Raw genomic sequence first — 72089 nt, forward strand, 5'->3', positions numbered from 1 at the left:
GGCTAGTCTATTTAGGTACAGGTATAAAGGTGACTTAGCGTCGGTCCCTCAGGCTAGTCTATTTAGGTACAGGTATAAAGGTGACTTAGCGTCGGTCCCTCAGGCTAGTCTATTTAGGTACAGGTATAAAGGTGACTTAGCGTCGGTCCCCCAGGCTAGTCTATTTAGGTACAGGTATAAAGGTGACTTAGCGTCGGTTCCCCAGGCTAGTCTATTTAGGTACAGGTATAAAGGTGACTTAGCGTCGGTCCCTCAGGCTAGTCTATTTAGGTACAGGTATAAAGGTGACTTAGCGTTGGTCGCCCGGGGCTAGTCAGGTACATAAAGGTGACTTAGCGTCGGTCCCTCAGGCTAGTCTATTTAGGTACAGGTATAAAGGTGACTTAGCGTCGGTTCCTCAGGCAAGTCTATCTAGGTACAGGTATAAAGGTGACTTAGCGTCGGTTCCTCAGGCTAGTCTAGTCAGTACAGGTATAAAGGTGACTTAGCGTCGGTCCCTCAGGCTAGTCTATTTAGGTACAGGTATAAAGGTGACTTAGCGTCGGTCCCTCAGGCTAGTCTAGTCAGTACAGGTATAAATGTGACTTAGCGTCGGTTCCTCAGGCTAGTCTAGTCAGTACAGGTATAAGGGTGACTTAGTGTCAGTCGTACAAGCTTGGCTGACGCTGTTCCTAACAGAAGGTGAGGTTAACGGCTGTGACAGGTCTAGAGGAGTATTCCAGGTGAGTTACAGGTGAATTACAGATATGTAATTAACACATACAGTTCAAGGGGGAAGTTTACATAAACTTAGGTTGTTGTCATTAAAACTCATTTTTCAACAACTCCACAAATTTCTTGTTAACAAACTATAGTTTTGGCAAGTTTATTAGGACTTCTACTCTATGCATGACGCAAGTAATATTTCCAACAATCGTTTACAGACAGATTATTACACTTGTAATTCACTGTAGCACAATTCCAGTGGGTCAGAAGTTTACATACACTAAGTTGACTGTGCCTTTAAACAGCTTGGAAAATTCCAGAAAATTATGTCATGGCTTTAGAAACTTCTGATAGGTAATTTACATAATTTGTACCTGTGGATGTATTTCAAGGCCTACCTTCAAACTCAGTGCCTCCTTGCTTGACATCATAGGAAAATCAAAAGAAATCTGCCAAGTCTGGTTCATCCTTGGGATCAATTTCCAAACACCTGAAGGAACCACGTTCATCTGTACAAACAATAGTATGGAAGTATAAACACCATGGGACCACGCAGCCGTCATACCGCTCAGGAGGGAAACGCATTCTATCCCCTAGAGATGAACGTACTTTGGTGTGAAAAGTGCAAATCAATCTCAGAACAACAGCAAAGGACATTGTGAAGATGCTGGAGGAAACCGGTACAAAAGTATCCACAGTAAAAGGAGTCCTATATCAACACAACCTGAAAGGCCGCTCAGCAAGGGAGAAACCACTGCTCCAAAAACGCCATAAAAAGACAGACTATGGTTTTCAACTGCACATGGGGAAAAATATTGTACTTTTTGGAGAAATGTCTTCTGGTCTGATGAAACAACCGTAAGCACGGGGGTGGCAGCATCATGTTGTGGGGGTGGCAGCATCATGTTGTGGGGGTGGCAGCATCATGTTGTGGGGGTGGCAGCATCATGTTGTGGGGGTACTTTTCTGCAGAATGGACTGGTGCACTTCACAAAATAGATGTCATCATGAGGCGGAAAATTATGTGGATATATTGAAGCAACATCTCAAGACATCAGTCAGGAAGTTAAAGCTTGGTCGCAAATGGGTCTTCCAAATGGACAATGACCCCAAGCATACTTCCAAGGTTGTGGCAAAATGGCTTAAGGACAACAAAGTCGAGGTATTGGGGTGGCCATCACAAAGCCCTGACCTCAATCCTATAGAAAATGTGTGGGCAGAACTGAAAAAGTGTGTGCGAGCAAGGAGACCTACAAACCTGACTCAGTTACACCAGCACTGTCAGGAGGAATGGGCCAAAGTTCACACAATTTATTGTGGGAAGCTTGTGGAAGGCTACCCAAATCGTTTGACCCAAGTTAAACAATTTAAAGGCAATGCTACCAAATACTAATTGAGTGCATGTGAACTTCTGACCCACTGGGAATGTGATGAAAGAAATAAAAGCTGAAAATAATTAATTCTCTCTACTATTATTCTGACATTTCACATTCTTAAAATATAATGGTGATCCCAACTGACCTAAGACAGGTAATTTTCACGATTAAATGTCAGGAATTGTGAAAAACTGAGTTAAAATGTATTTGGCTAAGGTGTATGTAAACTTCCGACTTCAACTGTAGATACATCCAGTTGGGGGTGTCGGTGGATTGAAGAGTCTGTGAAGGCTCTTTACCCATAATGCACCACAACTGTAAAAACAAAAACAATGTCAATCACAACATAGGAAAGGAAGGGTTTGGCTCAAATACCCTGCAATAAGCAACAGGGGTGGGTTCCATTACATTTCAATTCAGTCAGTTCTCAAGATCTGAAGTTCTGATCTTTCCTCATTGCTTCAAAGAGCTCTTATGTATAAAGTAGAGGTTGGCTCTTACGTACTCTACATATGATAAGAAACAGCAGATGGAGGATGGAGGGATGACATGTAATAGTCTCTGTCCAGTAGAGAGCGTTAGAGCTTCAGCCTCCTGGTCTGCTGCTTGATCCTAGTGCAAATCTACCGCTGAGGGAAACAACATAGAACTTCATGTTACCTGTCAGTAGAGGTCAGTGTCTCTGACCTTCATGTTACCTGTCAGTAGAGGTCAGTGTCTCTTACCTTCATGTTACCTGTCAGTAGAGGTCAGTGTCTCTTACCTTCATGTTACCTGTCAGTAGAGGTCAGTGTCTCCTACCTTCATGTTACCTGTCAGTAGAGGTTGGCTGTCTCTGACCTTCATGTTACCTGTACCTGTCGGTAGAGGTCAGTGTCTCTGACCTTCATGTTACCTGTCGGTAGAGGTTGGTGTCTCTTACCTTCATGTTACCTGTCAGTAGAGGTCAGTGTCTCTTACCTTCATGTTACCTGTCAGTAGAGGTTGGCTGTCTCTTACCTTCATGTTACCTGTACCTGTCGGTAGAGGTCAGTGTCTCTGACCTTCATGTTACCTGTCGGTAGAGGTTGGTGTCTCTGACCTTCATGTTACCTGTACCTGTCGGTAGAGGTCAGTGTCTCTGATCTTCATGTTACCTGTCGGTAGAGGTTGGTGTCTCTTACCTTCATGTTACCTGTCAGTAGAGGTCAGTGTCTCCTACCTTCATGTTACCTGTCGGTAGAGGTCAGTGTCTCTTACCTTCATGTTACCTGTCGGTAGAGGTTGGTGTCTCTGACCTTCATGTTACCTGTACCTGTCGGTAGAGGTCAGTGTCTCTGACCTTCATGTTACCTGTCAGTAGAGGTCAGTGTCTCTGACCTTCATGTTACCTGTACCTGTCGGTAGAGGTCAGTGTCTCTGACCTTCATGTTACCTGTCAGTAGAGGTCAGTGTCTCTGACCTTCATGTTACCTGTACCTGTCGGTAGAGGTCAGTGTCTCTGACCTTCATGTTACCTGTACCTGTCGGTAGAGGTCAGTGTCTCCTACCTTCATGTTACCTGTCAGTAGAGGTTGGTGTCTCTGACCTTCATGTTACCTGTCAGTAGAGGTCAGTGTCTCTTACCTTCATGTTACCTGTCAGTAGAGGTCAGTGTCTCTTACCTTCATGTTACCTGTCAGTAGAGGTCAGTGTCTCCTACCTTCATGTTACCTGTCAGTAGAGGTTGGTGTCTCTGACCTTCATGTTACCTGTCAGTAGAGGTTGGTGTCTCTGACCTTCATGTTACCTGTCAGTAGAGGTCAGTGTCTCTGACCTTCATGTTACCTGTCAGTAGAGGTCAGTGTCTCTGACCTTCATGTTACCTGTCAGTAGAGGTCAGTGTCTCTTACCTTCATGTTACCTGTCAGTAGAGGTTGGCTGTCTCTTACCTTCATGTTACCTGTCAGTAGAGGTCAGTGTCTCTGACCTTCATGTTACCTGTCAGTAGAGGTCAGTGTCTCTGACCTTCATGTTACCTGTCAGTAGAGGTTGGTGTCTCTTACCTTCATGTTACCTGTCAGTAGAGGTCAGTGTCTCTGACCTTCATGTTACCTGTCAGTAGAGGTCAGTGTCTCTGACCTTCATGTTACCTGTACCTGTCGGTAGAGGTCAGTGTCTCTGACCTTCATGTTACCTGTACCTGTCAGTAGAGGTCAGTGTCTCCTACCTTCATGTTACCTGTCAGTAGAGGTTGGTGTCTCTGACCTTCATGTTACCTGTCAGTAGAGGTCAGTGTCTCTGACCTTCATGTTACCTGTCAGTAGAGGTCAGTGTCTCTTACCTTCAGGTGTTTTGGAGACTCCGCCCCCTCTGGCATAAGAGAAAATGTTCCCTGAAAAACCTGTTTAATATACAGTATAATGACACCTACACTTCTGTAATGGTGGGCTGGTGTCTGCTGCACTTCCAGTCTGTGTCCTCACTCCATCCCTCTCTCCTGTCCTCACTCCATCTTTCTCTTCGGTCTTCACTGTGCATTTGTCCTGACGTAAGTTGAGCTCCTCTGGCACTTTACTCTCCTCTTCTCCCACTCCCTCCACCTCTTCTTCCTCTCCCTCTTCCTCTCCCTCTCCCTCCTGTGACTCTGTATCTCCCAGCTCTGTTTCAATTTCTCTCTCCTGGGGTTCCATAGTGTCTTCCTGCAGTACTCTCTCCTCCTCAGCCTCCCTTCTGGCCTTCTCCTGTGTCTCTGGAGGAACACACATACACATGCACACACACAAAAGTGTCAAGGGATATTGATTGGTTGGTAGGTTGATTGATTGATTGGTCGATCGATAAAACTACAGACAAGACACCTTTAGTGGCCTGTGTCTTCCATCTCTCTCTGTTCTGATAAACCTCTTCGTTCCACAGAGCCTTGAAGTTCTTCAGGTCCACAGCCAGTAGAGAAAAATGTCCAGTAGCACTGCCCTCTGACCCGGTACTTTTTACACTACCACGCTTAGCATCCTCACAGCTAATACTGTTTAGACTGGAGAAAGGAGAGGAGAGGAGAGGAGAGGAGAGGAGGGAGGGAGGAGTGGAGGGAGGGAGTGGAGGGAGGGAGGGAGGGAGGGAGGGAGGGAGGGAGGGAGGGAGGGAGGGAGGGAGGGAGGGAGGGAGGGAGGGAGGGAGGGAGGGAGGGAGGGAGGGAGAGGAGAGGAGAGGAGAGGAGAGGAGAGGAGAGGAGAGGAGAGGAGAGGAGAGGAGAGGAGAGGAGAGGAGAGGAGAGGAGAGGAGAGGAGAGGAGAGGAGAGGAGTAAAAAGAAAAAGGTATCTACATGGTTGACAGGGAGAAGACTTATAGTTAACTGAGACTGTACCACTAGAGGAGAGATAGTTTCTACATGGTTGACAGGGAGAAGACTTATAGTTAACTGAGACTGGACCACTAGAGGAGAGATAGTTTCTACAGGGTGAAGACTGTGAAGTTGCCAACTCTCGTTTAAAGCACGGAGTGGAGGCCTGTGTTTGGGATAACAGCAGTGTTTAATCCTCCACAGACTCGACCACACAGCAGGTGTAACAGTGTATAAGAGGGTATAACAGGGAATAACAGTGCAATCCTTCACAGGCCCTGAAACTCATTTAGACTTTCTCACAGTCCTTGGAGCCGGATGACTGCATCATCTCCTGGACCCACTGCCACACACTGATAGGTCCAGAAGATACACTGTGTTGGCGATGCGCTCTTTTCCTACAGGAGAAACAGGAAGTAGAAGCCGGTACCAGGAAGTAGAAGCAGGAATCGTGGTACCTGGAACGTCTGAACCCTGCAAGGCTGAGTGACGCCTCGTTGATGAGCGGAAGGACAATCTTCTCCGTCATTTCTGTCAACACGGTGAAGGTTGGAACCACAATGAAGTCTATAAACCCTGGAGACAGACACATAGAGAGGCCAGTGGTTATCAACCGTGTTTTAACCGTGGCACACCTTGATGGGCTAAACAATTCTACAGCACAACTAACATTTCCCTATTCATTTATTTACTGGTAATGACTTGTATTTTTATTTTTGCAGAGCGTACCTGTCCCCTGCGGGAATCAAACCCACAACACTGGCGATGCTTTACCAACCAAGGCACATGGGACTCTCTCATCACACTTTTCATTTTCCATTTGTTTTGTCTTGTCTTCCTCACACCTGGTTCCAATTCCCTCATTACATGTTGTGTATTTAACCCTCTGTTCCCCCCCATGTCCTTGCCCAGAAATGTTTATTGTAAGTGCATGTGCACGTTTAGCTGGTGTGCAAAGGGTTTTGTACCCATTTGACTGTTTGTTCTGGATGCCGGTGGTTTTATGTGTTCAAATGCTCCGTTGTAAACCCAGTTTTTGCTCTCCTGCGCCTGATCTCCCTGCCGCCAGTACGCTGTATTCAGTTAAGGTGTATGTAAACATCTATTTTTTTGTGACAAAAGTTTTTTGTAGATTAAATTGGGTTTTGTCTAGAGACGAGTGGTTCTCTGCATTTAAAGGTGCAACCACAGACACAAAGCCATGCTCTGTTTGTTTCTATGGCAGAGGCTGTGGTATAGTTAAGCCTAATCAGACTTGCTTGTGCTAATGCTTCTCACAAGCAAAGTGAAATTATACAAATTAATTTGCTGATAATGCGCAGCCCTCGAATGACATCGGGTTCGAGTCCAGGCTCTGGTTGGGCCACTGAAGGACATTCAGAGACTTGTCCCGAAGCAACTCCTGAAGCTGTCTTGGCTGTGTGCTTAGGGTCGTTGTCCTTCACACCAGACTGAGGTACTGAGCGCTCTGGAGCAGGTTTTCATCAAGGATCTCTCTGTACTTTGCTCCGTTCATCTTTCCCTCGATCCTGACTAATCTCCCAGTCCCTGCCGCTCAAAAACACACAGCATGATGCTGCCACCACCATGCTTCACCATAGGGATGGTACCAGGTTTCCTCCAGACATGATGCCTGGCATTTAGGCCAAAGAGTTCAATATTGGATTCATCAGACCAGAGAATCTAGTTTCTTGGTCTGTCAGTATATAACTCGCCTATCTGGGACTGGGCCACCATGGTTGACTTGTTGTCAGGGTTGAGGTTATATAACTCACCTATCTGGGACTGGGCCACCATGGTTGACTTGTTGTCAGGGTTGAGGTTATGTAACTCACCTATCTGGGACTGGGCCACCATGGTTGACTTGTTGTCAGGGTTGAGGTTATATAACTCACCTATCTGGGACTGGGCCACCATGGTTGACTTGTTGTCAGGGTTGAGGTTATATAACTCACCTATCTGGGACTGGGCCACCATGGTTGACTTGTTGTCAGGGTTGAGGTTATATAACTCACCTATCTGGGACTGGGCCACCATGGTTGACTTGTTGTCAGGGTTGAGGTTATGTAACTCACCTATCTGGGACTGGGCCACCATGGTTGACTTGCGGTCACACAGAGGAGAGAAGGGCAGTCCTAGCTCCGCCTCCTTATCGCCCTGGAGACACACAGCACATCACATGATCAACATGATGACATCACACCGTCAATAACCCAATCAAGACATGGCATATGGGAGTGTAGTGAGACACCCAATGGACTGGAAGATTCTCTTCTCAACACTGATCTTGAAAAAAACGTAAAAACATGAAAATCAATCAATTCACCATCATTAACACAATGGAAAAATATTTGTATTTATTATTTTAAAAAATGAAATACTATGGATGACAGAGAAAAACACATTGGTACAATTTAAAGCCAAGTGGCAAACAATAATGCAGGCACCAAGTACTGGGGATGGAGGTGTGACTATGTACTGGGGATGGAGGTGTGACTATGTACTGGGGATGGAGGTGTGACTATGTACTGGGGATGGAGGTGTGACTATGTACTGGGGATGGAGGTGTGACTATGTACTGGGGATGGAGGTGTGACTATGTACTGGGGATGGAGGTGTGACTATGTACTGGGGATGGAGGTGTGACTATGTACTGGGGATGGAGGTGTGACTAGGGGATGGAGGTGTGACTATGTACTGGGGATGGAGGTGTGACTATGTACTGGGGATGGAGGTGTGACAGGTACTGGGGATGGAGGTGTGACAGGTACTGGGGATGGAGGTGTGACTATGTACTGGGGATGGAGGTGTGACTATGTACTGGGGATGGAGGTGTGACTATGTACTGGGGATGGAGGTGTGACTATGTACTGGGGATGGAGGTGTGACAGGTACTGGGGATGGAGGTGTGACAGGTACTGGGGATGGAGATGTGACAGGTACTGGGGATGGAGGTGTGACTATGTACTGGGGATGGAGGTGTGACAGGTACTGGGGATGGAGGTGTGACTATGTACTGGGGATGGAGGTGTGACAGGTACTGGGGATGGAGATGGGGATGGAGGTGTGACTATGTACTGGGGATGGAGGTGTGACTATGTACTGGGGATGGAGGTGTGACTATGTACTGGGGATGGAGGTGTGACTATGTACTGGGGATGGAGGTGTGACTAGGTACTGGGGATGGAGGTGTGACTATGTACTGGGGATGGAGGTGTGACTAGGTACTGGGGATGGAGGTGTGACTATGTACTGGGGATGGAGGTGTGACAGGTACTGGGGATGGAGATGTGACTATGTACTGGGGATGGAGGTGTGACTATGTACTGGGGATGGAGGTGTGACTATGTACTGGGGATGGAGGTGTGACAGGTACTGGGGATGGAGATGTGACTATGTACTGGGGATGGAGGTGTGACTATGTACTGGGGATGGAGGTGTGACTATGTACTGGGGATGGAGGTGTGACTATGTACTGGGGATGGAGGTGTGACTAGGTACTGGGGATGGAGGTGTGACTATGTACTGGGGATGGAGGTGTGACTAGGTACTGGGGATGGAGGTGTGACTAGGTACTGGGGATGGAGGTGTGACTATGTACTGGGGATGGAGGTGAGACTATGTACTGGGGATGGAGGTGTGACTAGGTACTGGGGATGGAGGTGTGACTAGGTACTGGGGATGGAGGTGTGACTAGGTACTGGGGATGGAGGTGTGACTATGTACTGGGGATGGAGGTGTGACTATGTACTGGGGATGGAGGTGTGACTATGTACTGGGGATGGAGGTGTGACTATGTACTGGGGATGGAGGTGTGACTATGTACTGGGGATGGAGGTGTGACTATGTACTGGGGATGGAGGTGTGACTATGTACTGGGGATGGAGGTGTGACTATGTACTGGGGATGGAGGTGTGACAGGTACTAGGGATGGAGGTGTGACAGGTACTAGGGATGGAGGTGTGACTATGTACTGTGGATGGAGGTGTGACTATGTACTGGGGATGGAGGTGTGACTATGTACTGGGGATGGAGGTGTGACTATGTACTGGGGATGGAGGTGTGACTATGTACTGGGGATGGAGGTGTGACTATGTACTGGGGATGGAGGTGTGACAGGTACTAGGGATGGAGGTGTGACTATGTACTGGGGATGGAGGTGTGACTATGTACTGGGGATGGAGGTGTGACTATGTACTGGGGATGGAGGTGTGACAGGTACTAGGGATGGAGATGTGACTATGTACTGGGGATGGAGGTGTGACTATGTACTGGGGATAGAGGTGTGACTATGTACTGGGGATGGAGGTGTGACTATGTACTGGGGATGGAGGTGTGACTATGTACTGGGGATGGAGGTGTGACTATGTACTGGGGATGGAGGTGTGACTATGTACTGGGGATGGAGGTGTGACTATGTACTGGGGATGGAGGTGTGACTATGTACTGGGGATGGAGGTGTGACTATGTACTGGGGATGGAGGTGTGACTATGTACTGGGGATGGAGGTGTGACTAGGTACTGGGGATGGAGGTGTGACTATGTACTGGGGATGGAGGTGTGACTAGGTACTAGGGATGGAAATGTGACTAGGTACTGGGGATGGAGGTGTGACTATGTACTGGGGATGGAGGTGTGACTATGTACTGGGGATGGAGGTGTGACTATGTACTGGGGATGGAGGTGTGACTATGTACTGGGGATGGAGGTGTGACTATGTACTGGGGATGGAGATGTGACTATGTACTGGGGATGGAGATGTGACTATGTACTGGGGGGTGGAGGTGTGACTATGTACTGGGGATGGAGGTGTGACTATGTACTGGGGATGGAGGTGTGACTATGTACTGGGGATGGAGATGTGACTATGTACTGGGGATGGAGGTGTGACTATGTACTGGGGATGGAGGTGTGACTATGTACTGGGGATGGAGGTGTGACTATGTACTGGGGATGGAGGTGTGACTATGTACTGGGGATGGAGGTGTGACTATGTACTGGGGATGGAGATGTGACAGGTACTAGGGATGGAGATGTGACTATGTACTAGGGATGGAGGTGTGACTATGTACTGGGGATGGAGGTGTGACAGGTACTAGGGATGGAGGTGTGACTATGTACTGGGGATGGAGGTGTGACAGGTACTAGGGATGGAGGTGTGACAGGTAATAGGGATGGAGGTGTGACTATTTACTGGGGATGGAGGTGTGACTATGTACTGGGGATGGAGGTGTGACTATGTACTGGGGATGGAGGTGTGACTATGTACTGGGGATGGAGGTGTGACTATGTACTGGGGATGGAGGTGTGACTATGTACTGGGGATGGAGGTGTGACTATGTACTGGGGATGGAGGTGTGACTATGTACTGGGGATGGAGGTGTGACTATGTACTGGGGATGGAGGTGTGACTATGTACTGGGGATGGAGGTGTGACTATGTACTGGGGATGGAGGTGTGACTATGTACTGGGGATGGAGGTGTGACTATGTACTGGGGATGGAGGTGTGACTATGTACTGGGGATGGAGGTGTGACTATGTACTGGGGATGGAGGTGTGACAGGTACTAGGGATGGAAATGTGACTAGGTACTAGGGATGGAGGTGTGACTATGTACTGGGGATGGAGGTGTGACTATGTACTGGGGATGGAGGTGTGACTATGTACTGGGGATGGAGGTGTGACTATGTACTGGGGATGGAGGTGTGACTATGTACTGGGGATGGAAATGTGACTAGGTACTAGGGATGGAAATGTGACTAGGTACTAGGGATGGAGGTGTGACTATGTACTGGGGATGGAGGTGTGACTATGTACTGGGGATGGAGATGTGACAGGTACTAGGGATGGAGATGTGACTAGGTACTAGGGATAGTCACTTTAACCATATCTACTACTACATACTACCTCAATCAGCCTGACTAACCGGTGTCTGTATATGGCCTTGTTACTCTTTTTTCAACTGTATTTTTAATGTTGTTTTATTTCTTTACTTACCCACACACACACACACACACACACACACACACACACACACACACACACACACACACACACACCTTTTTTCTGGCACCATTGGTTAGAGCCTGTAAGTTAGCATTTCACTGTAAGGTTTACACCTGTTGTATTCGGCGCACGTGATAAATAAACTTTGATTTGATTTAACCCTGTAAGTGTTGTCAACACAGCATATTAAACTAGAACCCTATAAGTCCTGTCAACACAGAATAATAAACTAGAACCCTATAAGTCCTGTCAACACAGAATAATAAACTAGAACCCTATAAATCCTGTCAACACAGAATAATTAGAGGTCAAGAGTTAGAAGTCAGAGGTTACCGGTCTGAAGAACTCCTCCAGAAGGGATGCTGTCCAGCGGTGGTGCAGGGTTAGAGGTTAGAGGTCAGAGGTTACCTGTCTGAAGAACTCCTCCAGAAGGGATGCTGTCCAGCGGTGGTGTAGGATTAGAGGTTAGAGGTTACCGGTCTGAAGAACTCCTCCAGAAGGGATGCTGTCCAGCGGTAGTGTAGGGATAGAGGTCAGAGGTCAGAGGTTACCTGTCTAAAGAACTCCTCCAGTAGGGATGCTGTCCAGCGGTGGTGTAGGGATAGAGGTTAGAGGTCAGAGGTTACCTGTCTAAAGAACTCCTCCAGAAGGGATGCTGTCCAGCGGTGGTGTAGGGTAAGGGTTAGAGGTCAGAGGTTACCTGTCTAAAGAACTCCTCCAGAAGGGAGGCTGTCCAGCGGTGGTGTAGGTCCCATGTCTTAGCTGGGTGGCTGATATCAGCTGTATGGAGCAGCAAAGACATGGCTTTGGGTTTATCAATCCTGGTGGACACACACACACACGCACACACACACACACACACGCACAGTTAGATAGTTAACAGTAGAGACAGGGCTTTGGGTTTCTCAATTATGGAGAAGGAGACAGAGAGACAAAAGGGTAAATCCATGACATCACAGCAGACAGTCTGTATGTGTTGTAACAACGACAAGGTCAGAGTTCAGCAGACAGTCTGTATGTGTTGTAACAACGACAAGGTCAGAGTTCAGCAGACAGTCTGTATGTGTTGTAACAACGACAAGGTCAGAGTTCAGCAGACAGTCTGTATGTGTTGTAACAACGACAAGGTCAGAGTTCAGCAGACAGTCTGTATGTGTTGTAACAACGACAAGGTCAGAGTTCAGCAGACAGTCTGTATGTGTTGTAACAACGACAAGGTCAGAGTTCAGCAGACAGTCTGTATGTGTTGTAACAACGACAAGGTCAGAGTTCAGCAGACAGTCTGTATGTGTTGTAACAACGACAAGGTCAGAGTTCAGCAGACAGTCTGTATGTGTTGTAACAACGACAAGGTCAGAGTTCAGCAGACAGTCTGTATGTGTTGTAACAACGACAAGGTCAGAGTTCAGCAGACAGTCTGTATGTGTTGTAACAACGACAAGGTCAGAGTTCAGCAGACAGTCTGTATGTGTTGTAACAACGACAAGGTCAGAGTTCAGCAGACAGTCTGTATGTGTTGTAACAACGACAAGGTCAGAGTTCAGCAGACAGTCTGTATGTGTTGTAACAACGACAAGGTCAGAGTTCAGCAGACAGTCTGTATGTGTTGTAACAACGACAAGGTCAGAGTTCAGCAGACAGTCTGTATGTGTTGTAACAACGACAAGGTCAGAGTTCAGCAGACAGTCTGTATGTGTTGTAACAACGACAAGGTCAGAGTTCAGCAGACAGTCTGTATGTGTTGTAACAACGACAAGGTCAGAGTTCAGCAGACAGTCTGTATGTGTTGTAACAACGACAAGGTCAGAGTTCAGCAGACAGTCTGTATGTGTTGTAACAACGACAAGGTCAGAGTTCAGCAGACAGTCTGTATGTGTTGTAACAACGACAAGGTCAGAGTTCAGCAGACAGTCTGTATGTGTTGTAACAACGACAAGGTCAGAGTTCAGCAGACAGTCTGTATGTGTTGTAACAACGACAAGGTCAGAGTTCAGCAGACAGTCTGTATGTGTTGTAACAACGACAAGGTCAGAGTTCAGCAGACAGTCTGTATGTGTTGTAACAACGACAAGGTCAGAGTTCAGCAGACAGTCTGTATGTGTTGTAACAACGACAAGGTCAGAGTTCAGCAGACAGTCTGTATGTGTTGTAACAACGACAAGGTCAGAGTTCAGCAGACAGTCTGTATGTGTTGTAACAACGACAAGGTCAGAGTTCAGCAGACAGTCTGTATGTGTTGTAACAACGACAAGGTCAGAGTTCAGCAGACAGTCTGTATGTGTTGTAACAACGACAAGGTCAGAGTTCAGCAGACAGTCTGTATGTGTTGTAACAACGACAAGGTCAGAGTTCAGCAGACAGTCTGTATGTGTTGTAACAACGACAAGGTCAGAGTTCAGCAGACAGTCTGTATGTGTTGTAACAACGACAAGGTCAGAGTTCAGCAGACAGTCTGTATGTGTTGTAACAACGACAAGGTCAGAGTTCAGCAGACAGTCTGTATGTGTTGTAACAACGACAAGGTCAGAGTTCAGCAGACAGTCTGTATGTGTTGTAACAACGACAAGGTCAGAGTTCAGCAGACAGTCTGTATGTGTTGTAACAACGACAAGGTCAGAGTTCAGCAGACAGTCTGTATGTGTTGTAACAACGACAAGGTCAGAGTTCAGCAGACAGTCTGTATGTGTTGTAACAACGACAAGGTCAGAGTTCAGCAGACAGTCTGTATGTGTTGTAACAACGACAAGGTCAGAGTTCAGCAGACAGTCTGTATGTGTTGTAACAACGACAAGGTCAGAGTTCAGCAGACAGTCTGTATGTGTTGTAACAACGACAAGGTCAGAGTTCAGCAGACAGTCTGTATGTGTTGTAACAACGACAAGGTCAGAGTTCAGCAGACAGTCTGTATGTGTTGTAACAACGACAAGGTCAGAGTTCAGCAGACAGTCTGTATGTGTTGTAACAACGACAAGGTCAGAGTTCAGCAGACAGTCTGTATGTGTTGTAACAACGACAAGGTCAGAGTTCAGCAGACAGTCTGTATGTGTTGTAACAACGACAAGGTCAGAGTTCAGCAGACAGTCTGTATGTGTTGTAACAACGACAAGGTCAGAGTTCAGCAGACAGTCTGTATGTGTTGTAACAACGACAAGGTCAGAGTTCAGCAGACAGTCTGTATGTGTTGTAACAACGACAAGGTCAGAGTTCAGCAGACAGTCTGTATGTGTTGTAACAACGACAAGGTCAGAGTTCAGCAGACAGTCTGTATGTGTTGTAACAACGACAAGGTCAGAGTTCAGCAGACAGTCTGTATGTGTTGTAACAATGGCAAGGTCAGAGTTCAGCAGACAGTCTGTATGTGTTGTAACAACAGAACAAGGTCAGAGTTCAGCAGACAGTCTGTATGTGTTGAGGACAGGAACTAATCAGAGTTCAGCAGACAGTCTGTATGTGTTGTAACAACGACAAGGTCAGAGTTCAGAGACAGTCTGTATGAGGCTCAGAACAACGACAAGGTCAGAGTTCAGCAGACAGTCTGTATGTGTTGTAACAACGACAAGGTCAGAGTTCAGCAGACAGTCTGTATGAGGACAAGGTCAGAGTTCAGAGACAGTGAGTTGTAACAACGACAGGAACTAGTCTGTATCAGGACAGTGGTGACAGAGGACAAGGTCAGAACAAAGCAGACAGTCTGTATGTGTTGTAACAACGACAAGGTCAGAGTTCAGCAGACAGTCTGTATGTGTTGTAACAACGACAAGGTCAGAGTTCAGCAGACAGTCTGTATGTGTTGTAACAACGACAAGGTCAGAGTTCAGCAGACAGTCTGTATGTGTTGTAACAACGACAAGGTCAGAGTTCAGCAGACAGTCTGTATGTGTTGAACAGGAACAAGGTCAGAGTTCAGCAGACAGTCTGTATGTGTTGTAACAACGACAAGGTCAGAGTTCAGCAGACAGTCTGTATGTGTTGTAACAACGACAAGGTCAGAGTTCACTCAACATGTATCTATCAGTCTGACCCAGCAGGAACTAATAGAGGCTAAGGACAGAGGAGAGGATAGGAACTAATAGAGGATCAGGAGAGATGAGAGGACAGGAACTAATAGAGCATCAGGACAGAGAAGATGACAGGTACTAATAGAGGATCAGGACAGTGGTGACAGAGGAGAGGACAGGAACAAAGAGGATCAGGACAGAGGAGAGGATAGGAACTAATAGAGGATCAGGACAGTGGTGACAGTGGAGAGGACAGGAACTAATAGAGGATCAGGACAGTGGTGACAGAGGAGAGGACAGGAACAAATAGAGGATCAGGACAGTGGTGACAGAGGAGAGGACAGGAACAAAGAGGATCAGGACAGAGGAGAGGATAGGAACTAATAGAGGATCAGGACAGTGGTGACAGAGGAGAGGACAGGAACTAATAGAGGATCAGGACAGAGGAGAGGACAGGAACTAATAGAGGATCAGGACAGAGGAGAGGACAGGAACTAATAGAGGATCAGGACAGTGCTGACAGAGGAGAGGTCAGCAACTAATAGAGGATCAGGACAGAGGAGAGGTCAGGAACTAATAGAGGATCAGGACAGAGGAGAGGACAGGAACTAATAGAGGATCAGGACAGAGGAGAGGACAGGAACTAATAGAGGATCAGGACAGAGGAGAGGACAGGAACTAATAGAGGATCAGGACAGAGGAGAGGACAAGAACAAATAGAGGATCAGGACAGTGCTGACAGAGGAGAGGACAGGAACTAATAGAGGATCAGGACAGTGGTGACAGAGGAGAGGACAGGAACTAATAGAGGATCAGGACAGTGGTGACAGAGGAGAGGACAGGAATTAATAGAGGATCAGGACAGTGGTGACAGAGGAGAGGACAGGAACTAATAGAGGATCAGGACAGTGGTGACAGAGGAGAGGACAGGAACTAATAGAGGATCAGGAGAGATGAGAGGACAGGAACTAATAGAGGATCAGGACAGTGGTGACAGAGGAGAGGACAGGAACTAATAGAGGATCAGGACAGTGGTGACAGAGGAGAGGACAGGAACTAATAGAGGATCAGAACAGAGGAGAGGACAGGAACTAATAGAGGATCAGGACAGAGGAGAGGACAGGAACTAATAGAGGATCAGGACAGAGGAGAGGACAGGAACTAATAGAGGATCAGGACAGAGGAGAGGACAGGAACTAATAGAGGGTCAGGTAGGTGCTGACAGAGGAGAGGACAGGAACTAATAGAGGATCAGGACAGTGCTGACAGAGGAGAGGACAGGAACTAATAGAGAATCAGGACAGAGGAGAGGACAGGAACTAATAGAGGATCAGGACAGAGAGAGACAGGAACTAAGAGGGTCAGGACAGGTGGTGACAGAGGAGAGGACAGGAACTAATAGAGGATCAGGACAGTGGTGACAGAGGAGAGGACAGGAACTAATAGAGAATCAGGACAGAGGAGAGGACAGGAACTAATAGAGGATCAGGACAGAGAGGACAGGAACTAAGAGGGTCAGGTAGGTGCTGACAGAGGAGAGGACAGGAACTAATAGAGGATCAGGACAGTGCTGACAGAGGAGAGGACAGGAACTAATAGAGAATCAGGACAGAGGAGAGGACAGCAACTAATAGAGGATCAGGACAGAGGAGAGGATAGGAACTAATAGAGGATCAGGACAGAGGAGAGGATAGGAACTAATAGAGGATCAGGACAGAGGAGAGGACAGGAACTAATAGAGGATCAGGACAGAGGAGAGAACAGGAACTAATAGAGAATCAGGACAGTGCTGACAGAGGAGAGGACAGGAACTAATAGAGGATCAGGACAGAGGAGAGAACAGGAACTAATAGAGGATCAGGACAGTGCTGACAGAGGAGAGGACAGGAACTAATAGAGGATCAGGACAGTGGTGACAGAGGAGAGGACAGGAACTAATAGAGGATCAGGACAGAGGAGAGGACAGCAACTAATAGAGGATCAGGACAGAGGAGAGAACAGGAACTAATAGAGGATCAGGACAGAGGAGAGGACAGCAACTAATAGAGGATCAGGACAGAGGAGAGGACAGGAACTAATAGAGGATCAGGACAGAGGAGAGGACAGGAACTAATAGAGGATCAGGACAGAAACGAATAGAGGCTCAGGACAGTGGTGACAGAGGAGACAGCAGGAATGGGGAAGGAGATTTGGATGTATATAAGATCCGGAGGCTGTTAAGTCTCACCCATCCGGTTGCTGGAGAAAGTTCTTCATATGTTTCAGCTGCTGGAAGTGGCAGGACATGTCTGTAGCCAGAACCATCTGTACCAGCAGGCCCCTCAGCTCTCTGGGGAGACATACAGACAATGTCGAGAAGGAACCTGCAAGTAAGCATTTCATTGGACATATGCCATGCATGTACTTCACAACGAATAAAACTTGAAAGATGTTATTACCTGGTAGGTTCATTGATAATTTGTGTGAGATTGAGGGCATCAAGTTTAGAATTGTAGGATGGCCGGGGTGTTAAGCATGTCCCAGTTTAGGTCACCTAGCAACACGAGCTCAGAAGACAGATGGGGGAGCAATCAGATCACATATGGTGTCCAGGGCACAGCTAGGGGGAGTGGGTGGTCTATAGTAAGCGGCAACGGTGAGAGACTTGTTTCTGGAAAGGTGAATTTTTAGAAGTAGAAGCTTGAATTGTTTGGTTTACCGACCTGGGTAGTAGGACAGAACTCTGCAGTAGATTGCAACACCGCCCCATTTGGCAGTTATATATTGGCGGAAAATGTTATAGTTAGGGATGGAGATAACATGTTATTACACTCCTATTACATGTTATTACACTCATATTACTCCAATACATGTTATTATACTCCCATTACTCATATGACATGTTATTACATTTACATTTATACTCCCATTACTCCTATTACATGTTATTACACTCCTATTAAATGTTATTACACTCATATTACATGTTATTACACTCATATTACATGTTATTACATGTTATTATACTCCCATTACTCATATGACATGTTATTATACTCCCATTACTCCTATTACATGTTATTACACTCCTATTAAATGTTATTACACTCATATTACATGTTATTACACTCATATTACATGTTATTACACTCATATTACTCCTATTACATGTTATTATACTCCCATTACTCATATGACATGTTATTATACTCCCATTACTCCTATTACATGTTATTACACTCCTATTAAATGTTATTACACTCCTATTAAATGTTATTACACTCCTATGACATGTTATTACACTCCTATGACATGTTATTACACTCCTATGACATGTTATTACACTCCTATGACATGTTATTACACTCCTATGACATGTTATTACACTCTATGACATGTTATTACACTCCTATGAAGTTATTACACTCTTGACATTGTTATTACCTCCTATGACATGTTATTACACTCCCATGACATGTTATTACACTCCCATGACATGTTATTACACTCCCATGACATGTTATTACACTCCCATTACATGTTATTACACTCCTATTACATGTTATTACACTCCCATTACTCATATTACATGTTATTACACTCATATTACATGTTATTACACTCATATTACATGTTATTACACTCCTATTACTCATATTACATGTTATTACATGTTATTACACTCCTATTACATGTTATTACACTCCTATTACATGTTATTACACTCCTATTACATGTTATTACACGTTATTACACTCCTATTACTCATATTACATGTTATTACACTCCTATTACATGTTATTACACTCCTATTACTCATATTACATGTTATTACATGTTATTACACTCCTATTACATGTTATTACACTCCTATTACACATTATTATTATTACATGTTATTACACTCCTATTAAATGTTATTACACTCCCATTACTCATATTACATGTTATTACATTTTATTACACTCCAATTACTATTACATGTTATTACACTCCTATTACATGTTATTATACTCCCATTACTCCTATTACATGTTATTACATGTTATTACACTCCTATTACATGTTATTATACTGTTATTACATGTTATTATACTCCCATTACATGTTATTACATGTTATTACACTCCAATTACTCCTATTACATGTTGTTACATGTTATTACAGTCATATTACTCATATTACATGTTATTACACTCCTATTACTCATATTACATGTTATTACATGTTATTACAGCCATATTACTCATGACATGTTATTACACTCCTATTACTCATATTACATGTTATTACACTCATATTACATGTTATTACAGTCCTATTACTTATATTACATGTTATTACACTCCTAGTACTCATATTACATGTCCTATTACATGTTATTACAGTCCTATTACTCCATATTACATGTTATTATACCCCACCACCCTATTACATGTTATTACATGACTTATTACAAAAGCGTCTGCTATTACACATATTACATGTTATTACACTCCTATTACTCATATTACATGTTATTACACTCCTATTACTCATATTACATGCTAGTTGGTAGAGCATGGCGCTATTACTCATATTACATGTTATTACATCCCCGTTATTACACTCATATTACTCAATGTATGCATTACATGACTGTAAGTCGCTATTATAAAACATGTTATTAATGACACACATACATATATATATTACATGTTATTACATATTACACTCATATTACTATATTACATATTATTATATATTATTACACTATATTGCTCCTATACATGTTATATATATTATACACTCCTATTACTCATATTACATGTTATTACACTCCTATTACTCATATTACATGTTATTACACTCCTATTACTCATATTACATGTTATTATACTCCTATTACTCATATTACATGTTATAAAACTCCTATTACTCATATTACATGTTATTACATGTTATTACACTCCTATTATTACTATGACATTTTATTACATGTTATGTTGTGCTAGCTGATTAGCTGTTGTTGTCCACCTACTGTTTTAGCTAGCTCTCCCAATTCAACACCTGTGATTACTGTATGCCTCGCTGTATGTCTCTCTCAAGTGTCAATATGCCTTGTATACTGTTGTTCAGGTTAGTTATCATTGTTTTAGTTCACAATGGAGCCTCTAGTTCCACTCCTCATACCCCTGATACCTCCTTTGTCCCACCTCCCACACATGCGGTGACCTCACCCATTACAACCAGCATGTCCAGAGATACAACCTCTCTCATAATCACCCAGTACCTGGGCTTAGCTCCGCTGTACCCGCACCCCACCATACCCCTGTCTGCGCATTCTGCCCTGAATATATTCTACCATGCCCAGAAACCTGCTCCTCTTATTCTCTGTCCCCAACGCTCTAGGCAACCAGTTTTGATAGCCTTTAGCCGCACCCTCATACTACTCCTTCTCTGTTCCGCGGGTGATGTGGAGGTAAACCCAGGCCCCGCATGTCCCGAGGTACCCTCATTTGTTGACTTCTGTGATCGAAAAAGTCTTGGTTTTATGCATGTCAACATCAGAAGCCTCCTCCCTAAGTTTGTTTTACTCACTGCTTTAGCACACTCTGCTAACCCTGATGTCCTTGCCGTGTCTGAATCCTGGCTCAGGAAGGCCACCAAAAATTCTGAGATTTCCATACCCAACTATAACATCTTCTGTCAAGATAGAACTGCCAAAGGGGGAGGAGTTGCAGTTTACTGCAGAGATAGCCTGCAAAGTAATGTCATACTTTCCAGGTCCATACCCAAACAGTTCGAACTACTCATTTTGAAAATTACTCTCTCCAGAAATAAGTCTCTCACTTTTAGATTTGCTAACTTCAAAAATGACTCGGGACGTCGGTTTTGATAAGAAAACGTATTTTAGTAAGAATACTTGTTTACGTTACATTTAACAACAATGGTTTTGGTACAGAGCAATGCAGGTAAAATGCTGTCGGAAAGTCAGCTACAATCACCCAACACCTGCACATAATTGGCGCGTTATCACTCATTCCTCTCGCAAGGCATTCTGGGACTTGCAGTCAAAAAGGTGTGAGATTCAGCAGCTTTGACATATGAGCACTAATCACAAGGTCTTTCCTTCCAAATCTGCTCTTGAGTAGAGTGATTGCATTATCATAGTTACTGTCTGTTAACATCAGTCCTGCTACTGCCTTTGCAGCTGGTCCAGTGAGATATGTTTTCAGATAGATAAACTTCTCTTTTTTACACAGTGAATCATTGTTGTGAATAGCAGTCTCATACTGGCTCCAAAACTCCTGCCACATACTGACATCTCCATAGAATTTCTCAATAATCAACTTCGGAAGCCTTACTGATTGTCTCTGTGATATGTTTGAGTTAGCGTCACTCACCCGGGCTGGTAGTGGATTGACGTCCTGTTTCGTCGTTATCACTCTTTGTGCACGACTCTTCAGCATGATAATGCGCTCTTTATAATCCTCCGTGCATGCAATCTCTGCCTCCAATCCGTCCAATGGCGTTAACTGTTCAATTCCACGATCGAGTTCAAACAAACTGTCCTCCTTAGCTGATAACAATTCCAACAATGTACTCAAGTGATCGGTATCCGGATTTGACTGGGATATTTCCACATCAATCTGATTCAAAATCTGCGTTGTTGCGCCTCGAATGGTACCCGGCTTTCGTCTCATTCTTTCTGCTTCATGCCGACGTTCCTCCTCAGCCATTTCAGCCACTTCTTCGTCGCAGCTCATATCTCGGGTTTCGGCACCAAATGTTAGATTTGCTAACTTCAAATTAATGACTCGGGACGTCGGTTTTGATAAGAAAGCTTCTTTTAGTAAGAATACTTGGTTACGTTACATTTAACAACAATGGTTTTGGTACAGAGCAATGCAGGTAAGATGCTGTCGGAAAGTCAGCTACAATCACCCAACACCTGCACATAATTGGCGCGTTATCACTCATTCCTCTCGCAAGGCATTCTGGGACTTGCAGTCAAAAAAGCATAATTCAACACAACCCAATACAATTACATATGCAAATAAATCTAAAGAAATATCTCAAATCTCAGCTCAAAGACTAAACTTAAACATTAACTGTAACACATTAAAGTTACAACACTCACTGTTGCCGCCTGCTACCGACCCCCCTCAGCTCCCAGCTGTGCCCTGGACACCATTTGTGAATTGATTGCCCCCCATCTAGCTTCAGAGTTTGTTCTGCTAGGTGACCTAAACTGGGATATGCTTAACACCCCGGCAGTCCTACAATCTAAGCTAGATGCCCTCAATCTCACACAAATCATCAAAGAACCCACCAGGTACAACCCTAACTCTGTAAGCAAGGGCACCCTCATAGACGTCATCTTGACCAACTGGCCCTCCAAATACACCTCCGCTGTCTTCAACCAGGATCTCAGCGACCACTGCCTCATTGCCTGTATCCGCTACGGTGCCGCAGTCAAACGACCACCCCTCATCACTGTCAAACGCTCCCTAAAACACTTCTGTGAGCAGGCCTTTCTAATCGACCTGGCCCGGGTATCCTGGAAGGACATTGACCTCATCCTGTCAGTTGAGGATGCCTGGTCATTCTTTAAAAGTAACTTCCTCACCATTTTAGATAAGCATGCTCCGTTCAAAAAATGCAGAACTAAGAACAGATACAGCCATTGGTTCACTCCAGACCTGACTGCCCTCGACCAGCACAAAAACATCCTGTGGCGGACTGCAAGAGCATCGAATAGTCCCCGCGATATGCAACTGTTCAGGGAAGTCAGGAACCAATACACGCAGTCAGTGAGGAAAGCTAAGGCCAGCTTCTTCAGGCAGAAGTTTGCATCCTGTAGCTCCAACTCCAAAAAGTTCTGGGTCACTGTGAAGTCCATGGATAACAAGAGCACCTCCTCCCAGCTTCCCACTGCACTGAGGCTAGGTAACACGGTCACCACCGATAAATCCATGATTATCGAAAACTTCAACAAGCATTTCTCAACGGCTGGCCATGCCTTCCGCCTGGCTACTCCAACCTCGGCCAACAGCTCCGCCCCCCGCAGCTACTTGCCCAAGCCTCTCCAGGTTCTCCTTTACCCAAATCCAGATAGCAGATGTTCTGAAAGACCTGCAAAACCTGGACCCGTACAAATCAGCTGGGCTTGACTCCTATTACATGTTATTACATGTTATTACACTCCAATTACTCCTATTACATGTTATTACATGTTATTACAGTCCTATTACTCATATTACATGTTATTACACTCCTATTACTCATATTACATGTTATTACATGTTATTACAGTCCTATTACTCATATTACATGTTATTACACTGTTATTACTCTCCTATTACATGTTATTACATGTTATTACAGTCCTATTACTCATATTACATGTTATTATACTCCCATTACTCCTATTACATGTTATTACATGTTATTACACTCCTATTACTCATATTACATGTTATTACACTCCTATTACTCATATTACATGTTATTACATGTTATTACAGTCCTATTACTCATATTACATGTTATTATACTCCCATTACTCCTATTACATGTTATTACATGTTATTACACTCCTATTACTCATATTACATGTTATTACACTCCTATTACTCCTATTACATGTTATTATACTCCTATTACTCCTATTACATGTTATTACACTCATATTACATGTTATTATACTCCTATTACTCATATTACATGTTATTACATGTTATTACACTCCTATTACTCATATTACATGTTATTACATGTTATTACACTCATATTGCTCCTGTTACATGTTATTACATGTTATAACACTCCTATTACTCATATTACACTACTCATTTTGAAAATTACTCTCTCCAGAAATAAGCCTCTCACTGTTGCCGCCTGCTACCGACCCCCCTCAGCTCCCAGCTGTGCCCTGGACACCATTTGTGAATTGATTGCCCCCATCTAGCTTCAGAGTTTGTTCTGCTAGGTGACCTAAACTGGGATATGCTTAACACCCCGGCAGTCCTACAATCTAAGCTAGATGCCCTCAATCTCACACAAATCATCAAAGAACCAACCAGGTACAACCCTAACTCTGTAAGCAAGGGCACCCTCATAGACGTCATCCTGACCAACTGGCCCTCCAAATACACCTCCGCTGTCTTCAACCAGGATCTCAGCGACCACTGCCTCATTGCCTGTATCCGCTACGGTGCCGCAGTCAAACGACCACCCCTCATCACTGTCAAATGCTCCCTAAAACACTTCTGTGAGCAGGCCTTTCTAATCGACCTGGCCCGGGTATCCTGGAAGGACATTGACCTCATCCTGTCAGTTGAGGATGCCTGGTCATTCTTTAAAAGTAACTTCCTCACCATTTTAGGTAAGCATGCTCCGTTCAAAAAATGCAGAACTAAGAACAGATACAGCCCTTGGTTCACTCCAGACCTGACTGCCCTCGACCAGCACAAAAACATCCTGTGGCGGACTGCAAGAGCATCGAATAGTCCCCGCGATATGCAACTGTTCAGGGAATAGTCCCCGCGATATGCAACTTGTAGATTCCAAGATGGCGTAGCAGTCGGACGTGTGTTTAGTCTTGTCCCGTCCTGTCTAGTGTAAATATAGTTTTATTCGTTTTTTTTCTGTATATATTTCGTACATATTTTAATCTCACTTTCCAACTAGAGCTGAATATACTCTCCTGCAACCCGCATCACCCAATGTGGTACGGATCTGCTTTTTCTATATTTTACTTTAGTACCGGAACCCCCATCAGAAGCTAGCCAGCTAACTAGCTACTAGCTAGTACTCAGTTAGCCATTGCTAGCGGTCTTCAAAGCTAACTAGGACACCAGCGCGACATCAACCCAGAGCACATCAGACTGCTTTTTCTCCGGATTCCTACCGCAAGCTCTGAACCTTTACACCGGATCATCGCAACTAGCTAGCTGCAATCCGAGTGGCTACTCCTGGCTAACGTCTCTGTCCCAAAACAAGCACCAATTAGCCTTGAACTAGCCTCGAGCTAAGCCCATCTCCCGACTAGCCGAAGAGGCCCAACAATACCTCTTCTGCCAATTGGCCTGGACCCTTTACTGCCGAAACGGAGCCCCGCCGATCCATCACGACTGGTCCGCCGACATAATCGTCCGAGGTGGTTTCAACAGGCTTTTTCGTTGCGACATCGTCAAAGATCCATCTGCTGGCCAAGGCCCGCGAGCTTTCTGAAACGCTGTGTCTCCAGCTCACCTAGCGTACTAGAGCACCTGTAGCATACTCCTGGGCTACAATTACCCGGGCCCACGACCTTTCTGTCGATGTCACCGCATGAAGAGGAATAAACAGACTCACCCCATCGCGACGTCCCCCCAAAGGTTAACTCTCTAGCCCTTGCTATCTCCCTGCTTGCTAATTCGGCCTGCTAACGGCTAGCTTGTCTAGCCTGGGCCTACGAACTGTTAGCTTGTTAGCACAGGCCTGCTAACCATCTGAATCACTGCATCCCAAACACTCTGAACCCATTTACTTTCTATCTCTTTTTGATTTTTATTTTGTTTATACCTTCCGGAAACTTGCCTCACCCACTGTGGTACGGAATCGCTGTTACTTTTAATTTTTATTTTATTTTTATGACACACACAAGAACCTCCAGACGCTAACCAGCTAACTAGCTACAAGCTATTTAGTCATTGTTAGTTTTAAAAAATAAAATAAAAACCTGGATAACACTCGCCAGCCCAGCCCCCCTGCCCCATCCACCGCTGCCCCCTGGACACTGATCTCTTGGCTACATAGCTGACGCACACTGGACTGCCCATTAATCACGGTACTCCACTCTGCTTGTTTGTTTTATCTGTCGGCCCAGTTGCCTAGTCAACGCCATTTTACCTGCTGTTTGTTGTGCTAGCTGATTAGCCTCGCCCACTGTTTTTAGCTAGCTTTCTCAATTCAACACCTGTGACTACTGTATGCCTCGCTGTATGTCTCTCTCAAATGTCAATATGCCTTGTATACTGTTGTTCAGGTTAGTTATCATTGTTTTAGTTCACAATGGAGCCCCTAGATCCACTCTGCATACCCCTGTTACCTCCCTTGTCCCACCCCCCACACATGCGGTGACATCACCCATTACAACCAGCATGTCCAGAGATACAACCTCTCATCATCACCCAGTGCCTGGGCTTACCTCCGCTGTACCCGCACCCCACCATACCCCTGTCTGCGCATTATGCCCTGAATATATTCTACCATGCCCAGAAACCTGCTCCTCTTATCCTCTGCCCCCAACGCTCTAGTCGACCAGTTTTGATAGCCTTTAGCCGTACCCTCATACTACTCCTTCTCTGTTCCGCGGGTGATGTGGAGGTAAACCCAGGCCCCGCATGTCCCGAGGTACCCTCATTTGTTGACTTCTGTGATCGAAAAGTCTTGGTTTTATGCATGTCAACATCAGAAGCCTCCTCCCTAAGTTTGTTTTACTCACTGCTTTAGCACACTCTGCTAACCCTGATGTCCTTGCCGTGTCTGAATCCTGGCTCAGGAAGGCCACCAAAAATTCAGAGATTTCCATACCCAACTATAACATCTTCCGTCAAGATAGAACTGCCAAAGGGGGCGGAGTCGCAGTCTACTGCAGAGATAGCCTGCAAAGTAATGTCATACTTTCCAGGTCCATACCCAAACAGTTTGAACTACTAATTTTGAAAATTACTCTCTCCAGAAACAAGTCTCTCACTGTTGCCGCCTGCTACCGACCCCTCTCAGCTCCCAGCTGTGCCCTGGACACCATTTGTGAATTGATCGCCCCCCATCTAGCTTCAGAGCTCGTTCTGTTAGGTGACCTAAACTGGGATATGCTTAACACCCCGGCAGTCCTACAATCTAAGCTAGATGCCCTCAATCTCACTCAAATCATCAAGGAACCCACCAGGTACAACCCTAACTCTGTAAACAAGGGCACCCTCATAGACGTCATCCTGACCAACTGGCCCTCCAAATATACCTCTGCTGTCTTCAACCAGGATCTCAGCGATCACTGCCTCATCGCCTGTATCCGCCACGGAGCCGCAGTCAAACGACCACCCCTCATCACTGTCAAACGCTCCCTAAAACACTTCTGTGAGCAGGCCTTTCTAATCGACCTGGCCCGGGTATCCTGGAAGGAGATTGACCTCATCCCGTCAGTTGAGGATGCATGGTCATTCTTTAAAAGTAACTTCCTCACCATTCTAGATAAGCATGCTCCGTTCAAAAAATGCAGAACCAAGAACAGATACAGCCCTTGGTTCACTCCAGACCTGACTGCCCTCGACCAGCACAAAAACATCCTGTGGCGGACTGCAATAGCATCGAATAGCCCCCGTGATATGCAACTGTTCAGGGAAGTCAGGAACCAATACACGCAGTCAGTCAGGAAAGCTAAGGCCAGCTTCTTCAGGCAGAAGTTTGCATCCTGTAGCTCTAACTCCAAAAAGTTCTGGGACACTGTGAAGTCCATGGAGAACAAGAGCACCTCCTCCCAGCTGCCCACTGCACTGAGGCTAGGAAACACGGTCTCCACCGATAAATCCATGATTATCGAAAACTTCAATAAGCACTTCTCAACGGCTGGCCATGCCTTCCGCCTGGCTACTCCAACCTCGGCCAACAGCTCCGCCCCCCGTAGCTCCTCACCCAAGCCTCTCCAGGTTCTCCTTTACCCAAATCCAGATAGCAGATGTTCTGAAAGAGCTGCAAAACCTGGACCCGTAAAAATCAGCTGGGCTTGACAATCTGGACCCGCTATTTCTGAAACTATCTGCCGCCATTGTCGCAACCCCTATTACCAGCCTGTTCAACCTCTCTTTCATATCGTCTGAGATCCCCAAGGATTGGAAAGCTGCCGCAGTCATCCCCCTCTTCAAAGGGGGAGACACCCTGGACCCAAACTGTTACAGACCTATATCCATCCTGCCCTGCCTATCTAAGGTCTTCGAAAGCCAAGTCAACAAACAGGTCACTGACCATCTCAAATTCCTATCCTACCGATCCTCGACTTCGGCGATGTCATCTACAAAATGGCTTCCAACACTCTACTCAGCAAACTGGATGCAGTCTATCACAGTGCCATCCGTTTTGTCACTAAAGCACCTTATACCACCCACCACTGCGACTTGTATGCTCTAGTCGGCTGGCCCTCACTACATATTCGTCGCCAGACCCACTGGCTGCAGGTCATCTACAAGTCCATGCTAGGTAAAGCTCCGCCTTATCTCAGTTCACTGGTCACGATGGCAACACCCATCCGTAGCACGCGCTCCAGCAGGTGTATCTCACTGATCATCCCTAAAGCAAACACATCATTTGGCCGCCTTTCGTTCCAGTACTCTGCTGCCTGTGACTGGAACGAATTGCAAAAATCGCTGAAGTTGGAGACTTTTATCTCCCTCACCAACTTCAAACATCACCTATCCGAGCAGCTAACCGATTGCTGCAGCTGTACATAGTCTATAGGAAAATAGCCCACCCATTTTCACCTACCTCATTCCCATACTGTCTTTTATACTGTTTTTATTTATTTATTTTTCTGCTCTTTTGCACACCAATATCTCTACCTGTACATGACCATCTGATCATTTATCACTCCAGTGTTAATCTGCAAAACTGTATTATTCGCCTACCTCCTCATGCCTTTTGCACACATTGTATATAGACTGCCCATTTTTTTCTACTGTGTTATTGACTTGTTAATTGTTTATTCCATGTGTAACTCTGTGTTGTCTGTTCACACTGCTATGCTTTATCTTGGCCAGGTCGCAGTTGCAAATGAGAACTTGTTCTCAACTAGCCTACCTGGTTAAATAAAGGTGAAATAAAATAAATAAATAAAAAAGTCAGGAACCAATACACGCAGTCAGTGAGGAAAGCTAAGGCCAGCTTCTTCAGGCAGAAGTTTGCATCCTGTAGCTCCAACTCCAAAAAGTTCTGGGACACTGTGAAGTCCATGGAGAACAAGAGCACCTCCTCCCAGCTGCCCACTGCACTGAGGCTAGGTAACACGGTCACCACCGATAAATCCATGATTATCGAAAACTTCAACAAGCATTTCTCAACGGCTGGCCATGCCTTCCGCCTGGCTACTCCAACCTCGGCCAACAGCTCCGCCCCCCCGCAGCTACTTGCCCAAGCCTCTCCAGGTTCTCCTTTACCCAAATCCAGATAGCAGATGTTCTGAAAGAGCTGCAAAACCTGGACCCGTACAAATCAGCTGGGCTTGACAATCTGGACCCTCTATTTCTGAAACTATCCGCCGCCATTGTCGCAACCCCTATTACCAGCCTGTTCAACCTCTCTTTCATATCGTCTGAGATCCCCAAGGATTGGAAAGCTGCCGCAGTCATCCCACCCTTCAAAGGCGGAGACACCCTGGACCCAAACTGTTACAGACCTATATCCATTCTGCACTGCCTATCTAAGTTCTTCGAAAGCCAAGTCAACAAACAGGTCACTGACCATCTCGAATCCCACTGTACCTTCTCCGCTGTGCAATCTGGTTTCCGAGCCGGTCACGGGTGCACCTCAGCCACGCTCAAGGTACTAAACGATATCATAACCACCATCGATAAAAGACAGTACTGTGCAGCCGTCTTCATCGACCTTGCCAAGGCTTTCGACTCTGTCAATCACCATATTCTTATTGGCAGACTCAGTAGCCTCGGTTTTTCGGATGACTGCCTTGCCTGCTTCACCAATTACTTTGCAGACAGAGTTCAGTGTGTCAAATCGGAGGGCATGCTGTCCGGTCATCTGGCAGTCTCTATGGGGGTGCCACAGGGTTCAATTCTCGGGCCGTATATATCAATGATGTTGCTCTTGCTGCGGGTGATTCCCTGATCCACCTCTACGCAGACGACACCATTCTATATACTTCCGGCCCGTCCTTGGACACTGTGCTATCTAACCTCCAAACAAGCTTCAACGCCATACAACACTCCTTCCGTGGCCTCCAACTGCTCTTAAACGCTAGTAAAACCAAATGCATGCTTTTCAACCGTTCGCTGCCTGCACCCGCACGCCTGACCAGCATCACCACCCTGGATGGTTCCGACCTTGAATATGTGGACATCTATAAGTACCTAGGTGTCTGGCTAGACTGTAAACTCTCCTTCCAGACTCATATCAAACATCTCCAATCGAAAATCAAATCAAGAGTCGGCTTTCTATTCCGCAACAAAGCCTCCTTCACTCACGCCGCCAAACTTACCCTAGTAAAACTGACTATCCTACCGATCCTCGACTTTGGCGATGTCATCTACAAAATTGCTTCCAACACTCTACTCAGCAAACTGGATGCAGTTTATCACAGTGCCATCCGTTTGGTCACTAAAGCACCTTATACCACCCACCACTGCGACTTGTATGCTCTAGTCGGCTGGCCCTCGCTACATATTCGTCGCCAGACCCACTGGCTCCAGGTCATCTACAAGTCCATGCTAGGTAAAGCTCCGCCTTATCTCAGTTCACTGGTCACGATGGCAACACCCATCCGTAGCACGCGCTCCAGCAGGTGTATCTCACTGATCATCCCTAAAGCCAACACCTCATTTGGCCACCTTTCGTTCCAGTACTCTGCTGCCTGTGACTGGAACGAATTGCAAAAATCGCTGAAGTTGGAGACTTTTATCTCCCTCACCTACTTCAAACATCAGCTATCTGAGCAGCTAACCGATCGCTGCAGCTGTACATAGTCTATTGGTAAATAGCCCACCCATTTTCACCTACCTCATCCCCATACTGTTTTTATTTATTTACTTTTCTGCTCTTTTGCACACCAATATCTCTACCTGTACATGTCCATCTGATCATTTATCACTCCAGTGTTAATCTGCAAAATTGTAATTATTCGCCTACCTCCTCATGCCTTTTGCACACAATGTATATAGACTCCCCTTTTTTTCTACTGTGTTATTGACTTGTTAATTGTTTACTCATTTTACATTACATTTACATTACATTTAAGTCATTTAGCAGACGCTCTTATCCAGAGCGACTTACAAATTGGTGCATTCACCTTATGACATCCAGTGGAACAGTCACTTACAATAGTGCATCTAAATCTTAAAGGGGGGGTGAGAGGGATTACTTATCCTATCCTAGGTATTCCTTAAAGAGGTGGGGTTTCAGGTGTCTCCGGAAGGTGGTGATTGACTCCGCTGTCCTGGCGTCGTGAGGGAGTTTGTTCCACCATTGGGGGGCCAGAGCAGCGAACAGTTTTGACTGGGCTGAGCGGGAGCTGTACTTCCTCAGTGGTAGGGAGGCGAGCAGGCCAGAGGTGGATGAACGCAGTGCCCTTGTTTGGGTGTAGGGCCTGATCAGAGCCTGGAGGTACTGAGGTGCCGTTCCCCTCACAGCTCCGTAGGCAAGCACCATGGTCTTGTAGCGGATGCGAGCTTCAACTGGAAGCCAGTGGAGAGAGCGGAGGAGCGGGGTGACGTGAGAGAACTTGGGAAGGTTGAACACCAGATGGGCTGCGGCGTTCTGAATGAGTTGTAGGGGTTTAATGGCACAGGCAGGGAGCCCAGCCAACAGCGAGTTGCAGTAATCCAGACGGGAGATGACAAGTGCCTGGATTAGGACCTGCGCCGCTTCCTGTGTGAGGCAGGGTCGTACTCTGCGGATGTTGTAGAGCATGAACCTACAGGAACGGGCCACCGCCTTGATGTTAGTTGAGAACGACAGGGTGTTGTCCAGGATCACGCCAATGTTCTTAGCGCTCTGGGAGGAGGACACAATGGAGTTGTCAAACCGTGATGGCGAGATCATGGAACGGGCAGTCCTTCCCCGGGAGAAAGAGCAATTACTCCTATTACTCCTATTACATGTTATTACACTCCTCCGTACTCCATGTGTAACTCTGTGTTGTTGTCTGTTCACACTGCTATGCTTTATCTTGGCCAGGTCGCAGTTGCAAATGAGAACTTGTTCTCAACTAGCCTACCTGGTTAAATAAAGGTGAAATAAATAAATAAAAAAATAAATAAAAATTACACTCCTATTACTCATATTACATGTTATTACACTCATATTAACACTATTACATGTTATTACACTCCTGTTACATGTTATTACACTCCTATTCCTCATATTACATGTTATTATACTCCCATTACTGATATTACATGTTATTACACTCCTATTACATGTTATTACACTCCTATTACATGTTATTACACTCCTATTACTCACATTACATGTTAGTACATGTTATTACACTCCTATTACTCATATTACATGTTATTACATGTTATTACACTCATATTGCTCCTGTTACATGTTATTACATGTTATTACACTCCTATTACTCATATTAAATGTTATTATACTCATATTACTCATATTACATGTTATTATACTCCTATTACTCATATTACATGTTATTACACTCCTATTACATGTTATTACACTCCTATTACATGTTATTACATGTTATTACACTCCTATTACTCATATTACATGTCATTACACTCCTATTACTCCTATTCCATGTTATTACACTCCTATTCCATGTTATTACACTCCTATTACATGTTATTACACTCCTATTACTCATATTACATGTTATTACATGTTATTACACTCCTATTACTCCTATTACATGTTATTACACTCCTATTACTCATATTACATGTTATTACATGTTATTACACTCCTATTACTCCTATTACATGTTATTACACTCCTATTACTCATATTACATGTTATTGCATGTTATTATACTCCTATTACATGTTATTACCTGTTATTACACTCCTATTACTCCTATTACATGTTATTACACTCCTATTACTCCTATTACATGTTATTACACTCCTAGTACTCATATGACATGTTATTACATGTTATTACACTCCTATCACTCCTATTACATGTTATTACACTCATATTACATGTTATTACACTCCTATTACTCCTATTACATGTTATTACATGTTATTACACTCCTATTACTCATATTACATGTTATTATACTCCTATTACATGTTATTACATGTTATTACACTCCTATTACTCATATTACATGTTATTATACTCCTATTACTCCTATTACAGATGCACAATCGAGAGCATCCTGGCGGGCTGTATCACCGCCTGGTACGGCAACTGCTCCGCCCTCAACCGTAAGGCTCTCCAGAGGGTAGTGAGGACTGCACAACGCATCACCGGGGGCAAACTACCTGCCCTCCAGGACACCTACACCACCCGTTGTTACAGGAAGGCCATAAAGATCATCAAGGACATCAACCACCCGAACCACTGCCTGTTCACCCCGCTATCATCCAGAAGGCGAGGTCAGTACAGGTGCATCAAAGCTGGGACCGAGAGACTGAAAAACAGCTTCTATCTCAAGGCCATCAGACTGTTAAATAGCCACCACTAACATTGAGTGGCTGCTGCCAACACACTGTCATTGACACTGACCCAACTCCAGCCATTTTAATAATGGGAATTGATGGGAAATGATGTAAATATATCACTAGCCACTTTAAACAATGCTACCTTATATAATGTTACTTACCCTACATTATTCATCTCATATGCATATGTATATACTGTACTCTACAACATCGACTGCATCCTTTGTAACACATGTATCACTAGCCACTTTAACTATGCCACTTTGTTTACTTTGTCTACACACTCATCTCATATGTATATACTGTACTCGATACCATCTACTGTATGCTGCTCTGTACCATCACTCATTCATATATCCTTATGTACATGTTCCTTATCCCCTTACACTGTGTATAAGACAGTAGTTTTGGAATTGTTAGTTAGATTACTTGTTGGTTATCACTGCATTGTCGGAACTAGAAGCACAAGCATTTCGCTACACTCGCATTAACATCTGCTAACCATGTGTATGTGACAAATAAAATTTGATTTGATTTGATTTGATTACATGTTATTACACTCATATTACATGTTATTACACTCCTATTACTCATATTACATGTTATTACACTCCTATTACATGTTATTACACTCCTATTACTCCTATTACATGTTATTACATGTTATTACACTCCTATTACTCATATTACATGTTATTACATGTTATTACACTCCTATTACTCATATTACATGTTATTATACTCCTATTACTCCTATTACATGTTATTACACTCATATTACTCATATTACATGTTATTACACTCCTAGTACTCATATTACATGTTATTACATGTTATTACACTCCTATCACTCCTATTACATGTTATTACACTCCTATTACATGTTATTACACTCCTATTACTCCTATTACATGTTATTACATGTTATTACACTCCTATTACTCATATTACATGTTGTTATTATACTCCTATTACATGTTATTACATGTTATTACACTCCTATTACTCATATTACATGTTATTATACTCCTATTACTCCTATTACATGTTATTACACTCATATTACTCATATTACATGTTATTACACTCCTATTACTCATATTACATGTTATTACACTCCTATTACTCATATGACATGTTATTACACTCCTATTACATGTTATTACACTCCTATTACATGTTATTACACTCCTATTACATGTTATTACACTCCTATTACTCATATTACATGTTATTACATGTTATTACACTCCTATTACTCATATTACATGTTATTACATGTTATTACAGTCCTATTACTCATATTACATGTTATTATACTCCCATTACTCATATTACATGTTATTATACTCCTATTACTCCTATTACATGTTATTACACTCCTATTACATGTTATTATACTCCTATTACTCCTATTACATGTTATTACACTCCTATTACATGTTATTAATTATTAATTAATTATTAATATCTAGTTAACAGAAGAAAGGAAGACAAAATAAGGACAAAAGAAGGACAGAAGAAAAAGGAAAAGAAAGAGGACAACAAAGTGAAACAGTCAGCACTTCTATTGCAACTTCGTATTTCGTCGTCCTAACGTAGTCTACACTGCTATCTGCCCAGCAGCTAGCCAGCTAGCAAACGTCCACCGTCTACCGAATAGCAGCACTGTAGAAACTATTACACTCAACTGAACGACTTGATTAGTGTAGTGTTAGCTAGCGACATAGTTGTCTTTGCTGTCTTCGTATCCAAGATAATTGTGTAGTTTAGAGCGTGTAGTCTTAGAGTGATTATCTTAATTTACCGAGGTTAGCTAGCCAGCTATTTGTCGTCCTTAACGTAGGAGACACTGCTAGCTAGCCAACAGCTAGCCAACGTCTACTGAATAGAACTTCCGCACTCAACAACCCGGTCGCATTCCGCTTCGCTCCACAGGTAGTATCACATTTTTCATTTCATTTCATTACAGCACAACGGTTTGATTTGTTTGATCGTAGCTAGCTACATAGCTAGCTACATAGCCGTCTGTGTATCAAAGATAATTGTGTAGTCTAGAGCGATTTTCTAGGTTAGCTAGCCAGCTATTGTCGTTCTTTTAACGCAACGTAACGTAATCAACACTGCTAGCTAGCCAGCTAGCCCCCGAATAGCAGCACTGTAGAAACTACTACACTCAACGGAACGACTTGATTAGTGTAGTGTCAACAACGCAGCCACTGTCAGCTAGCCTACAAAGTCAACAACGCAGCCACTGCCAGCTAGCCTACTTCAGCAGTACTGTATCATTTTTAATAATTTTAGTCAATAAGATTCTTGCTACATAAGCTTAACTTTCTGAACATTCGAGACGTGTAGTCCACTTGTCATTCCAATCTCCTTGCATTAGCGTAGCCTCTTCTGTAGCCTGTCAACTATGTGTCTGTCTATCCCTGTTCTCTCCTCTCTGCACAGACCATACAAACGCTCCACACCGCGTGGCCGCTGCCACCCTAATCTGGTGGTCCCAGCGCGCACGACCCACGTGGAGTTCCAGGTCTCCGGTAGCCTCTGGAACTGCCGATCTGCAGCCAACAAGGCAGAGTTCATCTCAGCCTATGCCTCCCTCCAGTCCCTCGACTTCTTGGCACTGACAGAAACATGGATCACCACAGATAACACTGCTACTCCTACTGCTCTCTCTTCGTCCGCCCACGTGTTCTCGCACACCCCGAGAGCTTCTGGTCAGCGGGGTGGTGGCATAGGGATCCTTATCTCTCCCATGTGGTCATTCTCTCTTTCTCCCCTTACCCATCTGTCTATCGCCTCCTTTGAATTTCATGCTGTCACAGTTACCAGCCCTTTCAAGCTTAACATCCTTATCATTTATCGCCCTCCAGGTCCCCTCGGAGAGTTCATCAATGAGCTTGATGCCTTGATAAGCTCCTTTCCTGAGGACGGCTCACCTCTCACAGTTCTGGGCGACTTTAACCTCCCCACGTCTACCTTTGACTCATTCCTCTCTGCCTCCTTCTTTCCACTCCTCTCCTCTTTTGACCTCACCCTCTCACCTTCCCCCCCTACTCACAAGGCAGGCAATACGCTCGACCTCATCTTTACTAGATGCTGTTCTTCCACTAACCTCATTGCAACTCCCCTCCAAGTCTCCGACCACTACCTTGTATCCTTTTCCCTCTCGCTCTCATCCAACACTTCCCACACTGCCCCTACTCGGATGGTATCGCGCCGTCCCAACCTTCGCTCTCTCTCCCCCGCTACTCAAATCAAATCAAATCAAATCAAATTTATTTATATAGCCCTTCGTACATCAGCTGATATCTCAAAGTGCTGTACAGAAACCCAGCCTAAAACCCCAAACAGCAAACAATGCAGGTGTAAAAGCACGGTGGCTAGGAAAAACTCCCTAGAAAGGCCAAAACCTAGGAAGAAACCTAGAGAGGAACCGGGCTATGTGGGGTGGCCAGTCCTCTTCTGGCTGTGCCGGGTAGAGAGTTATAACAGAAAATGACCAAGATGTTCAAATGTTCATAAATGACCAGCATGGTCAAATAATAATAAGGCAGAACAGTTGAAACTGGAGCAGCAGCACAGTCAGGTGGACTGGGGACAGCAAGGAGCCATCATGTCAGGTAGTCCTGGGGCACGGTCCTAGGGCTCAGGTCCTCCGAGAGAGAGAAAGAAAGAGAGAATTAGAGAGAGCATATGTGGGGTGGCCAGTCCTCTTCTGGCTGTGCCGGGTGGAGATTATAACAGAACGTGGCCAAGATGTTCAAATGTTCATAAATGACCAGCATGGTTGAATAATAGTAAGGCAGAACAGTTGAAACTGGAGCAGGAGCATGGCCAGGTGGACTGGGGACAGCAAGGAGTCCTCATGTCAGGTAGTCCTGGGACATGGTCCTAGGGCCCAGGCCAGTTGAAACTGGAGCAGCAGCATGGCCAGGTGGACTGGGGACAGCAAGGAGTCATCATGTCAGGTAGTCCTGGGGCATGGTTCTAGGGCTCAGGTCCTCCGAGAGAGAGAAAGAAGGAGAGAAGGAGAGAATTAGAGAACGCACACTTAGATTTACACAGGACACCGAATAGGACAGGAGAAGTACTCCAGATAAACAAACTGACCCTAGCCCCCCGACACATAAACTACTGCAGCATAAATACTGGAGGCTGAGACAGGAGGGGTCAGGAGACACTGTGGCCCCATCCGAGGACACCCCCGGACAGGGCCAAACAGGAAGGATATAACCCCACCCACTTTGCCAAAGCACAGCCCCCACACCACTAGAGGGAAATCTACAACCACCAACTTACCATCCTGAGACAAGGCCGAGTATAGCCCACAAAGATCTCCGACACGGTACAACCCAAAGGGGGGAAACCCAGACAGGCCGACCACAACAGTGAATCAACCCACCCAGGTGACGCACCCCCCCAGGGACGGCACGAGAGAGCCCCAGCAAGCCAGTGACTCAGCCCCGTAACAGGGTTAGAGGCAGAGAATCCCAGTGGAAAAGGGGAACCGGCCAGGCAGAGACAGCAAGGGCGGTTCGTTGCTCCAGAGCCTTTCCGTTCACCTTCCCACTCCTGGGCCAGACTACACTCAATCATATGACCCACTGAAGAGATGAGTCTTCAGTAAAGACTTAAAGGTTGAGACCGAGTTTGCGTCTCTGACATGGGTAGGCAGACCGTTCCATAAAAATGGAGCTCTATAGGAGAAAGCCCTGCCTCCAGCTGTTTGCTTAGAAATTCTAGGGACAATTAGGAGGCCTGCGTCTTGTGACCGTAGCGTACGTATCATGTCAGGACCAAATCAGAGAGGTAGGTAGGAGCAAGCCCATGTAATGCTTTGTAGGTTAGCAGTAAAACCTTGAAATCAGCCCTTGCTTTGACAGGAAGCCAGTGTAGAGAGGCTAGCACTGGAGTAATATGATCAAATTTTTTGGTTCTAGTCAGGATTCTAGCAGCCGTATTTAGCACTAACTGAAGTTTATTTAGTGCTTTATCCGGGTAGCCGGAAAATAGAGCATTGCAGTAGTCTAACCTAGAAGTGACAAAAGCATGGATTAATTTTTCTGCATCATTTTTGGACAGAAAGTTTCTGATTTTTGCAATGTTACGTAGATGGAAAAAAGCTGTCCTCGAAATGGTCTTGATATGTTCTTCAAAAGAGAGATCAGGGTCCAGAGTAACGCCGAGGTCCTTCACAGTTTTATTTGAGACGACTGTACAACCATTAAGATTAATTGTCAGATTCAACAGAAGATCTCTTTGTTTCTTGGGACCTAGAACAAGCATCTCTGTTTTGTCCGAGTTTAATAGTAGAAAGTTTGCAGCCATCCACTTCCTTATGTCTGAAACACATGCTTCTAGCGAGGGCAATTTTGGTGCTTCACCGTGTTTCATTGAAATGTACAGCTGTGTGTCATCCGCATAGCAGTGAAAGTTTACATTATGTTTTCAATAACATCCCCAAGAGGTAAAATATATAGTGAAAACAATAGTGGTCCTAAAACAGAACCTTGAGGAACACCGAAATGTACAGTTGATTTGTCAGAGGACAAACCATTCACAGAGACAAACTGATATCTTTCCGACAGATAAGACCTAAACCAGGCCAGAACATGTCCGTGTAGACCAATTTGGGTTTCCAATCTCTCCAAAAGAATGTGGTGATCGATGGTATCAAAAGCAGCACTAAGGTCTAGGAGCACGAGGACAGATGCAGAGCCTCGGTCCGATGCCATCAAAATGTCATTTACCACCTTCACAAGTGCCGTCTCAGTGCTATGATGGGGTCTAAAACCAGACTGAAGCATTTCGTATACATTGTTTGTCTTCAGGAAGGCAGTGAGTTGCTGCGCAACAGCCTTCTCTAAAATCTTTGAGAGGAATGGAAGATTTGATATAGGCCGATAGTTTTTATATTTTCTGGGTCAAGGTTTGGCTTTTTCAAGAGAGGCTTTATTACTGCCACTTTTAGTGAGTTTGGTACACATCCAGTGGATAGAGAGCCGTTTATTATGTTCAACATAGGAGGGCCAAGCACAGGAAGCAGCTCTTTCAGTAGTTTAGTTGGAATAGGGTCCAGTATACAGCTTGAAGGTTTAGAGGCCATGATTATTTTCATCATTGTGTCAAGAGATATAGTACTAAAACACTTGAGCGTCTCTCTTGATCCTAGGTCCTGGCAGAGTTGTGCAGACTCAGGACAACTGAGGTTTGGAGGAATACGCAGGTTTAAAGAGGAGTCCGTAATTTGCTTTCTAATAATCATAATCTTTTCCTCAAAGTTTCATGAATTTATCACTGCTAAAGTGCAAGTCATCCTCTCTTGGGGAATGCTGCTTTTTAGTTAGCTTTGCCACAGTATCAAAAGGAATTTCGGATTGTTCTTATTTTCCTCAATTAAGTTAGAAAAATAGGACGATCGAGCAGCAGTAAGGGCTCTTCGGTACTGCACGGTACCATCCTTCCAAGCTAGTCGGAAGACTTCCAGTTTGGTGTGGCGCCATTTCCGTTCCAATTTTCTGGAAGCTTGCTTCAGAGCTCGGGTATTTTCTGTGTACCATGGAGCTAGTTTCTTATGAGACATTTTTTTAGTTTTTAGGGGTGCAACTGCATCTAGGGTATTGCGCAAGGTTAAATTGAGATCCTCAGTTAGGTGGTTAACGGATTTTTGTCCTCTGGCGTCCTTGGGTAGGCAGAGGGAGTCTGGAAGGGCATCAAGGAATCTTTGTGTTGTCTGTGAATTTATAGCACGACTTTTGATGTTCCTTGGTTGGGGTCTGAGCAGATTATTTGTTGCAATTGCAAACGTAATAAAATGGTGGTCTGATAGTCCAGGATTATGAGGAAAAACATTAAGATCCACAACATTTATTCCATGGGACAAAACTAGGTCCAGCGTATGACTGTGAGAGTGAGTGGGTCCAGAGACATGTTGGACAAAACCCACTGAGTCGATGATGGCTCCAAAAGCCTTTTGGAGTGGGTCTGTGGACTTTTCCATGTGAATATTAAAGTCACCAAAGATTAGAATATTATCTGCAATGACTACAAGGTCTGATAGGAATTCAGGGAACTCAGTGAGAAACGCTGTATATGGCCCAGGAGGCCTGTAAACAGTAGCTATAAAAAGTGATTGAGTAGGCTGCATAGATTTCATGACTAGAAGCTCAAAAGAGGTCATTTTCTTTTTTTTTGTAAATTGAAATTTGCTATCGTAAATGTTAGCAACACCTCCGCCTTTGCGGGATGCACGGGGATATGGTCACTAGTGTAGCTTGAGGCCTCATTTAACACAGTAAATTCATCAGGCTTAAGCCATGTTTCAGTCAGGCCAATCACATCAAGATTATGATCAGTGATTAGTTCATTGACTATAATTGCCTTTGAAGTAAGGGATCTAACATTAAGTAGCCCTATTTTGAGATGTGAGGTATCATGATCTCTTTCAGTAATGACAGGAATGGAGGTGGTCTTTATCCTAGTGAGATTGCTAAGGCAAACACCGCCATGTTTAGTTTTGCCCAACCCAGGTCGAGGCACAGACACGGTCTCAATGGTGATAGCTAAGCTGACTACACTAACTATGCTAGTGGCAGACTCCACTATGCTGGCAGGCTGGCTAATAGCCTGCTGCCTGGCCTGCACCCTATTTCATTGTGGAGCTAGAGGAGTTAGAGCCCTGTCTATGTTGGCAGATAAGATGAGAGCACCCCTCCAGCTAGGATGGAGTCCGTCACTCCTCAGCAGGTCAGGCTTGGTCCTGTTTGTGGGCGAGTCCCAGAAAGAGGGCCAATTATCTACAAATTCTATCTTTTGGGAGGGGCAGAAAACAGTTTTCAACCAGCGATTGAGTTGTGAGACTCTGCTGTAGAGCTCATCACTCCCCTAACTGGGAGGGGCCAGAGACAATTACTCGATGCCGACACATCTTTCTAGCTGATATGCAGAAGCTATGTTGCGCTTGGTGATCTCTGACTGTTTCATCTAACATCGTTGGTGCCGACGTGGATAACAATATCTCTATACTCTCTACACTCGCCAGTTTTAGCTTTAGCCAGCACCATCTTCAGATTAGCCTTAACGTCGGTAGCCCTGCCCCGGGTAAACAGTGTATGATCGCTGGATGATTCAAGTCTAATACTGCGGGTAATGGAGTCGCCAATGACTAGAGTTTTCAATTTGTCAGAGCTAATGGTGGGAAGCTTCGGCGTCTCAGACCCCGTAACGGGAGGAGTAGAGACCAGAGAAGACTCGGCCTCTGACACCGACCCGCTGCTTAATGGGGAGAACCGGTTGAAAGTTTCTGTCTGCTGAATGAGCGACACCGGTTGAGCGTTCCTACAGCATTTCCTACCAGAAACCGTGAGAAAGTTGTCCGGCTGCGGGGACTGTGCCAGGGGATTTATACTACTATCTGTACTTACTGGTGGCACAGACGCTGTTTCATCCTTTCCTACACTGAAATTACCCTTGCCTAACGATTGCGTCTGAAGCTGGGCTTGCAGTACAGCTATCCTCGCCGTAAGGCGAGCACAGCGGCTGCAATTAGAAGGCATCATGTTAATGTTACTACTTAGCTTCGGCTGTTGGAGGTCCTGACGAATCGTGTCCAGATAAAGCGTCCGGAGTGAAAAAGTCGAGGAAAAAATAAATATATGAACGGTAATTAAAAAAGTGAAACCCGTAAAGTTGTCAGGTAGCAAAATAGGTTGGCAACAAAACGCACAGCAATTTGAAAACAAGCCTGCAAGCTACTCTCTCCTCTTCCATCCTATCATCTCTTCCCTCTGCTCAAACCTTCTCCAACCTATCTCCTGATTCTGCCTCCTCAAACCTCCTCTCCTCCCTTTCTGCATCCTTTGACTCTCTATGTCCCCTATCTTCCAGGCCGGCTCGGTCCTCCCCTCCCGCTCCGTGGCTTGACGACTCAATGCGAGCTCACAGAACAGGGCTCCGGAAGGCCGAGCGGAAATGGAGGAAAACTCGCCTCCCTGCGGACCTGGCATCCTTTCACTCCCTCCTCTCTACATTTTCCTCCTCTGTCTCTGCTGCTAAAGCCACTTTCTACCACTCTAAATTCCAAGCATCTGCCTCTAACCCTAGGAAGCTCTTTGCCACATTCTCCTCCCTCCTGAATCCTCCTCCCCCTCCCCCCTCCTCCCTCTCTGCAGATGACTTCGTCAACCATTTTGAAAAGAAGATCGACGACATCCGATCCTCGTTTGCTAAGTCAAACAACACCGCTGGTTCTGCTCACACTGCCCTACCCTGTGCTCTGACCTCTTTCTCCCCTCTCTCTCCAGATGAAATCTCGCGTCTTGTGACGGCCGGCCGCCCAACAACCTGCCCGCTCGACCCTATCCCCTCCTCTCTTCTCCAGACCATTTCCGGAGACCTTCTCCCTTACCTCACCTCGCTCAAACTTATCCCTGACCGCTGGCTACGTCCCTTCCGTCTTCAAGAGAGCGAGAGTTGCACCCCTTCTGAAAAAACCTACACTCGATCCCTCCGATGTCAACAACTACAGACCAGTATCCCTTCTTTCTTTTCTCTCCAAAACTCTTGAACGTGCCGTCCTTGGTCAGCTCTCCCGCTATCTCTCTCAGAATGACCTTCTTGATCCAAATCAGTCAGGTTTCAAGACTAGTCATTCAACTGAGACTGCTCTTCTCTGTATCACGGAGGCGCTCCGCACCGCTAAAGCTAACTCTCTCTCCTCTGCTCTCATCCTTCTAGACCTATCGGCTGCCTTCGATACTGTGAACCATCAGATCCTCCTCTCCACCCTCTCCGAGTTGGGCATCTCTGGCCCACGCTTGGATTGCGTCCTACCTGACAGGTCGCTCCTACCAGGTGGCGTGGCGAGAATCTGTCTCCTCACCACGCGCTCTCACCACTGGTGTCCCCAGGGCTCTGTTCTAGGCCCTCTCCTATTCTCGCTATACACCAAGTCACTTGGCTCTGTCATAACCTCACATGGTCTCTCCTATCATTGCTATGCAGACGACACACAATTAATCTTCTCCTTTCCCCCTTCTGATGACCAGGTGGCTGTCTGGCAGACATATCAGTGTGGATGACGGATCACCACCTCAAGCTGAACTTCGGCAAGACGGAGCTGCTCTTCCTCCCGGGGAAGGACTGCCCGTTCCATGATCTCGCCATCACGGTTGACAACTCCATTGTGTCCTCCTCCCAGAGCGCTAAGAACCTTGGCGTGATCCTGGACAACAAACTGTCGTTCTCAACTAATATCAAGGCCCCGTTCCTGTAGTTCATGCTCTACAACATCCGCAGAGTATAGCCTCACACAGGAAGCGGCGCAGGTCCTAATCCAGGCACTTGTCATCTCCCGTCTGGATTACTGCAACTCGCTGTTGGCTGGGCTCCCTGCCTGTGCCATTAAACCCCTACAACTCATCCAGAACGCCGCAGCCCGTCTAGTGTTCAACCTTCCCAAGTTCTCTCACGTCACCCCGCTCCTCCGCTCTCTCCACTGGCTTCCAGTTGAAGCTCGCATCCGCTACAAGACCATGGTGCTTGCCTACGGAGCTGTGAGGGGAACGGCACCTCAGTACCTCCAGGCTCTGATCAGGCCCTACACCCAAATAAGGGCACTGCGTTCATCCACCTCTGGCCTGCTCGCCTCCCTACCACTGAGGAAGTACAGTTCCTCAGCTCAGTCAAAACTGTTCGCTGACTCCCCAATGGTGGAACAAACTCCCTCACGACGCCAGGACAGCGGAGTCAATCACTACCTTCCGGAGACACCTGAAACCCCACCTCTTTAAGGAATACCTAGGATAGGATAAAGTAATCCTTCTCACCCCCCCCCTTAAAATATTTAGATGCACTATTGTAAAGTGGTTGTTCCACTGGATGTCATAAGGTGAATGCACCAATTTGTAAGTCGCTCTGGATAAGAGCGTCTGCTAAATGACTTAAATGTAAATGTAAATGTTATTACAGTCATATTACATTCTATTACACTCATATTACTCCTATGACATATGTATGACATTTCAAGAATGTCTCACCTCCAGTCGTCTTTAGACAGGTTGTATAGTATGTTGATCTCATCATCGTCCTGTAGGAGGCGGTATGCTGCGCTGACATGGTGGCTCTCGAGGACAGACTGGTCGTTGTACAGGATCGCTGTGTCTGATCTGGAGACACGTTCATAGTGTCACCTAACATATTTTCTTCCATTGAGAAACACTGAATTACTATTATATTTAACTCTGTGTGGCTAACCCCTAACCCTAACCCGTTAGATGGTCTGGATCTGTTAGATCAGTCATCTATTACCTGGTCTGGATGTGGAAATTGTTGGTGGTTCCAGTGTGTTCGTAGTCGTGAACCGCTGCTGCAAAGATCATCGCAAAGATCTCTAGCTCTGTCAACCAATGCTGCGCCCGACACCGTAGAAAGAGACCATAAAGAAAGAATAGAAAGGGAGAAGAGGGTGTGGAAATGACAAACTGAACAGTTGAACATTACATTCTGTTCTATCAGTCTCCTGTTATATCAGTCTCCTGTTCTATCAGTCTCCTGTTCTATCAGTCTCCTGTTCTATCAGTCTCCTGTTCTATCAGTCTCCTGTTCTATCAGTTCCTGTTCTATCAGTCTCCTGTTCTATCAGTTTCCTGTTCTATCAATCTCCTGTTCTATCAGTTTCCTGTTCTATCAATCTCCTGTTCTATCAGTCTCCTGTTCTATCAGTCTCCTGTTCTATCAGTCTCCTGTCTCCTGTTCTATCAGTCTCCTGTTCTATCAGTCTCCTGTTCTATCAGTCTCCTGTTCTATCAGTCTCCTGTTCTATCAGTCTCCTGTTCTATCAGTTTCCTGTTCTATCAATCTCCTGTTCTATCAGTCTCCTGTTCTATCAGTCTCCTGTTCTATCAGTCTCCTGTTCTATCAGTCTCCTGTTCTATCAGTCTCCTGTTCTATCAGTCTCATGTTATATCATTCTCCTGTTCTATCAGTCTCCTGTTCTATCAGTCTCCTGTTCTATCAGTTTCCTATTCAATCAGTCAAGTGGCTTCTAAACTCCCAAGCCATAAGACTCCTGAACATCTCGTAAAATGGCTACCCAGACTATTCACATTGCCCCCCTCCCCCACACCGCTGCTACTCTCTGTTGTTATCATCTATGCATAGTCCCTTGGGTACACTGCAGCATCCACCAAGAGGCTCTTGGGTACACTGCAGCATCCACCAAGAGGCTCTTGGGTACACTGCAGCATCCACCAAGAGGCTCTTGGGTACACTGCAGCATCCACCAAGGGGCTCTTGCTGCCAAGGGAATGCCTGACAGCTTTTTGACACTACAGTGAAAATGGTTAACTTTGTTATAGCAAGGCCAGAGAACACTTGTATATTTTGTGCATTTTTTATTTAACTAGGCAAGTCAGTTAAGAACAAATTCTTATTTTCAATGATGACCTAGGAACAGTGGGTTAACTGCCTGTTCAGGGACAGAACGACAGATTTGTACCTTGTCAGCTCAGGGATTTGAACTTGCAACCTTCTGGTTACTAGTCCAACACACTAACCACTAGGCTACCTTGCCACCCCTATAATGCAATGATATGGGCAGCAACCATGTAACGCTTTTACAACATACAGAAGTGCGCTGGTTATCAAGGGGCAAAATGTTGGCACGTTTTTTAATTGAGAGACAAGCTTAAAGTTTTCTTGACTGACCATAATTTCCCCCACCATAAGACCCCTGAACATCAGGCTTCTTAACAGCTTCTACCCCCAAGCAATAAGACTCCTGAACAACTAATCAAATGGCTACCCAGAGTATTCACATTGCCCCTCCCTTTTACGCTGCTGATACTCTGTTATTATCTATGCATAGTCAATTTAATAAATCTCCCTACATGTACATACTACCACAATTACTTTGACTAACCTGTGCCCCCGCATATTGACTCTGTACCGGTACCCCCTGTATATAGCCTCCACATTGACTCTGTTCCGGTACCCCCTGTATATAGCCTCCACATTGACTCTGTACCGTAATACCCTGTATATAGCCTCCACATTGACTCTGTACCGGTACCCCCTGTATATAGCCTCCACATTGACTCTGTACCGTAATACCCTGTATATAGCCTCCACATTGACTCTGTACCATAACACCCTGTATATAGTCTCCACATTGACTCTGTACCGGTACCCCCTGTATATAGCCTCCACATTGACTCTGTACTGGTACCCCTGTATATAGCCTCCACATAGACTCTGTACCATAACACCCTGTATATAGTCTCCACATTGACTCTGTACCAGTACCCCCTGTATATAGCCTCCACATTGACTCTGTATCGGTACCCCCTATATATAGCCTCCACATTGACTCTGTACCGGTACCCCCTGTATATAGCCTCCACATTGACTCTGTACCGGTACCCCCTATATATAGCCTCCACATTGACTCTGTACTGGTACCCCCTGTATATAGTCTCCACATTGACTCTGTACCGGTACCCCCTGTATATAGTCTCCACATTGACTCTGTACCAGTACCCCCTGTATATAGTCTCCACATTGACTCTGTACCAGTACCCCCTGTATATAGCCTCCACATTGACTCTGTACCGGTACCCCCTGTATATAGCCTCCACATAGACTCTGTACCATAACACCCTGTATATAGTCTCCACATTGACTCTGTACCGGTACCCCCTGTATATAGCCTCCACATTGACTCTGTACTGGTACCCCATGTATATAGCCTCCACATTGACTCTGTACCGGTACCCCCTGTATATAGCCTCCACATTGACTCTGTACCGGTACCCCCTGTATATAGCCTCCACATTGACTCTGTACCGTAATACCCTGTATATAGTCCCCACATTGACTCTGTACCGTAATACCCTGAATATAGCCTCCACATTGACTCTGTACCGGTACCCCCTGTATATAGCCTCCACATTGACTCTGTACCGGTACCCCCTGTATATAGCCTCCACATTGACTCTGTACCGGTACCCCCTGTATATAGCCTCCACATTGACTCTGTACCGTAATACCCTGTACATAGCCTCCACATTGACTCTGTACCGTAATACCCTGTATATAGTCCCCACATTGACTCTGTACCATAACACCCTGTATATAGTCTCCACATAGACTCTGTACCAGTAACACCCTGTATATAGCCTCCACATTGACTCTGTATCGGTACCCCCTGTATATAGCCTCCACATTGACTCTGTACTGGTACCCCATGTATATAGCCTCCACATTGACTCTGTACCGGTACCCCTATATATAGCCTCCACATTGACTCTGTACTGGTACCCCTGTATATAGTCTCCACATTGACTCTGTACCGGTACCCCCTGTATATAGTCTCCACATTGACTCTGTACCAGTACCCCCTGTATATAGTCTCCACATTGACTCTGTACCAGTACCCCCTGTATATAGCCTCCACATTGACTCTGTACCGGTACCCCTGTATATAGCCTCCACATAGACTCTGTACCATAACACCCTGTATATAGTCTCCACATTGACTCTGTACCGGTACCCCCTGTATATAGCCTCCACATTGACTCTGTACTGGTACCCCATGTATATAGCCTCCACATTGACTCTGTACCGGTACCCCCTGTATATAGCCTCCACATTGACTCTGTACCGTACCCCTGTATATAGCCTCCACATTGACTCTGTACCGTAATACCCTGTATATAGTCCCCACATTGACTCTGTACCGTGTACCCTGAATATAGCCTCCACATTGACTCTGTACCGGTACCCCCTGTATATAGCCTCCACATTGACTCTGTACCGGTACCCCCTGTATATAGCCTCCACATTGACTCTGTACCAGTACCCCCTGTATATAGCCTCCACATTGACTCTGTACCGTAATACCCTGTACATAGCCTCCACATTGACTCTGTACCGTAATACCCTGTATATAGTCCCCACATTGACTCTGTACCATAACACCCTGTATATAGTCTCCACATTGACTCTGTACCAGTACCCCCTGTATATAGCCTCCACATTGACTCTGTATCGGTACCCCCTATATATAGCCTCCACATTGACTCTGTACCGGTACCCCCTGTATATAGCCTCCACATTGACTCTGTACTGGTACCCCCTATATATAGCCTCCACATTGACTCTGTACTGGTACCCCCTGTATATAGTCTCCACATTGACTCTGTACCGGTACCCCCTGTATATAGTCTCCACATTGACTCTGTACCAGTACCCCCTGTATATAGTCTCCACATTGACTCTGTACCAGTACCCCCTGTATATAGCCTCCACATTGACTCTGTACCGGTACCCCCTGTATATAGCCTCCACATAGACTCTGTACCATAACACCCTGTATATAGTCTCCACATTGACTCTGTACCGGTACCCCCTGTATATAGCCTCCACATTGACTCTGTACTGGTACCCCATGTATATAGCCTCCACATTGACTCTGTACCGGTACCCCTGTATATAGCCTCCACATTGACTCTGTACCGGTACCCCTGTATATAGCCTCCACATTGACTCTGTACCGGTACCCTGTATATAGTCCCCACATTGACTCTGTACCGTAATACCCTGAATATAGCCTCCACATTGACTCTGTACCGGTACCCCCTGTATATAGCCTCCACATTGACTCTGTACCGGTACCCCCTGTATATAGCCTCCACATTGACTCTGTACCGGTACCCCCTGTATATAGCCTCCACATTGACTCTGTACCGTAATACCCTGTACATAGCCTCCACATTGACTCTGTACCGTAATACCCTGTATATAGTCCCCACATTGACTCTGTACCGGTACCCCCTGTATATAGCCTCCACATAGACTCTGTACCATAACACCCTGTATATAGTCTCCACATTGACTCTGTACCGGTACCCCCTGTATATAGCCTCCACATTGACTCTGTACTGGTACCCCATGTATATAGCCTCCACATTGACTCTGTACCGGTACCCCCTGTATATAGCCTCCACATTGACTCTGTACCATAACACCCTGTATATAGCCTCCACATTGACTCTGTACCGGTACCCCCTGTATATAGCCTCCACATTGACTCTGTACCGGTACCCCCTGTATATAGCCTCCACATCGACTCTGTACCGGTACCCCCTGTATATAGCCTCCACATTGACTCTGTACCGGTACCCCTGTATATAGCCTCCACATTGACTCTGTACTGGTACCCCTGTATATAGCCTCCACATTGACTCTGTACCGGTACCTCCTGTATATAGCCTCCACATTGACTCTGTACCGGTACCCCCTGTATATAGCCTCCACATTGACTCTGTACCGGTACCCCCTGTATATAGCCTCCACATTGACTCTGTACCGTAATACCCTGTATATAGCCTCCACATTGACTCTGTAACGGTACCCCCTGTATATAGCCTCCACATTGACTCTGTACCTGTACCCCCTGTATATAGTCTCCACATTGACTCTGTACCGGTACCCCCTGTATATAGCCTTCACATTGACTCTGTACCGATACCCCCTGTATATAGCCTCCACATTGACTCTGTACCATAACACCCTGTATATAGTCTCCACATTGACTCTGTACCGGTACCCCCTGTATATAGCCTCCACATTGACTCTGTACTGGTAACCCTGTATATAGCCTCCACATAGACTCTGTACCATAACACCCTGTATATAGCCTCCACATTGACTCTGTACCAGTACCCCCTGTATATAGCCTCCACATTGACTCTGTATCGGTACCCCCTATATATAGCCTCCACATTGACTCTGTACCGGTACCCCCTGAATATAGCCTCCACATTGACTCTGTACCGGTACCCCCTATATATAGCCTCCACATTGACTCTGTACTGGTACCCCCTGTATATAGTCTCCACATTGACTCTGTACCGGTACCCCCTGTATATAGTCTCCACATTGACTCTGTACCAGTACCCCCTGTATATAGTCTCCACATTGACTCTGTACCAGTACCCCCTGTATATAGCCTCCACATTGACTCTGTACCGGTACCCCCTGTATATAGCCTCCACATAGACTCTGTACCATAACACCCTGTATATAGTCTCCACATTGACTCTGTACCGGTACCCCCTGTATATAGCCTTCACATTGACTCTGTACCGGTACCCCTGTATATAGCCTCCACATTGACTCTGTACCATAACACCCTGTATATAGTCTCCACATTGACTCTGTACCGGTACCCCCTGTATATAGCCTCCACATTGACTCTGTACTGGTACCCCTGTATATAGCCTCCACATAGACTCTGTACCATAACACCCTGTATATAGTCTCCACATTGACTCTGTACCAGTACCCCCTGTATATAGCCTCCACATTGACTCTGTATCGGTACCCCTATATATAGCCTCCACATTGACTCTGTACCGGTACCCCCTGTATATAGCCTCCACATTGACTCTGTACCGGTACCCCCTATATATAGCCTCCACATTGACTCTGTACCAGTACCCCCTGTATATAGCCTCCACATTGACTCTGTATCGGTACCCCCTATATATAGCCTCCACATTGACTCTGTACCGGTACCCCCTGTATATAGCCTCCACATTGACTCTGTACCGGTACCCCCTATATATAGCCTCCACATTGACTCTGTACTGGTACCCCCTGTATATAGTCTCCACATTGACTCTGTACCGGTACCCCCTGTATATAGTCTCCACATTGACTCTGTACCAGTACCCCCTGTATATAGCCTCCACATTGACTCTGTACCGGTACCCCCTGTATATAGCCTCCACATAGACTCTGTACCATAACACCCTGTATATAGTCTCCACATTGACTCTGTACCGGTACCCCCTGTATATAGCCTCCACATTGACTCTGTACTGGTACCCCATGTATATAGCCTCCACATTGACTCTGTACCGGTACCCCTGTATATAGCCTCCACATTGACTCTGTACCGGTACCCCCTGTATATAGCCTCCACATTGACTCTGTACCGTAATACCCTGTATATAGTCCCCACATTGACTCTGTACCGTAATACCCTGAATATAGCCTCCACATTGACTCTGTACCGGTACCCCCTGTATATAGCCTCCACATTGACTCTGTACCGTAATACCCTGTATATAGTCCCCACATTGACTCTGTACCGTAATACCCTGAATATAGCCTCCACATTGACTCTGTACCGGTACCCCCTGTATATAGCCTCCACATTGACTCTGTACTGGTACCCCCTGTATATAGCCTCCACATTGACTCTGTACCGGTACCTCCTGTATATAGCCTCCACATTGACTCTGTACCGGTACCCCCTGTATATAGCCTCCACATTGACTCTGTACCGGTACCCCCTGTATATAGCCTCCACATTGACTCTGTACCGTAATACCCTGTATATAGCCTCCACATTGACTCTGTAACGGTACCCCCTGTATATAGCCTCCACATTGACTCTGTACCTGTACCCCCTGTATATAGTCTCCACATTGACTCTGTACCGGTACTCCCTGTATATAGTCTCCACATTGACTCTGTACCGTAATGCCCTGTATATAGCCTCTACATTGACTCTGTACCGGTACCCCCTGTATATAGCCTCCACATTGACTCTGTACTGGTACCCCCTGTATATAGCCTCCACATAGACTCTGTACCATAACACCCTGTATATAGTCTCCACATTGACTCTGTACCGGTACCCCCTGTATATAGCCTCCACATTGACTCTGTACTGGTACCCCATGTATATAGCCTCCACATTGACTCTGTACCGGTACCCCCTGTATATAGCCTCCACATTGACTCTGTACCGGTACCCCCTGTATATAGCCTCCACATTGACTCTGTACCGGTACCCCCTGTATATAGCCTCCACATTGACTCTGTACCGGTACCCCCTGTATATAGCCTCCACATCGACTCTGTACCGGTACCCCCTGTATATAGCCTCCACATTGACTCTGTACCGTAATGCCCTGTATATAGCCTCCACATTGACTCTGTACCGGTACCTCCTGTATATAGCCTCCACATTGACTCTGTACCGTAATACCCTGTATATAGTCTCCACATTGACTCTGTACCGTAATACCCTGTATATAGCCTCCACATTGACTCTGTACCGTAACACCCTGTATATAGCCTCCACATTGATTCTGTACCGTAATACCCTGTATATAGTCTCCACATTGACTCTGTACCGTAACACCCTGTATATAGCCTCCACATTGACTCTGTACCGTAATACCCTGTATATAGTCTCCACATTGACTCTGTACCTTAATACCCTGTATATAGCCTCCACATTGACTCTGTACCGGTACCCCCTGTATATAGCCTCCACATTGACTCTGTACCGGTACCCCCTGTATATAGCCTCCACATTGACTCTGTACCGTAATACCCTGTATATAGTCCCCACATTGACTCTGTACCGTAACACCCTGTATATAGCCTCCACATTGACTCTGTACCGTAATACCCTGTATATAGCCTCCACATTGACTCTGTACCGTAATACCCTGTATATAGCCTCCACATTGACTCTGTACCGGTACCCCCTGTATATAGCCTCCACATTGACTCTGTACCGGTACCCCCTGTATATAGCCTCCACATTGACTCTGTACCGTAATACCCTGTATATAGTCCCCACATTGACTCTGTACCGTAATACCCTGTATATAGCCTCCACATTGACTCTGTACCGGTACCCCCTGTATATAGCCTCCACATTGACTCTGTACCGTAATACCCTGTATATAGTCCCCACATTGACTCTGTACCGGTACCCCCTGTATATAGCCTCCACATTGACTCTGTACCGGTACCCCCTGTATATAGCCTCCACATTGACTCTGTACCGTAATACCCTGTATATAGTCCCCACATTGACTCTGTACCGGTACCCCCTGTATATAGCCTCCACATTGACTCTGTACCGTAATACCCTGTATATAGTCCCCACATTGACTCTGTACCGTAATACCCTGTATATAGTCCCCACATTGACTCTGTACCGTAATACCCTGTATATAGTCCCCACATTGACTCTGTACCGTAATACCCTGTATATAGCCTCCACATTGACCCTGTACCGTAATACCCTGTATATAGCCTCCACATTGACCCTGTACCGTAATACCCTGTATATAGCCCCCACATTGACTCTGTACCGGTACCCCCTGTATATAGCCTCCACATTGACTCTGTACCGTAATGCCCTGTATATAGCCTCCACATTGACTCTGTACCGTAATACCCTGTATATAGTCCCCACATTGACTCTGTACCGGTACCCCCTGTATATAGCCTCCACATTGACTCTGTACCGTAATGCCCTGTATATAGCCTCCACATTGACTCTGTACCGTAACACCCTGTATATAGCCTCCACATTGACTCTGTACCGTAATACCCTGTATATAGCCTCCACATTGACTCTGTACTGGTACCCCCTGTATATAGCCTCCACATTGACTCTGTACCGTAATACCCTGTATATAGCCTCCACATTGACTCTGTACCGGTACCCCCTGTATATAGCCTCCACATTGACTCTGTACCGTAACACCCTGTATATAGTCCCCACATTGACTCTGTACCGTAATACCCTGTATATAGTCCCCACATTGACTCTGTACCGTAATGCCCTGTATATAGCCTCCACATTGACTCTGTACCGTAACACCCTGTATATAGCCTCCACATTGACTCTGTACCGTAATACCCTGTATATAGCCTCCACATTGACTCTGTACTGGTACCCCCTGTATATAGCCTCCACATTGACTCTGTACCGTAATACCCTGTATATAGCCTCCACATTGACTCTGTACCGTAACACCCTGTATATAGCCTCCATATTGACTCTGTATTTTGCCTTATTATTGTTATTTATTGCTGCTCTTTAGTTATTTGTTATTCTTATATCTAACTTTTTGGGGTATTTTATTAAAACTGGTTAAGGTGTATTTGGTGTGTGTGGGGGGGTTAACGTGTGTGTGTGTGTGTGTGTGTGTGTGTGTGTGTGTGTGTGTGTGTGTGTGTGTGTGTGTGTGTGTGTGTGTGTGTGTGTGTGTGTGTGTGTGTGTGTGTGTGTGTGTGTGTGTGTGTGTGTGTGTGTGTGTGTGTGTGTGTGTATGTGTGTATGTGTATGTGTATGTGTATGGTGTGTGTGTGTGTGTGTATGTGTATGTGTATGTGTATGTGTATGGTGTGTGTGTGTGTGTGTGTATCTCACCACGATGCCAGTCTTCAGCAGTAGGTAGTGTATTGTCTGTATGACGTCAGCAGCATGCATCAGGTTATGGTAGGGGTTGTTGTGTTTACCGTAGCCCACCTCCAGAGCTTCTACGAACGAGAACACCGCTGAGACCGGGATCTGAGTAGAGGACACACACACAATCATGCCATACACACACAAACACGTACACAATCATGCCATACACACAGACACACGCCACACACACACACGACACACACACCATACACACACACACGCACACAATCATGCCATACACACACACACACGCCACACACACACGACACACACACCATACACACACACACACACACACCATACACACACACACACACACACACATACACACACACACACACGCCACACATACACACACACAAACACACACGCCATACACACACACATAGATGAGAAACAGTAGCGATGAAAGGACATACTGCTGGAGCTCTGTAGGAAAGAAGGAATGGGGGGACTTGTTTTCTTTAGGTCCAAGAGTACAGCGTTATTTCCTGTGTTTGTAGTTGGGTCAGTTGGAGAACATAAAACAGAAGGGTGACATTTTGAACAATCATTCAAAATGTATATTATCCCATGTTACTGCAACTCGCATTGTACCTTGAATCTGCTGATGAGGTCGTATCTGGTCAGTAGTTCAAAGAAGATGAACTTGAGGGCGTGGTCTCCACTGGCCTCGTTCAGAGCAAACACATCAAACGACCACTTATCAACGTGCTGCAGGGAGCATTATAAAGACACAATATTAAAAACAGGAGAGGCACACAGACAGACAGACAGACAGACAGACAGACAGACAGACAGACAGACAGACAGACAGACAGACAGACAGACAGACAGACAGACAGACAGACAGACAGACAGACAGACAGACAGACAGACAGACAGACAGACAGACAGACAGACAGACAGACAGACAGACAGACAGACAGACAGACAGACAGACAGACAGACAGACAGACAACATATTAATGTGATGGGAGGAGACAGACAGACAGACAGACAGACAGACAGACAGACAGACAGACAGACAGACAGACAGACAGACAGACAGACAGACAGACAGACAGACAGACAGACAGACAGACAACATATTAATGTGATGGGAGAGACAGACAGACAGACAGACAGACAGACAGACAGACAGACAGACAGACAGACAGACAGACAGACAGACAGACAGACAGACAGACAGACAGACAGACAGACAGACAGACAGACAGACAGACAGACAGACAGACAGACAGACAGACAGACAGACAGACAACATATTAATGTGATAGGAGGAGACAGAAGGACAGACAGACAACATATTAATGTGTTGTGTCTATCTGTCTGTCCTGTCTCCTCCCAACACGTTTGTTTTGTCGTTAAGACAAAAAGTTTTTTTCTCTTAGTAGGCTCTGTTTAATATTCTGCACTGTGTATGTGTTACCTTCAGTACTGCTACAACTGTAGTAGGAGAGCTCACTCCCACCATGCTAGAGGTACGTCTATACATCCTGGGACAGAGAGAAACACATCAACACCTTACACACCACTCCCTGAGTGTTACACACCACTCCCTGAGTGATACACACCACTCCCACCATGCTAGAGGTACGTCTATACATCCTGGGACAGAGAGAAACACATCAACACCTTACACCACCACTCACCCACTCCCACCATGAGTGTTATCCTGGGACAGAGAAAACACATCAACACCTTACACCACTCCCCTGAGTGAAACACATCAACACCTTACACACCACTCCCTGAGTGTTACACACCACTCCCACCATGCTAGAGGTACGTCTATACATCCTGGGACAGAGAGAAACACATCAACACCTTACACACCACTCCCTGAGTGTTACACACCACTCCCTGAGTGTTACACACCACTCCCACCATGCTAGAGGTACGTCTATACATCCTGGGACAGAGAGAAACACATCAACACCTTACACACCACTCCCTGAGTGTTACACACCACTCCCTGAGTGTCTGTCTTTATAGTGCACTACTTTAGACCAGAGCCCTATTCCCTACATAGTGCTCTGCCTTAGACCAGGGCCCTATTCCCTATATAGTGCATTACCTTAGACCAGAGCCCTATTCCCTACATAGTGCTCTGCCTTAGACCAGGGCCCTATTCCCTATATAGTGCACTACCTTAGACCAGGGTTCTATACCCTATATAGTGCACTACTTTAGACCAGGTTCCTATACCCTACATAGTGCACTACTTTAGACCAGACTCACCAGAGCGCTATGGTCCCTGGTCAAAAGGAGTGCACTATGTAGGGAATGTAAATGTAAATGAATAGGGTGCCATTTGTGATACTAGAGGGTCTGGTGAGGTCTGCTTTATAAAAATACTACAGGGAAGCTAGAGGTGTGTGTGTGTGTAATTTCTCCTCACTGTGTGTATGTGTGTCTATGTATGAGTAAGTTTACCTCTCTACGAAGATACCAGCCTGCACAGCGTGTACGATGCTCCTGAAGCGTGGTTTCTCCTCGGTCTGCGGCAGCATCAAACCCATCTGACGGGTGAATGTAGAGGCCAACCAATCACGCACCTCTGAAGGCACATACTCTGATTGGATATCGCTGAGCTCTTCCTCTGTATCCACCAATCTCCTGGAGGGAGAGAGGGAGAGAGGGAGGAGGGAGGAGGGAGAGAGGGAGGGAGGAGGGAGAAGGGTGGAGGGATAGAGGGAGGAGGGAGGGAGGGTGGAGGGAGGAGGGAAGAGGGACAGAGGGAGAGAGGGAGGAGGGTGGAGGGAGGAGGGAGAGAGGGAGGAGGGAGGGAGGGAAGAGGGAGGAGGGAGAGAGGCAGGAAGGAGGAGGGAGGAGGGAAGGAGGGAAGAGGGAGGAGGGAAGAGGGAGGAGGGAGAGAGGCAGGAAGGAGGAGGGAAGAGGGAGGAGGGAGGAGGGAAGAGGGAGGAGGGAGAGTGGCAGGAAGGAGGAGGGAAGAGGGAGGAGGGAGGAGGGAAGAGGGAAGAGGGTGGAGGGAGAGAGGGTGGAGGGGGAGAGGGAGGAGGGAAGAGGGAAGAGGGTGGAGGGAGAGAGGGTGGAGGGAGAGAGGGAGGAGGGAAGAGGGAAGAGGGAAGAGGGAGGAGGGTAGTTGACCTTTTACTAGTCAGATGATATAGTGATAGATCAATCTAGAGGGTCCCAGTCAGTCAGATGATATAGTGATAGATCAATCTAGAGGGTTCCAGTCAGTCAGATGATATGGTGATAGATCAATCTAGAGGGTTCAATATTTGGGGATGGGGGCACACTGGGAGGTTGGCGGAGCTAACTCCCCGTGCTCACGGCAAGGTGCGTGGTACTGGTCAGGCACCGTGTTATGCGGTAAAACGCATGGTGTCTCCAGTGCGCGTGCACAGCCCAGTGCGCTCGGGGCCAGCTCTCCGCAAGTGCCACACTAGAGTGGGCATCCAGCCAGGGAAAATTGTGCCAGCTTAGCGCTCTTGGTCTCCGGTGCGCCGTTTCGGCCCAGGGTATCCTGCGCCGGCTCTGTGCACTGTGTCTCAGGTGTGCTGTGACAGCTCAGTACGTCCTGTGCCTGTGCCCCGCACGTGCCGGGCTAAAGTGGGCATTCAGCCATGAGGAGCGGTGCAAGTTCTAGAGCACCAGAGCTCCAGTGCTCTCCCACAGCACGGTTCCATTTGTGCCTGCGCTCTGGAGGTGCCAGGCTAAAGTGGGCACTCAGCCTGGAAGAGTGGTGCCAAGGATAAGCACCAGATCCGGAGCCTGCAGCGACGGTCTCCAGTTCGGAGCCTGCAGCGAGAGTCTCCAGTCCCGAGCCTGCAGCGAGAGTCTCCAGTCCGGAGCCTGCAGCGAGAGTCTCCAGTCCGGAGCCTGCGGCGACGGTCTCCAGTCCGGAGCCTACAGCGAGAGTCTCCAGTCCGGAGCCTGCAGCGAGAGTCTCCAGTCCGGAGCCTGCAGCGAGAGTCTCCAGTCCGGAGCCTGCAGCGACGGTCTCCAGTCCGGAGCCTGCAGCGAGAGTCTCCAGTCCGGAGCCTGCAGCGAGAGTCTCCAGTCCGGAGCCTGCAGCGAGAGTCTTCAGTCCGGAGCCTGCAGCGAGAGTCTCCAGTCCGGAGCCTGCAGCGAGAGTCTCCAGTCCGGAGCCTGCAGCGAGAGTCTCCAGTCCGGAGCCTGCAGCGACGGTCTCCAGTCCGGAGCCTGCAGCGACGGTACCCAGTCCGGAGCCTGCAGCGACGGTCTCCAGTCCGGAGCCTGCAGCGAGAGTCTCCAGTCCGGGGCCTGCAGCGGCGGTCCCCAGTCCGAAGCCGCAAGCACCCTTCCCCAGTCCGGGGCCTGCAACGAGGGTCCCCAGTCCAGACCCTGCAACGACGGTCCCCAGTCCGAAGCCGCAAGCAACGGTCCCCAGTCCAGGGCCTGCAACGAGGGTCCCCAGTTTGAGGCCTGCGGCAAGGGTGCCCAGTCTGGGGCCTGCGGCGAGGGTCCCCGCACCAGAGGCGCCACCAAAGTGGGGGGGAGCCAGAGGTGGAACGGGTTCTGCGTCCTGCACCGGAGCCGCCACCAGGTTAGATGCCCACCCGGACCCTAGTGTCAGGTTTGCGGCCGGAGTCCACACCTTTGGGGAGGGGGGGGGGTACTGTCACGCCCTGAACGTAGAGATCTTTTTATTCTCTATGTTTGGTTGGTCAGGGTGTGACTCGGGTGGGAAACTCTATGTACTTTATTTCTTTGTTTTGGCCTGGTATGATTCTCAATCAGGGACAGCTGTCCATCGTTGTCACTGATTGGGAATCATACTTAGGTAGCCTGTTCTGCCACCTTAGTTTTGTGGGAAGTTGTTCTTGTACAGCTCTGTGTCGCCTACCGAACGTTACGGTCATTTTCCTTTTGTTGTTTTTAGGTGTTCATTTTTAATAAAGACAAAATGTACGCCTACCACGCTGCACCTTGGTCCGATCATTTCAACGATTTCAACGAGCGTAACATCATTAAATATGAGGCCTATTTGGATATTTGTTTTCTCTATATGATGACAAATAATGACAGTAGATCTACATAGTATATGTTCTCAGCACATACAATACTCTTGACTGAGATTCATATCATGATCAATTATGTATTTTTATATGTAATATAAATAAGGACCATTTCTGATGCTTCTTTGAGTTTTGAGGTGAGATGTGTCACGTCCTGACCTTAGTTCCTTTTTTAAGTCTCTATTTTGGTTTGGTCAGGGCGAGTTGGGGTGGGCATTCTATGTGTTGGAGTTGGGGTGGGCATTCTATTTGTTTGGCCTGGTATGGTTCTCAATCAGAGGCAGCTGTCGGTCATTGTCTCTGATTGAGAATCATACTTAGGTAGCCTGCTTCCCCCATGTTGGTTGTGGGTGATTATTTCCCTGTCTGTGTTTGTTCCATACGGGACTGTGTCGGTTTCCATTTATTCTCTTATTCTTTTGTTTTCTGTGTTCAGTTATATTTCATTAAAATTATATTATGGACACGTACCACGCTGCGCATTGGTCCGATCCTTCCTACTCCTCCTCAGAAGAGGAGGAAGAAAACCGTTACAACATGCTCAATAATTTGACAAATATTAAATCGATATCACTCTTTCATACACTAGCTATAATTTTTTGTATTCCCTCTGGATAAAGGCACAAGCAAACCGCAAGCTAAAAGCACTGTAACTGGTAGCTTAGCAACAATAATAATTTTATCTGCTGTGGAATTCCATTTTTTGGGGGGGGCCACAGATGAGCGTGTAAATCGTGCGGTCAAACTGACGACTGGAGAAACAAATAAGTGAGAAGATGTTAACAAAAAATCTCAAAGAGTTTAACGCTAAAGTGAGTCGCTAATTTGAGATGTTTTATCTATCTAAGTAACTAGTATGGGAGAAATTATGAACATATATGGAAGATAATAAATATTGTACACTTATAGGGTACATTTCCCATTCTGGTAAAATGCATTGTCTATTGTATAGGACAGGAAGCCAGAGAAAGGCCAGGGGAGTATGGGACAGCTGGAAACACTAAAAATGCAGACACATGGGCACCAGGACAGCTGGACATACAAAGCTCAGAGGGATATACAAAGGAGGGGGTCAGCCAAATGACCAACTGATGGATTATAGACATCAATCACATGACAGGGGAGACACATACGTCTGTTGATCTTAGACAACCATATGAAGAGAAGGCGATACATGGGCACCAGGACAGCTGGACACACTAAAACTAGAGGAGACACACAGTCCGCTGATCCGAGATAAAAGACACATACAAAAGGACACGTGGAGTTAATTACAGGGTCTAAACACAGGCCACAGGAAAGAGGGACGTATATTGTCTTTAGGTCAAAGCAAGGGTCTTGTCATCATTATAATCTGGCCGAAAGCAGATGTGGGCGTTATTGGGCTGAACAAGCAGGATGCACGGATTGGGATGTAACTGGATTTGCATTGGGGGATGAACTGATGATGTATGTATAGACATATAAAATGAAGAGCGAGAGCTCTGGAAAGGTGTGTGTTCCGCGGACCACTCCGGCTTGCGATACCTTGTTATTAAAAGCCTATTGATTTTCACAGAGTTCTTGGTTGTGTCATATTTGAACCGATTTTCCACCACACTAGACACAAAAACAGCTAATTTGGCCAGCAGCCAGTAGGGCTAGCTAGCTTGCTAGGCTTGATATGGGGGTAAAAGCTAAATGGTAGCTATCCTAGCTAGCTAAAGAAATTATTAAATTGCCTTTCCTACAGGGAAAAACATGTTTACCCCCTATCAAGCCTCAAGGTGACAGCTAACGTTTTAAAAACGCATATTTTGTATTACTGGTTAATATAAGTTAGCCAGCAACGTTTGTTTTCTGTTAAATAAATAAAACACCTGTAAACAGGTGTTGTGACTGGAGCTCTAGATTGTCTACATTGCATTTTTGTTTTTCAGATATGTTACCCTCAGATATGTTACCTTCAGTCAGTATGGTGCTGGAGGCTCAGATATGTTACCTTCAGTCAGTATGGTGCTGAAGGCTCAGATATGTTACCTTCAGTCAATATGGTGCTGAAGGCTCAGATATGTTACCTTCAGTCAGTATGGTGCTGAAGGCTCAGATATGTTACCTTCAGTCAGTATGGTGCTGAAGGCTCAGATATGTTACCTTCAGTCAGTATGGTGCTGAAGGCTCAGATATGTTACCTTCAGTCAGTATGGTGCTGAAGGCTCAGATATGTTACCTTCAGTCAGTATGGTGCTGAAGGCTCAGATATGTTACCTTCAGTCAGTATGGTGCTGAAGGCTCAGATATGTTACCTTCAGTCAGTATGGTGCTGAAGGCTCAGATATGTTACCTTCAGTCAGTATGGTGCTGAAGGCTCAGATATGTTACCTTCAGTCCTTCAGTATGGTGCTGAAGGCTCAGATATGTTACCTTCAGTCAGTATGGTGCTGAAGGCTCAGATATGTTACCTTCAGTCAGTATGGTGCTGAAGGCTCAGATATGTTACCTTCAGTCAGTATGGTGCTGTAAGCTCAGATATGTTACCTTCAGTCAGTATGGTGCTGAAGGCTCAGATATGTCACCTTCAGTCAGTATGGTGCTGAAGGCTCAGATATGTTACCTTCAGTCAGTATGGTGCTGTAAGCTCAGATATGTTACCTTCAGTCAGTATGGTGCTGAAGGCTCAGATATGTTACCTTCAGTCAGTATGGTGCTGAAGGCTCAGATATGTTACCTTCATGTGAAGAAGCACCATGATTTTCCGTGCCTAAACTGGTCAAGTTTAGCCACTGGACATTTCATGATTCGAATTTAACCCATTTTCGACATATAAAGATGAATATTATATATCATGTAAGGATCTATTGAAATATATATTTTTATAGGAATACATAAACGATCAGGTACCCATAGTGTCTATTAAAACATTCCCCAATCAGAAACCGTGGATTGAAGGCAGCATTTGCATAAAACCGAAAGCGCGAACCACTGCTTTTGACCAGGGCAAGGCAACCGGAAACACGACCGAATACAAACAGTGTAGCTATTCCCTCCGCAAGGCTATCAAACAAGCTAAGGGTCAGTATAGAGACAGAGTAGAGTCGCCCCGTTGCGGACCACGATGTCTTGCTCCCAGACAAACTAAACAACTTCTTTGCTCGCTTTGAGGACAATACTGTGCCACTGACACGGCCCGCTACCAAAACCTGCGGGCTCTCCTTCACTGCAGCCAATGTGAGAAAAACATTTAAACATGTTAACCCTCGCAAGGCTGCCGGCCCAGACGGCATCCCCAGCCGCGTCCTCAGAGCATGCGCAGACCAGCTGGCTGGTGTGTTTACGGACATATTCAATCATATATTCAATCAAACCTTATGTTTGATGTTCCCACATGCTTCAAGAGGGCCACCATTGTTCCAGTTCCCAAGAAAAGCAAAGGTAAATTAGCTAAATTACTATCGCCCCGTAGCACTCACTTCCGTCATCATGAGGTGCTTTGAGAGACGAGTCAAGGACCATATCACCTCCACCCTACCTGACATCCTAGACCCACTCCAATTTGCTTAGCGACCCAATAGGTCCACAGATGACGCAATCACACTCCACACTGCCCTAACCCATCTGGACAAGAGGAATACCTATGTAAGAATGCTGTTCATCGACTACAGCTCAGCATGTAGCACCATAGTACCCTCCAAACTCGTCATCAAACCCGCCCTGTGCAACTGGGTCCTGGTCTTCTTGGCGGGCCGCTCCCAGGTGGTGAGGGTAGGTAACAACATCTCCACCCCGCTGCTCCTCAACACTGGGGTCCCACAAGGGTGCATTTTCAGCCCTTTCCTGTACTCCCTGTTCACCCATGACTGCATGGCCATGCACGCCTCCAACTCAATCATCAAGTTTGCAGACGACACAACAGTGCTAGGCTTGATTACCAACAACGTCGAGACGGCCTACAGGGAGGAGGGCCCTCGGAGTGTGGTGTCTAGAAAATAACCTCACACTCAATGTCAACAAAACAAAGGAGATGATAGTGGACTTCAGGAAACAACAGAGAGAGCAGCCCCCTATCCACATCGAGTAGTGGAGAGTAGTATAGAAGGTGGAATGTTTTGAGTTCCTCGGTATACACATCACGGACTAACTGAAATGGTCCACCCACACAGACAGCATGGTGAAAAAGATGCAGCAGTGCCTCTTCAACCTCAGGAGGCTGAAGATATCTGGCTTGTCACGAAAAACACTCACAAACTTTTACAGATGCACAATCGAGAGCATCCTGTCGGGCTGTATCACCGCCTGGTACGGCAACTGCTCCACCCACAACCATAAGGCTCTCCAGAGGGTAGTGAGGTCTGCACAACGCATCGCCGGGGGCAAACTACCTGCTCTACCAGGACACCTAGAATACCCGGTATCACTGGAAGGCCAAAAAGAACATCAAGGACAACAACCACCCGAGCCACTGCCTGTTCACCCGGCTATCATCCAGAAGGCGAGGTCAGTACAGGTGCATCAAAGTGGGGACCGAGAGACTGAAAAACAGCTTCTATCTCAAGGCCATCAGACTGTTAACTTCTTGCGTCGAGCCATCCCGGATCCGGGATCGTGAATACAGCCTCAAGCTCATTACCATAACGCAACGTTAACTATTCATGAAAATCGCAAATGAAATGAAATAAATATGCTAGCTCTCAAGCTTAGGCTTTTGTTAACAACACTGTCATCTCAGATTTTCAAAAATATGCTTCTCAACCCATAGCAAAACAAGCATTTGTAGCTCAGTTGGTAGAGCATGGCGCTTGTAACGCCAGGGTGGTGGGTTCGATTCCCGGGACCACCCATACGTAGAATGTATGCACACATGACTGTAAGTCGCTTTGGATAAAAGCGTCCGCTAAATGGCATATATTATTATTATTATTATTATATATTAACAGCATTTAGCGTTAGCATTCAGCAGGCAACATTTTCACAAAAACCAGAAAACCATTCAAATAAAACCATTTACCTTTGAAGAACTTTGGATGTTTTCAATGAGGAGACTCTCAGTTAGATAGCAAATGTTTAGTTTTTCCTGAAAGATTATTTGTGCAGGAGAAATCGGTCCGTTTTCTGCGTCATGTTAGGCTACCAAAAAAACCCGAAAATTCATTCGTCAAAACGCCAAACTTTTTTCCAAATTAACTCCATAATATCGACTGAAACATGGTAAACGTTGTTTAGAATCAATCCTCAACGTGTTTTTCACATATCACTTCGATGATATATCGTTCGTGGAAGTGTGCGTTCTCCTCTGGATCTCAATGGAAAATGCCTCCAGTTGAAGATTACGCACCAATTTAGACAAAGGACACTGGGCGGACCCCTGGCAAATGTAGTCTCTTATGGCCAATCTTCCAATGATATGCCTACAAATACGTTACAATGCTGCAGACACCTTGGACAAACGGCAGAGAGCTTAGGCTCGTTCATGGCACATTCACAGCCATATAAGGAGACAATGGAAAACAGAGCCTCAAAAATTCTGCTAATTTCCTGTTTGAGGTTTCATCTTGGTTTCGCCTGTAGCATGAGTTCTGTGGCACTCACAGATAATATCTTTGCAGTTTTGGAAACGTCAGAGTGTTTTCTTTCCAAAGCTGCCAATTATATGCATAGTCGAGCATCTTTTCGTGACAAAATATTGCGCTTAAAACGGGCATGTTTTTTTATCCAATAATGACATAGCGCTCTAGCCAACTCTAGCCACTTTAATAATGGAAAAATTGATGTAATAAATGTATCACTAGCCACTTTATATGTTTACATACCCTACATTACTCATCTCATATGTATATACTGTACTCTATACCATCTACTGCATCTTGTTTACATACCATACATTACTCATCTCATATGTATATACTGTCCTCTCTACCATCTACTGCATCTTGTTTACATACCCTACATTACTCATCTCATATGTATATACTGTCCTCTGTACCATCTACTGCATCTTGTTTACATACCCTACATTAATCATCTCATATGTATATACTGTCCTCTCTACCATCTACTGCATCTTGTTTACATACCCTACATTACTCATCTCATATGTATATACTGTCCTCTGTACCATCTACTGCATCTTGTTTACATACCCTACATTACTCATCTCATATGTATATACTGTCCTCTGTACCATCTACTGCATCTTGTTTACATACCCTACATTACTCATCTCATATGTATATACTGTCCTCTGTACCATCTACTGCATCTTGTTTACATACCCTACATTACTCATCTCATATGTATATACTGTCCTCTGTACCATCTACTGCATCTTGTTTACATACCCTACATTACTCATCTCATATGTATATACTGTCCTCTGTACCATCTACTGCATCTTGTTTACATACCCTACATTACTCATCTCATATGTATATACTGTCCTCTGTACCATCTACTGCATCTTGTTTACATACCCTACATTACTCATCTCATATGTATATACTGTCCTCTGTACCATCTACTGCATCTTGTTTACATACCCTACATTAATCATCTCATATGTATATACTGTCCTCTCTACCATCTACTGCATCTTGTTTACATACCCTACATTAATCATCTCATATGTATATACTGTCCTCTGTACCATCTACTGCATCTTGTTTACATACCCTACATTAATCATCTCATATGTATATACTGTACTCTATACGATCTACTGCATCTTGTTTACATACCCTACATTACTCATCTCATATGTATATACTGTCCTCTCTACCATCTACTGCATCTTGTTTACATACCCTACATTAATCATCTCATATGTATATACTGTCCTCTCTACCATCTACTGCATCTTGTTTACATACCCTACATTAATCATCTCATATGTATATACTGTACTCTGTACCATCTACTGCATCTTGTTTACATACCCTACATTACTCATCTCATATGTATATACTGTCCTCTCTACCATCTACTGCATCTTGTTTACATACCCTACATTACTCATCTCATATGTATATACTGTCCTCTGTACCATCTACTGCATCTTGTTTACATACCCTACATTACTCATCTCATATGTATATACTGTCCTCTGTACCATCTACTGCATCTTGTTTACATACCCTACATTACTCATCTCATATGTATATACTGTCCTCTGTACCATCTACTGCATCTTGTTTACATACCCTACATTACTCATCTCATATGTATATACTGTCCTCTGTACCATCTACTGCATCTTGTTTACATACCCTACATTACTCATCTCATATGTATATACTGTCCTCTGTACCATCTACTGCATCTTGTTTACATACCCTACATTAATCATCTCATATGTATATACTGTCCTCTCTACCATCTACTGCATCTTGTTTACATACCCTACATTAATCATCTCATATGTATATACTGTCCTCTGTACCATCTACTGCATCTTGTTTACATACCCTACATTAATCATCTCATATGTATATACTGTACTCTATACCATCTACTGCATCTTGTTTACATACCCTACATTACTCATCTCATATGTATATACTGTCCTCTCTACCATCTACTGCATCTTGTTTACATACCCTACATTAATCATCTCATATGTATATACTGTCCTCTCTACCATCTACTGCATCTTGTTTACATACCCTACATTAATCATCTCATATGTATATACTGTACTCTGTACCATCTACTGCATCTTGTTTACATACCCTACATTACTCATCTCATATGTATATACTGTCCTCTCTACCATCTACTGCATCTTGTTTACATACCCTACATTACTCATCTCATATGTATATACTGTCCTCTGTACCATCTACTGCATCTTGTTTACATACCCTACATTACTCATCTCATATGTATATACTGTACTCTATACCATCTACTGCATCTTGTTTACATACCCTACATTACTCATCTCATATGTATATACTGTCCTCTCTACCATCTACTGCATCTTGTTTACATACCCTACATTAATCATCTCATATGTATATACTGTCCTCTCTACCATCTACTGCATCTTGTTTACATACCCTACATTACTCATCTCATATGTATATACTGTCCTCTCTACCATCTACTGCATCTTGTTTACATACCATACATTACTCATCTCATATGTATATACTGTCCTCTCTACCATCTACTGCATCTTGTTTACATACCCTACATTAATCATCTCATATGTATATACTGTACTCTATACCATCTACTGCATCTTGTTTACATACCCTACATTACTCATCTCATATGTATATACTGTCCTCTCTACCATCTACTGCATCTTGTTTACATACCCTACATTACTCATCTCATATGTATATACTGTCCTCTGTACCATCTACTGCATCTTGTTTACATACCCTACATTACTCATCTCATATGTATATACTGTACTCTGTACCATCTACTGCATCTTGTTTACATACCCTACATTACTCATCTCATATGTATATACTGTCCTCTGTACCATCTACTGCATCTTGTTTACATACCCTACATTACTCATCTCATATGTATATACTGTACTCTATACCATCTACTGCATCTTGTTTACATACCCTACATTACTCATCTCATATGTATATACTGTCCTCTGTACCATCTACTGCATCTTGTTTACATACCCTACATTACTCATCTCATATGTATATACTGTCCTCTCTACCATCTACTGCATCTTGTTTACATACCCTACATTACTCATCTCATATGTATATACTGTCCTCTGTACCATCTACTGCATCTTGTTTACATACCCTACATTACTCATCTCATATGTATATACTGTACTCTCTACCATCTACTGCATCTTGTTTACATACCCTACATTACTCATCTCATATGTATATACTGTCCTCTGTACCATCTACTGCATCTTGTTTACATACCCTACATTACTTATCTCATATGTATATACTGTCCTCTCTACCATCTACTGCATCTTGTTTACATACCCTACATTACTCATCTCATATGTATATACTGTCCTCTCTACCATCTACTGCATCTTGTTTACATACCCTACATTACTCATCTCATATGTATATACTGTCCTCTCTACCATCTACTGCATCTTGTTTACATACCCTACATTACTCATCTCATATGTATATACTGTACTCTAAACCATCTACTGCATCTTGTTTACATACCCTACATTACTCATCTCATATGTATATACTGTCCTCTCTACCATCTACTGCATCTTGTTTACATACCCTACATTACTCATCTCATATGTATATACTGTCCTCTGTACCATCTACTGCATCTTGTTTACATACCCTACATTACTCATCTCATATGTATATACTGTACTCTGTACCATCTACTGCATCTTGTTTACATACCCTACATTACTCATCTCATATGTATATACTGTCCTCTGTACCATCTACTGCATCTTGTTTACATACCCTACATTACTCATCTCATATGTATATACTGTCCTCTGTACCATCTACTGCATCTTGTTTACATACCCTACATTACTCATCTCATATGTATATACTGTCCTCTCTACCATCTACTGCATCTTGTTTACATACCCTACATTACTCATCTCATATGTATATACTGTACTCTATACCATCTACTGCATCTTGTTTACATACCCTACATTACTCATCTCATATGTATATACTGTCCTCTGTACCATCTACTGCATCTTGTTTACATACCCTACATTACTCATCTCATATGTATATACTGTCCTCTCTACCATCTACTGCATCTTGTTTACATACCCTACATTACTCATCTCATATGTATATACTGTCCTCTGTACCATCTACTGCATCTTGTTTACATACCCTACATTACTCATCTCATATGTATATACTGTCCTCTCTACCATCTACTGCATCTTGTTTACATACCCTACATTACTCATCTCATATGTATATACTGTACTCTCTACCATCTACTGCATCTTGTTTACATACCCTACATTACTCATCTCATATGTATATACTGTCCTCTGTACCATCTACTGCATCTTGTTTACATACCCTACATTACTCATCTCATATGTATATACTGTCCTCTCTACCATCTACTGCATCTTGTTTACATACCCTACATTACTCATCTCATATGTATATACTGTACTCTCTACCATCTACTGCATCTTGTTTACATACCCTACATTACTCATCTCATATGTAGATACTGTACTCTATACCATCTACTGCATCTTGTTTACATACCCTACATTACTCATCTCATATGTATATACTGTCCTCTGTACCATCTACTGCATCTTGTTTACATACCCTACATTACTCATCTCATATGTATATACTGTACTCTATACCATCTACTGCATCTTGTTTACATACCCTACATTACTCATCTCATATGTATATACTGTCCTCTCTACCATCTACTGCATCTTGTTTACATACCCTACATTACTCATCTCATATGTATATACTGTCCTCTGTACCATCTACTGCATCTTGTTTACATACCCTACATTACTCATCTCATATGTATATACTGTCCTCTGTACCATCTACTGCATCTTGTTTACATACCCTACATTAATCATCTCATATGTATATACTGTCCTCTCTACCATCTACTGCATCTTGTTTACATACCCTACATTAATCATCTCATATGTATATACTGTCCTCTGTACCATCTACTGCATCTTGTTTACATACCCTACATTAATCATCTCATATGTATATACTGTACTCTATACGATCTACTGCATCTTGTTTACATACCCTACATTACTCATCTCATATGTATATACTGTCCTCTCTACCATCTACTGCATCTTGTTTACATACCCTACATTAATCATCTCATATGTATATACTGTCCTCTCTACCATCTACTGCATCTTGTTTACATACCCTACATTAATCATCTCATATGTATATACTGTACTCTGTACCATCTACTGCATCTTGTTTACATACCCTACATTACTCATCTCATATGTATATACTGTCCTCTCTACCATCTACTGCATCTTGTTGACATACCCTACATTACTCATCTCATATGTATATACTGTCCTCTGTACCATCTACTGCATCTTGTTTACATACCCTACATTACTCATCTCATATGTATATACTGTACTCTATACCATCTACTGCATCTTGTTTACATACCCTACATTACTCATCTCATATGTATATACTGTCCTCTCTACCATCTACTGCATCTTGTTTACATACCCTACATTAATCATCTCATATGTATATACTGTCCTCTCTACCATCTACTGCATCTTGTTTACATACCCTACATTACTCATCTCATATGTATATACTGTCCTCTCTACCATCTACTGCATCTTGTTTACATACCATACATTACTCATCTCATATGTATATACTGTCCTCTCTACCATCTACTGCATCTTGTTTACATACCCTACATTAATCATCTCATATGTATATACTGTACTCTATACCATCTACTGCATCTTGTTTACATACCCTACATTACTCATCTCATATGTATATACTGTCCTCTCTACCATCTACTGCATCTTGTTTACATACCCTACATTACTCATCTCATATGTATATACTGTCCTCTGTACCATCTACTGCATCTTGTTTACATACCCTACATTACTCATCTCATATGTATATACTGTACTCTGTACCATCTACTGCATCTTGTTTACATACCCTACATTACTCATCTCATATGTATATACTGTCCTCTGTACCATCTACTGCATCTTGTTTACATACCCTACATTACTCATCTCATATGTATATACTGTACTCTATACCATCTACTGCATCTTGTTTACATACCCTACATTACTCATCTCATATGTATATACTGTCCTCTGTACCATCTACTGCATCTTGTTTACATACCCTACATTACTCATCTCATATGTATATACTGTCCTCTCTACCATCTACTGCATCTTGTTTACATACCCTACATTACTCATCTCATATGTATATACTGTCCTCTGTACCATCTACTGCATCTTGTTTACATACCCTACATTACTCATCTCATATGTATATACTGTACTCTCT

The 72089-nt window shown here is 45.0% G+C and overlaps 1 protein-coding gene across 1 annotated transcript; it reads right to left on the reverse strand.

Moving 5' to 3' along the window:
• Positions 1–2221: 2221 nt before the first annotated feature.
• Positions 2222–57663, reverse strand: LOC124041063 (calcium/calmodulin-dependent 3',5'-cyclic nucleotide phosphodiesterase 1C-like). The gene is made up of 13 exons (XM_046358230.1): positions 57488–57663; positions 56481–56547; positions 55646–55762; positions 55010–55150; positions 45067–45167; positions 44796–44924; positions 17616–17717; positions 12091–12211; positions 7459–7540; positions 5842–5959; positions 4901–5076; positions 4474–4791; positions 2222–2710 (listed from the first exon to the last, which is right to left on the reverse strand). Exons 1-13 carry the CDS (start codon positions 57571–57573, stop codon positions 2694–2696), a joined length of 1575 nt encoding a protein of 524 aa, XP_046214186.1. The 5' UTR covers positions 57574–57663; the 3' UTR covers positions 2222–2693.
• Between the last annotated feature and the right edge of the window lie 14426 nt (positions 57664–72089).

This window comes from Oncorhynchus gorbuscha, linkage group LG08 (assembly GCF_021184085.1).
Source record: "Oncorhynchus gorbuscha isolate QuinsamMale2020 ecotype Even-year linkage group LG08, OgorEven_v1.0, whole genome shotgun sequence".
Taxonomy (NCBI): domain Eukaryota; kingdom Metazoa; phylum Chordata; class Actinopteri; order Salmoniformes; family Salmonidae; genus Oncorhynchus; species Oncorhynchus gorbuscha.

Excerpts from the sequence above, each read along its gene's own strand:
- LOC124041063 (XM_046358230.1), bottom strand. The coding sequence starts at position 57,573 with ATGGGTTTGATGCTGCCGCAGACCGAGGAGAAACCACGCTTCAGGAGC. Across the intron at positions 45,168-55,009 it reads TGCTGAAGACTGGCATCGTG|CATTGGTTGACAGAGCTAGA; the intron begins GTGAGATACACA and ends TGTCGGGCGCAG. Across the intron at positions 44,925-45,066 it reads AATTTCCACATCCAGACCAG|ATCAGACACAGCGATCCTGT; the intron begins GTAATAGATGAC and ends ACGTGTCTCCAG.